Genomic DNA, 65,942 nt, shown 5'->3' with positions numbered 1-65,942 from the left:
AGGAGAAGACCCCAGGGAAAAGTAGTTCCCTTTAAACTCGGTAGTTTTGTGGATTGTGTCCCTTCACATGTGTAGCCCTTTGAGACCTTGTAATTAAGAAGAATTGAATCGTTTAGGAACGATCCGCATAAGGAATTGACATGATTGGAAGAATCACATCTGTCAGAAAGGAACTGGTGTTAGGCACATGTAATCATAGCTTGATTCTTAAACTATTGTAAACAGAAATAGAAATGGAGCTCATACATATTACAGAGATATTTCTGGGCTGAGACTTGAAGGGCAAATAGAGCTTTGTCATTGCATTTGTCCATGGTACTCAAGTTATTTGGAAAGATATTCTCATAGTGTAGTCTTTATGGGAGCATGACTTTTATTTTCTTTCCCCTTTGTACCTTTTTAAATTTTATAGATACACTCTCAGTTCCCACTACGTTCAAGAAAGCATATCAGACCCTTGTTTATTACAAAAATAAGTAGAATGTAGTCTCTACTGTCAAATATGAAATGGCTATAGGGTTTGGCTCTGTGTCCCCATCGAAAATCTCATCTCCAATTGTAATACCCACGTGTGGAGGGAGGGAGGTGATTGGATTATGGAGGCAGTTTTCTCCATCCTGTTCTCGTGATAGTGAGTGAGTTCTCACGAGATCTGATGGTTTTATAAGTGTTTGGAAGTTCCTCCTTTGTTCTTCCTGCTCCTGCTGCCTTGTGGAGGAGGTATCTGCTTCTTCTTCTGCCATGATTATAAGTCTTCTGAGGCCTCTCCAGTCATTCAGAACTGTGAGTCAGTTAACCTCTTTTTTATATAAATTACCCAGTCTCAGGGAAGTTTCTTACGGAGTGTGAAAAGGGACTAATACAAATGGTAATGCCTATCAAATTAAAAAGTACTGTAGAATGTCATAAACACATGGAGAGAGGTTCAGGAGATATCATCTGGGAAATGTAAAGGAAGTGTTATCATGCTTTTACAAAAATCCTCCGTTAAGAGAATCACCCTGATTCACCAAGGGATTCAATGAGACTAGAACCATATATGTTGAAGTCAGTTAAATTAATTATGGATTTCCATACTGATTCCATAATTAGTAACAGAGCCAGCTGGGCCCAAGAATCAAAAATAGAAAACTAGTTTACTTGTATATCCTTCTTTTAAAAATTAATACCTATGACCCCAAATCAGATTCCCACAGGCACCCACCCTAATCCCTTAGCCAACCTCTTCAGAGTACAACCTGCTGGACTCTAGTCCCTTAACTTATATATGTGGGTTGTATTTATGCACACAGCTTGTTTTGTTATGCTATTCTTTTTTACTGTAGATTAGAAATCTCTCTCTCTTTTCTAATTGAGACAGAGTCTTGCTCTGTTGCTCAGGCTGGAGTGCAAATTCAACCAATTCTCCTGCCTCAGCTTCCCGAGTAGTTGGGATTGCAGGCACCTGCCACCACACCCAGATAATTTTCGTATGTTTTTTTAAATAGCGATGGGGTTTCACCATGCTGGCCAGGCTGGTCTCCAACTCCTGATCTCAGGCAATCCACCCACCTCAGCCTCCCAAAGTTCTGGGATTACAGGTGCGAGCCATTGAGCCCTGCTCAGAATCTCTTTATTATTATTTTTTCCTCCTTTCCAGGACATTGCCTCTACTTTTTTCTTGCCAGGCCAGCTACTAATACAGATTTTCTTTTCTCAGAAACATAACTTTTTAATTGCTTGTTCATGAGAACTAAATTGTGCAACCCTGAACAAAGATGTTAAGGGATAATTGGAATCCCCTTTCAATTTGTTATAATCTGGAGTCCCTGAAGAGACAAGGATATAGAATGCAAGTGATTACTCCAGCAAACTTTCTGATTGTTTGTTCAAGAGAACTGAGATTTGAAAAAGACTTCAAATAATTGGTGAGATTTAAGATAATTTTAAAACTAATCGGAGTGGGGATATTTGCATAAGCATATGGGTTTGTGTGTAGGGTGATAGTTTCTAGGAGTTGAGAGTGTTATAATATTTGCCTGATTTACTCTTCTAGAAGGGCTATCTAAATGACCTGTCACTCAATCTAAGTACAAAATTTCTGTCCTTCCTGCTTGTGTCATTCAATTGGTTCTTTGATCAATTCATTCAATTTTCAGTTCTCAATTTAAAAAAAAGACGTCTTACTTTCTAACATTCTGCATATGGTTTTCATTTTCTTGCACTGTTATTAGAATTGGACAAAATTGTTGTCAGTGGCAAACCTTTTTTGGAATGTAGTTGGGATAATTAAAAAGCCTTCTGCAGAAAAAAGATTGTATGACGCAATTCTGCTTCTCAATTACATTGTTACTTTTGAGAATGGGGCAAGTGATTTTCATTACTGGATTTGGTGACCAATACTATTCTCTGGCTGGACAACTCCCAGTAATTAAGGTTGTTTTCCAAGAATATCCTAATAGCCACAAAAATATCACTGGTGATTCTGGAGTGGTCATTTTGTTGCGGAGCAACTGGAGACAGCCCCTCATCTTAGAGGAAATTTAACCAATGAATTTGTTATTAGATGTTATTGTATAAAGAAAGATGTCATCTACTGGTAATAGTTCTTGAAAGTTATGTGCCTTGTGCATAGCCTTCAGAAATAGAGTTGAGGGGTAAGGTCAGATCCAGAGATGTTACTGATCAGTAAGGTTCTTCTCCCTGTCCCAGTCGCATTCTGAGCACTTCATTTTGAGTACTGTGGAACTTTATCAGTATGATTTATGAGAGAACCCAACTATTCAGAATAATATTGCCTCTACCACTCTAGCCTTCAAGTTTCCATAAACACCAGTGAAGAGCTGGGCCTCAGAGGCTTCCATATACACCAGTGAAGAGCTGGGTTTCAGACCTGGATCTCACCTCTTGCCACCCCCTCCACCCTAACTCCACATACATACTTATAACCTCACATTTACTCTATGTCTGGAAATCCTCAAGTTAATCTCATTATTTCATTTTGTCCCATTTAAATCAGCCACAGTAAACTCTAGACTCCCAGTGCATGCCTTAGCACAAGCCACTGTCATTTCACCTAGCTGACAGTGGTGGCATTCTAAGTGTCTCCCTGATTTCACCTTAAATTCAGCAGCCAGAGTGATTCTTTTAAAGTGGTTACCTGTGCCTCTACTCAAAAACTTCTATGATTTTCCACTACTTCAATATAAGATTCATAACATATTTTTCTATTATGTTCAGTGCTAGCTCTACAATGTCTAGAACAACACCTGGCACATAACACATGCTCCAAAAATATTTGTCAGATAAATAAGGAAGGAAGGAACAGTCTCCTCCATTCAATGTTCCCTTCACCTTCCTCGGTCTTTTTTTTTTAATTTAACTTTATCTTTTTTATCCCACATGGCTTATTCTAAAAATAAATATAATGCTAAATGTAGAAAAAATAAATCATGTAAGATTAACAGAAGTCTTGAACCGTGCTTTACTCTAAACATGTCCCATAGTAATTGTTTCTTTCATTATATCTCTTCCCAAGTCATACCTCTATATCAAACAAATTCTTAATGTTGTCACCACTCGTATTGGTTTCCTGTGGCTGCCATAGCAAACTATGGCTTAAAACAACAGAAACCCATTCTCTCATAGCATTGAGGCCAGAAATCTGAAATCAGGATGCTGAAGTGCTGCACTCCCTCTGGGGCTCTAGGGGAGGCTGCCTGCTTTACCTCTTGCAGTTTCTGGAGGTTGCTAGCTCTCTTGGCTTGCAGCCACATCTCTCTGCTATGTGTTCATATTGACTTCTGTTATTCTTTGCCTGTCTCTTTTCCCAGATTTATTGAGGTATAATTGACAAATACCATTGTATGTATTTAAGGTGTACAGTGTATACATATGCATTGTGAAATGACTAACACTATCAAATTAACAATTCTATAACTTCATGTAGTTACCATGTGTGTGTATGTGGTGAGAACACTTAAGATCTAATCTCTTGGGAAATTTCAAGTATATGGTACAGAATTATTTACTATAGTCACCACGCTATATGGCAGGTTCCTAGAACTTGTTTCTCTTATGACTGAAAGTTTGTACCCTCTTTCTGTCCCTCATAAGGACACTTTGATCATATTTAGGGTCTACCCAGATAATCCAGGGTGAACTCATTTTAAGATCCTTAACTTAATGACATCTGCAAAGACTTTCTCCAAGTAAGATCACATTCACAGATTTCAAGGATTTGATATGGATGTATCTTTTGGAGAGGGTCAGCATTTAACACTACACCAGTGTTGAGTTCCTACAGTGACATAAATATGAACTACTGCTGTCATTAAAATTCTTCAGTAGTTCTCCATTGCCTAAGGAGTCCAGGCTCCTCTGCATGTCATAAAGAGCATTTACATCTGATCCTTTCCTAATCCTCCAGGAAAATAGGTTTCATGTTGGCAGACAACCATGGCCACTCCATTCCAATGATATGTAGAGAGAAAGTAGGGGAGGAGGTATCCTTGGGAAAACTGGACTGCCTGCTTGTCAAGCAGCTAGAGGTACAGAACATTGAGATTTGGTATGTTGTATAACTATGACCACCTGAATTTGCTGGTGGGGCAGATGAGGGATCACAGAGATTAGTTTGCACTTGTATTTTTCATCAGGAGAGACATTAATGAATTGACAGTAATAAATTATTAATATTTTTGTTGAAGTGAATGGATACAAGCATTGAATTTCTGGTTGAATAACTCAGAGTCTCCTTTACTCACAAAATGGTTGCCTTTTTGTTTCTCTCCATAGCTGAGGTCCTTTACTATACATTTGCTTTTGAATTTCTCTTTTAAAAGGGTGTACTTGTTTATGTCTCATTTAATTTTTCTGAAAAGTAGCACATCCTCCCTGCTTTCTCTATTGTTCAGATGTTGCATCAGTGCAGGGTGACAGAAGTGAAGGAGAATTGATGATAAGTGATAAAGTGTGAAGTGTGAAATTCACATGTATTTTCCCTCTTCTCTCTTTCTCCTAATGCATTAAAGGTAATAGTCTGAATCAAGCCTCTGTACTTGTTTACTCCTTTCTGACAGAATTAGCTGAGGCAGTTCAGTCCCTGATTTATTGCTGAGTCTCGTCACTATCCATTGCTTTCAGGCATTTTTTTCATTCTTTTAAAAAATTAAAATTGCCCAGAGATCTCCTCCATGGTTATTCTATTTGACAAATTCATCAGAAGATGCAGAGCATGGCTTAGAGTAGATCATATTTGTCCTGATGTATTTGTGACACAATAGCATCCAGATTATATGGAATTGTTCTGTGATGATGAGAGATGAAACCTCAGAAAGAAGCAGAAAAGTGGCTGAGTACCAAGGGCAAATGGTGGGGTGGGCTGCCCCAGCGCGGGCAATAATGGGATGGGAGACATTGTCTTTGGAGAATATAAAAATAATAATAAAACCAAATAATGTAAGTCTACCTTTTATGATCACTCCGAGCCAATGATTCTAAACAACATCAGTTATAAAATACTTCTCCCCAGGGCAAAATATTGTATTGGTCTAGGTTCTAAACAATTACTCCATTTTTGGCTGTAGTAAAAAAATAAAAATGTATAACATCCAGATTAACATATGTTTAGCACTTATTATTTAATAAACATTGCATTCTACATAGAGAGTAGCTCTGCAACCCTACACACATTAGTTCTGTGTTTGACATTCATGAGAATTATTTACTATTACTGCAGGCACCGTTATGTCTAAGGCCTCCAACACGTATTTTTTTATTTAAAAAGTAGATTCAAAATAAGAATAACACAGTGATTATAAAGATATAGAACTTGAGCTATGTGATTCTACCATTCTATGTGACCACCTGAAATTTTTTATTTGTGTTTAAATCTTTTCAAATAAAGTCACTTTTTAAATCTGCCAGAATCAATCCATAAGAAACCTTTTTAGAAAGTATGGCAATTTCTGGACTTTATTGTGAAAAGGAATTTATATAACTCTGACAAACGTATACTGAGATTTAAGACAGTTCCTAATCATTTGCACATCATTTGCTTCATGTGAAATAAACTTCTGATATTAAAATTAATAAAATGTGGTCTTCAATGTTGAAAACAGATTTTGATAGATCGACAAGTCTGGCTATACTGTCTACAGAACAAGAATATGTCAAAAAAAGATAAATTTTAATGGGATTATTTAATAATTTGCAGAAGATAGGTATAAAAACAGAAAATATTCTGTTATTCACTATTTTAACCAATATGTAACTATATGATTTCTCCCTTTTTTCAAAACATACGTAATATGCCTAAAATTGGTATTTATTGCCCTTTTTTAATGCTATAGTATTTTAATTTTTAACTATGATGATATATAATATAAATATATGTGTATATATGTGTGTGTGTTCGTATACATATATATGAATTGTAATAAAAGAAATTCAATGTGTGTTTTTCTCCCCAATTGTAGCTATTATTTTTGGTTAATCATTTTATTTCATAAATATTACTGAAAATAAATCAATTGTTGTATGAAGGAAGAAGGCGTTAAATTGTTTTGGCTATGAACTATGCTGGGTACCATTTAAGCAGTAAAGTTAACTTGGTGGCTAAAATGTTGAGCTGACAAGGTACAGGTTTAAGGGAATGTCAGTGAACAAAGAGGGAGCTATGAGAATATTCCAACCCAAATTCAGTAAGGAAGAGCCAAAAAGTGTGCTATGGCAGGATCTTTCATTTCAAGTCCCAGCTTACAACCCAGTTATTTCCTCCCAGACACTTTCTACTTGGTGATGTTGTACCACTTCCTTTTGCAGTACATAACTCTCGGGAGCCTTGTTCCAATAACCAACTGGCTTTGGGCTGGTCACCTACAGATGTGTTGGTTCCAATTTTTTAAGGTGATGGAAATCATTTGGGAAATATAAAGCATTTTGTGAACAGATATTTAAAATTAATGGAGCATCTAACTTTTAGTCAAAACTAAATAATTTTTTTAAAAAGCTAAGAGAAAACTCTGGAAGATATTTTTAAAACAAGTTATAACTGTGTCTGTGTAAATAGTCAAGAGTTTCTATCCAATATAGAATGCAATTCTCTATTCCAGCAAGGTGGGGCTGGTTTATCTACTGCCTGCTTTCAGGGCCTGAAGGTACTCCCATAGAGGGCCTATGTGTAGTGGGTGAGACACTGAAGACATCCAGTTTCTACCTCAGAGATTACTTAGCTACTTCAAAAATAATCCTAATACTTGGCTGGCTTTTGGAAGAGCCGATGAGTCTAAACAAACAGGCTTGTCAGCATCTGGGAGGAAGTGGCTGAATGAATTTGCTAAGCCCATAAAACAAGTAAATCTTTGCTTAAGACTTGCACATGCCATTAATTAAACATTTTTATTGTGTGGTTGGTTAGAAAAAAAGAAAACAATAAGAAACACCTTCCATGGTGTGAGCGCGTCTATTAATAATGAATAGATTGCCCGATTTCAGCTCGATGTCAACAAATCTCTGCTGGATCCTGCAGAAATGCAGTGCCCTTTTTACTGCCTGTCATTAAAAGAAAAGGGCTTTAACACTTTCCTAAAAGACACAAATGAGAAGAGGAAATGTAGGTGCTAGAAAGGACTGATTAAAAGGCAAACCACTGGCGCACTTTTTACATCTGAAAAATGTACTTAGGCTCCAGATACAGAGCTTGACTCTGCACTTCTGTCAAGTCCCGAGTCTGTTGCAGGCGTTATATAAAACACCTGAAGTACATTTCGTGAGAATGAAAATTAGATTAGGTAGTTCTCAGTTATATACCTTATTACTTATTATCACAACCATTGCTTGCCCAAGTCTTGCTCTTGACAGATGCTTAGCAATAATTCTGATAACCAGTAAGTATTTATATTCACCATGTGCCATGCATTGCGCTGAACACTTTAAATAATTTGTCTTATTTAGTTCTCCCAACAACACTATAAATTAGGCAGGATTATCATGCCATTTTAACAATCCACAAAAATAAAACCCACTGCTTTATAAACTTGTACCAATTAAGATAACTCCTACACTTAAGAGGCTGTCTCAGGATTCACAAACAGGCTTACGTGACTCAAAAAACATCTATATTTTGCCTCCATTTACTATACAAAGTCAATAAGCCTTTCTTCCACAGCTTCCTTTTTACTACCCCAGCTGCCCATGACTTCCCACCATGATATTTTTTACTTGAGTCAGTTCTTCTATGTTCCTTCAACTTTCTCTCTTCTTGTAGAACCCAGAACAAACATCTTCATTTATAACCAATGGCTTGGAAATCATCTATGAAAAGGCAGTCTTAGACTACCAGATAAACAAGTCTATACTACAGTACCCCCCTAAATCCCTAGTGGCTGTCTGAAACTAAGGGTAGTGCTGAACCCTGTACACACTGTGGTTTTTCCTATAGAGTAACAGGCCAGTAGCCTATATAGCATGAATACACTAAAGGGATGATTCACGTCGGGGTAGGATGGCACAAGATTTCATCATCATACGCAGAATGACGTGCAATATAAAACTTATGTTATCTCTGGAATTTTTCACTTGATTTTTTTTTCAGACTGAATCCTCAGCAAAACCATGGGTAAGGGGGGACTACTGCATTCTGTGAATGTCAGCTAGCCTGTGTGGATAGATGGTACCAAGAAGTTTCTTAAAGGAATCTTCTTCACATGGTCCTCACTGATGTCACCTCTATCCAGTTAGGGATTCTTCTGGTGCAAGCTGAATTATTTAAGGCAGCTTAACGAGGATAACTTAATGCAACATGGCTTGCAAATTCTCTCTTTAAATCTGTAGTTTTAACTCAGATATATCATAGTATTATTACTAAAACACTAGGATGTTTTTATTGGAATATAACATTTTCATGAATGCTTACTGTACACTAGTGAGCACTACTTTACATGAATTAAATTATCTGATCCTTTTAAGAACCTTATAAAGTTGGTCCTATTATCTTTTTTAGTATATAGCTAAGTATGTGACACACAGAGACAAGGCCAGGCTGTAGTGCATGCTGCAGCGAGTACCTTAAGGAATGAGATATTCTTTCTCCCTGCTGTTGGAAATACTGGTGACTGCTCAGTGCTGAGCCCATCTTTGAGCACTGTCTTCAATGTAGACATCATGTATCTCAAAGTCATGTCCCGTCCTCCGTGGTAGCCTTTAGCCAATATCTTGTTGCTAGGGGCTGTGTAAGTCTGCCCCCTACCTTAAAAGATGCAATTGTGAAGATCCATCCCAGCTCCAGAGCTCCCAGTGGGGCTGGCTGAGGCCTTTGTTGCAAATGCATTATGACACAACTCCTCTTTCTGCTCAGTCTCACTGTCTTCATGCACTATAGGTGCTGTTCCTAGGGGTACTCCTTAGTAAACTTCCATTCCAATTTCCTTCCTAGAGTCTATTTCTGAGAAATCAATCTGAGACAGTTGTTAGCAGAAGTGGCCCAAGGAAGAAAACTCCAAAATGAGCTTTAGAGCTAGATTCTCCATCCAAGGCTAAGATGCTAGCAGTGCTGGTGTCTAGTGAGACTGCTTTTCCTGTCTTGCAGGCAGCCACCTTCTTGCTGTGTCCTCACATGGGTTTTCTTTTGTGTGCATGCAGCGGGAGTCAGATAGAGGTAGAGAGAGAAAGAGACAGAGAGAGAGAGAGTGTGCGAGAGCGACAGAGAACTCTCTTGTTTCTTCTTCTTATAAAACACCAGTCCTGGCTGGGCGTGGTGGCTCATGCCTGTAATCCCAGCACTTTGGGAGGCTGAGTGGGAGGATCATGAGGTCAAGAGATTGAGACCATCCTGGCCAACATGGTAAAACCCCATGTCTACTAAAAATACAAAAATTAGCTGGGCATAGTGGTACGCACCTGTAGTCCCAGCTACTCCGGAGGCTGAGGCAGGAGAATTGCTTGAACCTAGGAGGTGGAGGTTGCAGTGAGCCAAGATCATGTCACTGCTCTCCTGCCTGGTAACATAGCAAGATTCTGTCTCTGGGGTGAGGGTGGGGAGGTGGGAATGGGGGACAAAACACAGGTCCTATCAGATTAAGCCCTCACCATTATTACCTCATTTAACCTGATTTACCGTTTCCCTTTCTCCAAGTAGTCACATTGGGGGTTAGGGATTCAATATACACATTTGGGGGAATACGATTCAGCCCATACAATAAACATTTGGGCCAGTAGTGTTATGGTCTGATCTTCTGAAAGCTATGAGAAGAGTAAATAGTGCATGGCTTCCTGGCAAGCCTTCTTCATGTTTTGGAGGTAAAATATTTCATACTTGAAAATACTATTCTGGCAAAAGAATACCAGCTTTGACTTGGATCCAAAATAAAAAGGCTCTGAGACAGGTTTAGGCTGTGGTGCAAGCAGTTCTTCCACTCGGGCCATAAATTCAGAAAATCATATAGTGTTGGAAATATATAGGGCAGAAAAAGATGTCTTAGTCTCTTTGAACTGCTATAACAAAACATCTTATACTGGATAATTTATGAACAACAAAAATGTACTCCTCACAGTTCTGGAGGCTAGGAAGTCCACAATGAAGGTACCAGTAGATTCCATGTCTGATACGGGCCTGATACTCACAGATGACACTTCCTCTGTGTTCTCACATGGTGGAAGGGGCAAGACAGCTCCCTTCAACCTCTTTTATAAGGGTATCAACTTCCATTCATGAAGGAAGAGTCTTTAAGGCTTAATCACTTCCCAAATGGCTTCACCTCTTAATACAATCACATTGAGTATTCGGTTCCAACATATGAATTTTGGGACACCGACATTCGGAACATAGCATATATCATGTAGAATTTTGAGGAAGCTCTAGAAGCAGACAACATAGGGTTGTAGAGCACCAGAGGGGTTCTGGAGCAAGGCTATGCTATCTGCAGTAGAAAATTACACATTTGAAAGGTAACTCCTGTTGTATTACTGGGTCCTGATAGATACAGAACTCTTGACAATCAGCGCTTGTATTAATCATGTCTCCATAAAAACTTACCATGAGTGGGGCTTGAGCCTACCCACCTATATTCATAAGATATAAGTAATATATTTGGGAGAATAAGCAAGTCTGCACATACAGGTGGTCCAGATTCCATGTCACCCTCCATAGTTAAATGGGTTCCTCTCTTTGGTTCACCCCTATGGCCACAGTCTGAGAGGAGTCACTGATGACCAGTTGACAGGAACAAAGCCAAGTTTCATTCACAAAATTAAGTCTCGTTTTACTCACTTGATATGTGAGTGAAAACCAAATATAGACTGCTTGGTGCACCCAGCCATCCTGGGAAGTGGCCCTAACAGGCAACAGTGAGGTGAAATTCTCCCAATGGGTCAAAGTTTTGGCCAGTGTACTTTATTGTTCTCCTGGGATGGATAGAGAGGTGGCCTGGGGAAATATATCTACAGACTCATGGATAATGACATATGGGTTGGCTAGTTGCTCAGGACATTGCAGATGAAGGAATGGAAGATTGGGAACCATGAATCCAGTTAAGAGGATAGTAGTGAACCTCTGACAGCAGGCATGAAATGTGAAGATCTTGATATTACATGTTAATGCCAATGCCAACCAGAGGACATCTATCACACAGGAGTCACCAACCAACCAAGTAGGCAGAACGATTTGGCCAGATGATATCAATCAGTGTCTATAACTGGCTGCTCCTGGGCTTTGTTTGTTAACAAACAAAGTTGCCATGGTGGCAGGAATAGAGGGTATGCATATGTGTAAACTCACACAGCATGTTACTCATCAAGGATGACTTAGCTACTATAAATGCCAAGTGTTTATTCGTTCATCAACAGAAACCAATAATGAGTTTCCAACATGGGACTATCTCTCAAGACTAGTCAGCCACTTTTTGACAAGTTAATTACATTGGACCTTTTATACTCTGGAAACAGCAAGAATTTATCTTGACTAGAATTAAGATAAAAACTGAGTAAGGATTTGCATTTGCTGCTCACAGGGCCTCAACTGGTACCACAATCTTGAGGATTACAAAGAATTTCATCCACCAACACTGGACCCTGTATGCATCACCTCAGGCCAAGAATCCCTCTTTACAATAAAGAAGATGTGACGACTGGACTATGACCATGGACTCACTAGTCTTATCTCATGCTATACCTCTGACAAGCAGTTGGGATACCTTTACAAGGCACAGCTGATGTGCCCATGTGGCGATAAAGCACTATCATCGAAGACACAGAATACACACAAAATCAACAATTATTTAATAGCTGTCTTCAATACATAGAGTGCATTAGTCTCAAAATTAAGGAGTGAAATTGGAGTGGTGATCTTTACTATCATTCCAGGTGATACCTTTGGATTCTCCATGCACATTTGCTTCCCATGCACGTAACTCTGGGCTTTCAGGTTTACACACCCTACTTTCCAGAAAGAAGTGCTTTCAACAGGGAGCAAAAAAGTGTCTCAATACACTTTCATGGTTTCCACCACGTTGCTTTGGTCTTCTCATGTCAAGTGCCTAGCAGGAAAGGGAAGGGTAACTGATTGTGGTGATTAGCCTGCGACAGCATAGCTGCTATACAACGGGGACAGGAAAGAGTGTGCTTAGCATCCAGGTCATCCTCCAGAGTGTCTCTTGAGAATATTTTTTTACTTTTAAGTTCAGGGGTACAAGTACAGGTTTGTTAAACTTGTGTCATTGAGGTTTGTTGTTTTTGATCATGAACGTGCAAGAGCAGCGGCCACGGCCTGAGAAAAGCAGGATGACCAAAGGTTCAGATCACTTATCTGATAAAGGTATAGTCACCCCACCAAGTTAACTCCTGTTGCCAACAGCAATGCTAACTGAGGGTGCTGAGAATTGAGAATGGGTGGTGGGAGAGAGCCATGGTGAGTTTCAACTGTGGCTTTTAGTTCAGCTGCAACATTTGGGGCTACAGTTTGTTTCAATAAACTGTCTTTCCCATTTCCCTAGTAAAAAAGAACAAGAGAATCCTAACGATGCTATTCACAGAACATACATGAAACAATTGGATCTCAGTGGCATCAGTGGTAGACCATAAAGGATATTTTGTGCAGCAAGAGTCCTCCTTCAAGACTGTGGTACTCTTTCCCTTACTGCTGGAAGCGTTGGTCTCTTAGCTGCAAAAAGATCACTTAGCCCAAATTGTTTGCCTCTCCAGAAATGGCCTGAATCAAATGACAGGTCAGTATAGAGAAATGGAGACCAGGCACATCCACTTCATGGGTAATGCCAGAACGTCATCCTAACTTCAGAGCAAGTTGTGGGACCCTTTCCTGGGCCTGCATCTGATGAATTCAACTCCTCTTTCAGCCTCACCCTACTGTTTCGCTCCTTTACAGATTTTGATTTAAGAGCACATCCCAATAACTCTGTGCAATCATGTTTGTATCAGAGTCTTATTCCCAGGAAATCTATTTAAAATAGTGGCAAAGACACAATTTTCAATTGTGGCCCAGGTCACAGTTGAATCCAGAATCCAGAGCCTCCTGAGTAGCCAGGCTTAATCTCTTCTTTATCCCTATTTTCTGTTCTCTTTTGGCTCCCATATCACTTTTATGACATACTTTTGATGGTTAGTGGTATGCTACTTGTGGTTTATTTTCCTCTGATGCTGCCCATAGGTTGCACTGAATTTCAAAGCCTGCTGTGCAAAACATTGAACCAGGGACAAGTAGGACCTTCCAGCTGAGGCCCCTGAGCTAACTGCAGAGCTGTTCTGTACATCATGGCAGTAGACAGCACCCCTCTCTTTGTCTGGCTAATCTACTGCCAGGATCTTTGATCAAACAGTTATGGACAGGTTTATGCATCTCTGGTATCACCATTAGACAGTGTCTCAAAGGGTGCCAGCAATTGGTGATGGGATCTTTGCACGTGAGAGGCACATGCTCAGTGTTGACACTGAGGATGCATACATATTTGAGAATTGAAGCTCTTCTTCGCACATAGACACATTAGGGGTCTGGGCACACATCACCTCCTCCTCTGATGGCTTTGGGAATGGTGCAGTGGAAAAACAAAATAGGGCCTGAAGTTGAACGGACTGATTTCAGCTGTATATTCTTCCCCTGAGACCTTGGGCAAGTGGCTTTGACCTGCCATGCCTCATTTTTACATCTTCTACTTTGGTGGCATAGAACAAAGAGTACCTCCTGGGTTTGTGGGTCACTAGTATCCACCTTGTCAGTGCCCTGTTCTCCACCTCTTTGAAAAAGACCATGAAGACACCTTCAAGACAGGTTGAGGCATAAATATTCCCAGCCACGGTGCAGATTTCTCCAGACCCCAAACCTCCCCTGGGGGCGTATGTCCTCCTGCATAAGGTAGAGTCAGGAACTGATCTAGGAGTAGATGGTAACATCCTTGTAGTAAGTGCTTATGTGTCTGAAGCATTAGTGGGAGGAGACAGCCTAGAAGGGTCAGCAAAAGATCTCATCTATCTTGTTAAAAAGGGAGACAGGTGGTATGTGTGTGTAGGTCAGAGGGCAAAGTAGGATTACCTATCAGTCTTTTTGAACATCCAGTAGTATTTTACTCCAGAGTGCTTCTTTAACATTTTCACAAGGATTTCATTCTGACACACATTTTTATATCCTCAAGCTCCATATATCTTTTTTGAACACTTAAGGAAAACAAAACAAAATCCTTCAAGATTCAGGTGCTATATTATTATTATTATTTTATTTTTGACCATTAGAGTCCATCACCCTTTTTCTCTCAACCATGACTAGGATTACTATGTGTTAATATTTGAGAGCACAGAGTATTTGCTTTACTGTTCTTTTCTTGTCCACTATTCCTCTCTTCCAGCCCATCTGACTTCAGGAGGAGTGATCACTGCCCACATACAGGCTATAATAAAGAGCTCCTTATTCTTGATTTCTCCAACCAATTCAATCATAGGCTCTTACAATTCTGTAACTGCAGGTTCCTGACATAGTTTGCCACTAAAGCAATGAACAGTTCAGTTATTAAATACCAGAAGGGAAAGGTAGACATGGGCAAGTTATTCCATCAAATAATGAAGACCTCCGGTTAATACATAATTAAGAGGAGTATTTGTTAATTGTAGATTCATTCTCATCTCCCTTCCCACCTGCTTCTACCACCTGCTCACCAACAAGCCTCTTCCTTCCTCCGGTTCTTTCCTTTGCCCTAAATTCTATTCTAAAATGGTGCTCAAATTAACTAGAACTCAGATGTTAATAAACCCATAAGTCAGGAATACATTTAGCTTCTCCCTGCTTAGAGGCATAACACAATTACCAACTTACTAGAGCTAATGGGCAATTCTTCCCATGAGGAAGAGATGTAATAAAAAATTTCTAGCTAGAAGAGTTTTTTTTTTTTTTTTTTGGCAGGATGGAAATGAGCAAGTGTCTTATTACAGCCACATGTACAGAACCTTATTCTCCCTAACACACTGACTATCTTCATGTGTACCTGGGATGGTGTTGAGGTCTAAGTGACAGTAATGAGCAGACCTGAAATTCAAGGCCGTATCTGTTTGACCCCAAATACCATGGTCTCTTTCAGACTATGAATCAGCTCACTAGCTTCTAACCTCATTTAAAGTAGGGTCCATAGGTGCTTCTGCTCATGATTTTGTCTTCAGCACCAAACTCAGTGCCTGATGCCCAGGAGACCTAGTCAGTGAATAAATGCTTCTGAACCTGAGTCATCTCCTAGCGGGGACACAGCGACATTCCATTGACATACACCATAATCATTAGCAACAGCTATGTCTTTATATTCAGTAAACGCATAACAAAGAAATCCTGCTTTGTGACATGGAAAACAAAGCAAGCAACTTGAAAGCCATGGTAGACTCTGTGGCCAAGTACCCCAGCATCCTTGCATCTAGGGAAATGAAAATGTATTGGCGCAAAATGTTGAGAAGCTATGGATGGATTTGCGTATCTTCTCTCTAGGTATGTATTTGGCTCTTTGCATCAGGGATCACAAAGATTTTTGATATGACATGACCAAAAAATACGGTTTTCTGAACATACAATATGCAGAATAAAAATAGTTTCATGACAAATAGTAGAGCAAAATGGGTGAGTTAAGTAGCTTGTAAAAGAAATACAATTAAATAAATTAGTTTCTGTCTAATTTATTCTGGCTCACTACTCTCAGAGTCTACAAAAGACAGAAATCTGGCCAACAGCGAGCTTGAAGAGTCTTGCAGTACACATGAATACACCTCACCACAAGAGCACTACACACAGAAAGGAATCAACCCTTCAAACACCAGACAAGGAAGTTGTTTCAAAACCTTCACATTATCAGAGTAGGAAATCTCACCAATCAGAGAGAAAATTAAATAAACATCAAAGAACAAATTCCTTTCCTTGTGACGTGAATATTGTTTTTAACTACAGAGAAAACTGATTTCAGGTTGGGAACTAGGTGGCCTCCCCTACACAAAGGTAAAAGAAAGCAGAAGAAAGTTAATGATTAAACCACAATGGGGAGAAAAACCCCACAAAAAAACTATGTTCCCTAGCTGGCCGTAGAGAAATTTTCAAAATGTTTTCAACATCTGAATTAAAGTTCTGTCAACGTAGACATGGTGACCTCAGATATGGTTGTCAGGAGAGTTTGGGGCCAGATGAGGTAGGCAACTCTTCTCTCACCAAAGCTTAGAAATAACTTGAAGTCTTACTGAACTGATGCTTCACTTCTCATGGGTTCTGTTTTTGTTTTTACTTAAACATTTATTACGTAAAACTACATCTTCTGTCCCAAAGGACTATGACCTGTTTGAAAACTAAGTCCATGTTACAATCGTTTTTGTGATGAAAATTGTTTGAGCAAAATTAAAAGAAATTTTCCCTCAGAAGAGATGTAATCCCAAGCAAACATGCTGATGCATTGGAATAACAGAAGTATACAATATAAGCTTCAGAAGTGTTAAAAAAAAAAAAAAAAACTTCAGACAAACTAAATTTAGCAGAGCTTATCTGAGAAAAGAAGGTTCATGAATTCATCAGCACTTAGAACCAAGAGAGGTTCAGAGAGCTTCACCCAGCATTGTGAGCAGGCAGTATTGACAGACCAAAAAAGGAGGAGATAGGCAGAAACACCGTGATTGGTTGCAGCTTAGCATTTGCCTTGTTCAGACAGGTCTGAGCAGTTTGCAGACTGTGATTGTCTAAAAATTCAGCTGCTGTGATTGGCTGAGACTCTATTCCTTTTTACAAGAATGTATTTTCAAGTTAGGTTGCAATTTGTTTACAAGTTACACTAGGTTACCATTTGCTATGTATGGAGGCAGCTTTTGGTCAATTTAATTCAGCAGAAGGAAATGTGAACACACTAACTCCTTCTTTAAAGTAGGAAGCCTCTTTGCAGATGCTTCCAGTTTACATGTAGCCTTCCATTTTTTTAGTCCCTTCTGTGGCCAGAATGCGAATGACCCCTCTATTGATATCATTTTTAAAGACTTGTAGTAAAATATATGATTATTACCATGGTAACCATTTTAAAGTCTAAAATTGACTGCCATTCAGTACATTCACGGTGCTACACAACCATCACCACTACGTAGTCCCAGAACTTTTTCATCACCTCATTTATTTTTCAAACCAAACTCTTAATGACTTTCTCTTTCTCTGGATGTTAATTGAGAGACAACAAGTATTAGACTATCAATGACACAAAGTGAAACAGAGTAGCATCAGACATTCATCCAGCAAGCATTTACTGAACGCCTAGTATGGATAGCTCATCCAGGAATATCAAATGGGGCTGGAAATCGGGACTCTATCTAGTTTCAGATTATTCAGCCACTCTGTGTACCTACCTTCCCTCTACTCCATGTCTACAGTGGAGGACTTGTAAATAAACTGACCTTTCAGGCCCACTGTGAGGATCAAATAAGATTACATGTGTCAATCAACTTTGAGAAGCATAAGGTGTTATGCAAATGCAAGCAGAAAAGAGTGAAAGCTGTTTTGAAAAATTGAAAATCTCATTCGTGGTCCTCCAGAGAGAGCCATATCCTGGAGGTGATTAACAGACATGCATAACATTGGCTTGCTAATGAATTATCACTAATGAGAAGTCAGATAATTAAATGGCTTGTTAGCATCATTTTGGAGCTTGCTTCAAACTGGTATATACAAGATATATCAAAACCTCTCTAATGTCTATACTCTTGTTATTTTTCTTAATCTTCCTTTCTACTCATCTAAACATGACTCACATTGTCAGCAACATAGGACCTTATGTCTTTGTTAAGTATCTATCTGTGAATGAGTGATGGAACATGTGAATGTATGAATAAATTACCTGTATGCTATAAACAGATGAATTTGCTAGAGAAGCAATGAGCGGTTCATGGTGAATTGAGTTTTTCAATAATTTGGAGGAGTCGTTGGCCCATAAAATTAGGAGAAGAGAGGAAACACCATTTTCTTTATCTTTCCACAGTTAGAAATGAAAAATGCTTGTTCTACATGAAGCTAGTCTGTGTGATGCTGACTTGTCCCAAAGATTAGCACTTTATCTCCCATCTGCCAATTTGAGGCAGAAAGAAACCTTACTTTTATAAAGAACTCCTTGCTCCCTCTGCTGGCCACACAGAGTACACCACATACAGTAGAACCTTCTATCATTCTCAGGGGTATGAAAATGAGATCACACAGGGCCTTTGGGATGCAAAATCTATTTGGCTGAGATTACGTGAAGAGTCTCTTACCAGCTGCAACAAAGTGATGGCAGAAAACAATAATTAACATGAAAATAATAATGACCAATATTTGTTAAAACTGACCCTGTTCCAAGCACAATTTTTAGTATTTTACATGCCTTTTCCTTTTGAGTTTTCTCTGTCGCTGGTGACAGATTACTACAATTGGGGTAGGGGCAGGAACAGAAAGTAACTATGGTTCAGAAACATTAAAAATGTTCTGTTTGGCATCAATTTTAGACCATCGCTTTTTGAAGAGAGACTTTATTTTAATCCTAAAGATTCAGAATCAAGTAGGGGTCTCTCAGGTTAAAAGTCATGGTATAGACATAAATGATGAACTTATTTAATTGGAGATTTGATCTGTTTTATATAGTTAAGACAGATCTTATAGACCAGATACCTAGTTTTAAGAGCCCAAGCTGATGTTAAAATTGGTGCATCAATCAAAATTCATCTAAGTTCTCAAAGCACCAGCATGCTTTGAGAACTTAGATGAATTATGATTGATTTACTGAGGTCCATCTGGAAAAAATGATGGTTTTACTGAGGTCCGTCTAGGAATTTTTCCAGACGGACCTCAGTAAATTATTCTTCTGTTGGTGTTTTGTTTTCCATCAGCTTTTTTTGTTCCTGCTTCCAAATGCCAAATACTTTGGCAGGAGATAGTGGGATCACATTAATATAATTTTAATGCAGATATGTATTATAAATATTGTAAGAAAAGAACATGTAGTTAAGAAGATTGTATGAAGTATGAAAAGACGACAGATTTAGAAATCAAGCAGATGTGGTTTTACATGTTCTGGAACATAGGGATAATTATAATAGTGCTGTTGAAAGAACTGGAGATAACAGTGCCCAACTGGGTTCATGGCATATATTGGGTGTGTTAGGGCTCACTAGAAAAAGACACACAGATGATGATGATTAAGATGGATGGATGGATGGATGGATGGATGGATGGATGGATGGATGGAAGAAGAGATAGATTAGATAGACAGAAATAGATTTGCATAAGGATTTTTGTGCTTAAGCAATTTTGAGAGCTGGTTAACCAACCTCTGTAAGGTTGTTGTCTCAGAGACTGATGGTAGAGCTCCACAAGGCAGGCAGGCAGGAAGGGAAGACGGATGTCAAGTGGAGACAAGAACAAGCTAGAACCCACCAGTAAGACCTGGAACTCAGAAACTCAGTAGGAGAAACTATAAATTGTCAGGTCTTATGGCTGTTGGCTGTTGCTTTAGTGGTTTGGGTGTCCTGCAGAAACATGTTTTTGTTTTTTGTTGTTTTATTTTTGTGTGTGTGAGAGAGCTAAACAGACACATTCAGCCCAGGAGTCCAATAAGCTATTGGAGAATCCAGTGGAAGGTGAAACCATTGCAGTCTTAGCATCTGTATCATGCCAATTAGGTAAGGAAACAAGTAAACAGCAATACGTATGAGCTATAAAGAGCTGCTGCTTTACTTCATTCCAAATCTCACAAAAGAATCTCTATTTTGGCCTACTCAGGCCAGAAACATACAGAAAAGGGATTCTGGAAAGGCAGTTCAGCCTAGCTCAATTGACAGATTACAAAGCCACCATGTAGGTATCCATTAACTGATCTCTTGACATCTGTACATTATTCATGAGAAATGCCTACCTTTAAAAAGTTTAATTATAGGTAACATTATTTAGTTGTATGGCTTTATTATGTGTCTACTGATGAGGAAGATGATGTATATTTATGACAAACAATGAAATACACAGTAGCCTATGAGGTGGCAAATAGATCTAATCTTGAATTCTAATACCAATTCATTAAGAGTATTGGACAGTAGTTGTAGGCTGAGAAGGATTTCAAACTATATTTAATAAACTTATACTGAGTACCTACTATATGTGAAACACTATTCTAAATGCTGAGGATATAACAGTGAACAAAAAGTCAAAAATCCCTGCTTTCATTCTAGTAAGGAAAGACAGTTCCTAAGTAAATAAATAAGCCAAATATGTAGCATAATAAATATATCTGAGCCTTGAAGAAACAATGCTGTTCCATGGGCAATGTCTGAGGTTGGAAATAGTTTCTCATGAGCATGCATATTTCATTCTAGTTCAGAAGAGCAATGACATGACAGTGATGCTTCTTGGGAATTTGTAGAAAGCCCTGAGAATTTTGTCCATTGAAATCAAATCCTGCTTTCAAATTTCAATTGATAGGTGATTTTCAACCTTCAGAAATCTCTGCTTTAAGAAGTAAATATGGTGTTATGTCGCAGTGCATTGGTCAGAATGCTTGAAGGAGCCGTTATGGAACAGGTGTAGAAGACGTGACTGTGAAGGAAGACCAAGGTCAGGTTGAGAGGACTTGAGTATAAGGCCTGTTACGTAATATCAGATTTAAGTTGTGCAGTATGGATTTTTCCAGAAGCTCATGAAGCCAGCAGTGATAAGACTCGTGTTGGAGTTCAATCTTCCTTCTCTATATGTAGTTGATTGTGAAGACAAAAATCAATAGGCAATATAGCTGGTTCTTGTTAAAACTAAATTGGAATGATTGACTTTCTTTTGAAATATTTAGATTTCAGAAATATGTGGACCTCATTATGGAAAGATAAATATTTACTCTAAAAGCATAGAAAAAATCAGATGCAACCCAAATATCAGTGGAAAAAATGTAAGAAAACCAGGTCTTTATGCAGCAATTTAAGGTGATAATGTGGCCGATAAAGAGGGGTTAATGTGCCCTGACTACTGTGAGAAAAAATTTATTTGTCAAAATAAAAGCTCAGACACTTGTAAACTGGGGGAGAGGAGAGAGTTATCTGTAGTGAATGACTCCAGTGTCCTTAAAAGAAAATCAAGTGAGTTTCTCTCCGCTCCCAGAAGGCTCTATTCCTAGAAGTAAAAGATTTTTTTTTTCTTGAATCACGAAGTACATCAAACTGGTGGGAAGGGTTTTTATGAGGCAAACATAGGTATGTCTGAACAGTTTCTTCAAATCACTGTAGGATCTGTGGTTGTTATCTGGGCAGTGTCATATATGATGCAAAAAGCACCTACAAATAAAATACAAATGTCATTATCAGCAAGAGAAAAAGAGAAGAAAAAAGGAAGGCTCAGCATCAATGATTTGCATTGACCAAGGTGGGATAACTTGGTAGAAATTAGAATGGCCTAGCAGGGAAGAAAAAGTCAAATGCTTTAGGTGATATAAAAATGTAAAGTTCCAGCTGGTAGGGGTGGCTCATGCTTGTAATTCCAGCACTTTAGGAGGCAGAGGCAAGCAGATCATGAGGTCAGGAGTTCTAGACCAACTTGGCCAACATTGTGAAACCCTGTCTCTACTAAAAATACAAAATTTAGCCAAGTGCGGTGGCAGGTTCCTATAACCCCAGCTACTTGGGAGGCTGAGGCAGGAGAATCACTTGAACCCGGGAGGTGGAGGTTGCAGTGAGCTGAGTCCCTGCCACTGTACTCCAGCCTGGGTGACAGAGCGACACTCTGTCTCAAAAAAAAAAGTAAAGTTCCAAAGTTCTTTAAGATTGAAATTCCAACTTCTGAAACATGAAGGTCAATAAAAATGTTTTATCAGATAATTTCTAAATATTAGGTAATGTATTCTTTAGCTATTACATCATAATTCAAATGATGATTCTAGATAATACTCTCTGATTGAGCTTTCCCTTTCTAGTCTTAGAGCTGGTACCAGCCCTCATAACATTCTGTTTTCAGACAATACTTTGTTGCTGTGAATACAGTCACCAACGCTTGGACTCCTCTAATCCAAACAAACCTGAGGCTGCAGAGCCTAAAATTTCTTCGTTAGAGGATTGTTCCTGTCGTAACTACTCAGTCCTATGTATACTGACACATTCTGGAGTTTATCTGGATTAATGTTTCAACAAGACTTTCAGAAAAGATAAATTTGTGCATATTCTCTGACCCAGGTATGAAGATAGCTTTACTACTGGACAGCATATCTCATTGAATTTTGTGATAGAGGAAATAGAATTAAAGCACATGTTACTGGATGGGAATCTTCTGGTTGGTTCATCTAAGACTTTTGCCTACTCGACTATCTATTTCCCCTTCTAATATCAGCACTTAATTTTCCTCTAGGAAATTTATTTTTCTCTTTCATGTGGCACCACTCCTTGCCTTTAGCAATGGATGAAGGCTCAGGTTTGTCCAATCAAACTACCATATGCCCTTGGCCACAGTAATTGTTCTGTAAACAGAAATGTGGTTCAAAGCCACTCCTCAAGTGTTTTTTCCAGAAGTTCCAATATGAAGCACTCTTCTTCACCTGGATTGCCAAGAAGGTTAGATATCAATGTGAAGCTATTTTGGCCACTTTGATTGTTGATAATGAAGCCAACACACCAAAATTACAATTAAGTAATAGAAAAAGACCAATTTATGATTACACTGAATGAGAATCTAAATGCAATTTGTGAGCCAGTGAATTCTGTTTTTAGTTTAAGATAGACTGGATTATTTTTAGCTACAAATAGCAAAAATTTAATTCACTTAATATACATATAAAGAAAAGATGTAGAAACAAATAATATCCTAATTGGATCAGAATCTTACAAAAATAAAACTAATGTGACATTATCTAATCTCACATATAAATGAAGATTTGAGGCAGAAAAAGTTTCCTTAACTGTTTTATCCAAAGCCTCATAACAGCTAATATTATGGTTAGGAATAGAACTCACTCCTCTAGTAGACAGTTTTTCAAAGTCTGAAAATAATTATTTTTTGTTGGGGAGGGTGGTTAATAGCATAAATGCTACCCAAATTGTTGGTTATTAATATAGGTTGTAACTGCAGTGCTAGGGTAAGACTGTGTACCATTTTTAAACGTGAAAATTATCTCTTAACATGTAAATTTGCTTTTCACAGTTTCTTCAGGACTTCTTTAAAAACTAGAAGCATTTGATACTCCTTTTCACAGACGAAAATACAATCTATGTGCAGTAATTCAAACAATAATGACTAAATTAAGTTACCCTTCATAATCCACATTCCACTTATAACCAATGAACTGCCCACAACTGTTGCAAAATGTCTTCAATTCCAAAGTATAATTTGAGTTAATTATCACACTTCATAGACAAAGATGATTACATTCATTTAAAAAAATGAAAGATACTGTCAAATTGAAGATCCAAAAAATCTAGCGTTGAATTATTCCTTTATGATAAATGGGATTTTCAAAATGTAGACAGCAGTATGCAATTAAAAATGCTGAAAGAGAGGTTTATCAATTTAATTTTTTATACAATTTAGGAATTAAAAGTATAAGTGAGTTCACCGATTATTGATAAAATAACTGTGTACACCATGAATTTAGAATGTACCTCCCAACTATGAAGTTATGTATGCTTTTATTACTCTTATCTTTTTAAGTATCTTCACACCTAATATGTGCAGTATATGTCTGCAGCTCTTTCTCCCATTTTATAGATTGAAAATATAAGTTCCATAAAGAAGATTTAAAAAGCAAATTACAAATTTGGAAGCAGCTTAAAAAATAACAAATGTTAAACATCATTTATGGACAAATAATTTGTACTCTTTTATGATGAGTAAAAAAACCCAACTGTTGTAAATTTAAAAGGGAAAAGGAAATTAATAGACAACACCCAAGAAAACAACTGAATAGCTATTAGGAAATGTTCAAATTAACTAGTAGTCAAAAAATGAGCTCTAGTATTCTATACTGCTGGAGGATGACTATAGTCAACAGTAATACAATAGATACTTTCAAATAGCAGAAGGAAGATATTGAACGTTTCCAACACGAAGAAATGATGAGCATTTGAGATGAGAGGTCTAATCACTATATATGTATCAAAATGTAACTATGTACCAATAAATATGTACAATTATTATATTATCACTTAAAAAATTAAAAAGTAATAGAAAACAGAAAAATTTCAAAGTTAATAATGATACATCTTTTTTTTCTTGTGGAACAGGGTATAAAAGAGAAAAACACACTAGAAAGAATTCAAGTAGAATTTTTGGTGGGATAAACATCACTTTGCCTTCAGTCTTATAAGTATTGCTAAAAATTTCTGCTCTACTGAGATCATGCTGATTCTTCCTTCCCACCCATGGAGTTATGGCTGAATTTCTTTAAAACAAATTTTTCCTGCCATTTTAAGTGGCTTAGTTTAGAGAAAAGAAGCCACATGTACTAAGGCTGTCAATATCTACCTTAATGAATTTATGTATGTTCACACACATACACACAAACAACTTGTAATAATATATAACATATTTTATACTATATTATACATCTTATATAATAGAAATGAAATTATTGTTTACATTATACATGAAATACTATTTAGCAGTAGAATTTTTTTCAGATATTTTACATAGAATAGTGAAGCATAAAAAATAAGTGAAATTGCATTTTCTGTAGTGAGGAATGGAGCCCAGGGTGCTACAGTCTTGGCTTCACCCTAACCTCCTCTTACAGAGTGGATATCCCTCTCAGTGAGTGCCATCCATTGGTGGGAAGAAGATCATAAAAAATAGATAAGAGTAAAGGGAATTAAGAGATGACTCACAGGACATGGAAAGCTGAATTCTTATTAATTGTTGCTGTTTTCTTGTCTCTTCTAATATTTTGATGAAGACGTGTATTTAGTGTCAATTGTATATACATTTACAATAGCAAAGACATGGAATCAACCCAAATGTTCATCAACAGTAGACTGGATAAAGAAAATGTCATACATATATAACACGGAATAGTATACAGTTATAAAAAGGAATGAGATCACGTTCTTTGCAAAGACATGGATGGAGCTGGAAGCTGTTATTCTCAGCAAACTAATGCAGGAACAGAAAATGAAACACCACATGTTTTCACTTATAAGTGGGAACTGAATGATAAGGAAACATGGACATGTGGTGGGCATAGCACACACTAGGGCCTATATGGGGGTGAAAGAAGGGAGACCATCAGGAAGAACAGCTAATGGGTGCTGGGCTTAATACCCGGGTGAAGGGTTGATCTTTGTAGCAAACCACCATGGTACATGTTTATCTATGTAATAAACCTGCACATCCTGCACATGTGGCCTGGAACTTGAAAGTTGATTAAAAAATATTAGAGGAGGTATCATGAATAATTTCCTCTTAAACTGTAGTAAAAAGAGATGGCTCCACAGGTTCTATATATGAGCTATATATGAAAGGCCAAGATTAGCAATCTGAGTCCAAGTTAGCCTTGGTGGGCTTGTAATATCAGTTCCCACAGCAATCACACTGTTTCTTGAATCCCCTTCCCATATTCATCGCCTTTGACCCAGCCAACCTTGATGCTAACTTGGGTGAGATGGAATTCTACTTAAGAATATTTTCAATTTCTTCAAGTAAAGAAACCTAATGTTCAAACTACAACTATTCCTAAAATATAAAGCTTAGAATGCCTGTTAGCTTGTAAATCTGTATGCTTTTTCTTAGTATTTCCTTAATTTATTATACAGCAAGACTCTGTATAATGAATTTAAATTGTTCAATTTTAATAAAACACAACTGCCAGAAAAAAGTATTAAAATTGGGATACTTTAAAATATGACCCAATCATAGTAAATTTTCTTGGTATTTACTCTAATAACAGGACTCCTGATGAACAATTTGGTATTAATGTGGATGCCAGTCATTTGCACTTTTATAGGATTTTGACTTGAATTCAACTATAATTAACTAGACCATTAATTTAAAGTGTAAGTGCACAAAATAATAAAATCTTAGTTCATGTATAAAAGACATCTTAGTTCTCATGAAGACAAAAGACTGTCTCATACAATTGCTGTTTAATTTGTCTCAGTCACACACAGAGACAAAATCAGCACAGACCTGTTTTGAATAAACTTTCAGATCAAGTGGTTCTGCCTTTGGCTTGATGCCATTGGTGCAGACATTCCATTTGCATTATAAACACATAAAATACCAGTATGTTTACTAATGACATTGCTTTTTCTAAGTTGCACCAAAACAGGTAGGACTCTGCATGGGCTCAGTAGGTAAAGAAGAGAAGAAATTTACTTATTTACCAATAAGGCAAGTGATAACATATCAGAGACTTTGGAGTTTTGCCATCAATTAATAGCAGTGTTAAGGTTTTTCTCAAGGCTGTAACAAACCAGCTTACAGATACAAAGAACTGAGAAATTTGCTGGGGCATTAATTTTTTTTCAGCAAGTCTAAACATACCAACTTCTTGGCGGGGGGAGGTGAAGAACTTCAAAATTCCAAACATACACACACACAGGGAATTTGAAAACTTAGAATTGCCATGATCAGAATATTGTTTCCTTTCTCCTTTCTTGAAAATGTTTCTGTTTTCTCAGAAGTGTAAGCTGGAGATGAGGTCTCGGCTGCTCAAAACCATCGACTGTGTTCCATGTGCCATTGCCATTATTAGACAGAGATCTGGCTTTTGTGGGAAATTCAGTTCATCTTAAGAATCTCCTTTGAATTCTTTCCAAACTGTTTGTGTCCCTTCATATTTCTGGAATACAGATATAAAATTAATTTTAATGTGCAGAAATATTTTACAAGCCTAAAACAAAAACTTTATCAATGTATAGAGCTTGTAATGGTACTTTATAAGGCTGCTAACTTTTTCTCTTGCACCTTTTTTTAAATCTTCCCTAGAAAGGCATCTAGTCTATGTTTAAATCAGTATTTCCTAAAATGAATATAGCATTTTCAGGTATATATGTATACATACTGACTGTATATATACGTATACGTATATGTACATATACATTCAATAGAAATTAAGACAATGGAGAAGAACATTGGCAAATGCAATTAGAGTCAAGTGCAAAAATAAAAATAAAAAAGAAAAGCCTCATCCCCCAAATCTAAACATCACATGTATACACATTTGCATTTTTTACCTCCAAATAGAGGTCAGAATAGTAAGGAATAGAAAGATAAGTAAATAGGGCAGAGAAATATGAGAGAGAGAGAGGTTGAGAGTAAGAGAGAGACACAAAGGCAAATCACACAAAGCTTATCTTTAGTCACTGGGAAAACACGTTTAGGAACTTTAACTTATCATTATGTACATGGAACTTTTTCCAGCAATTGGACTTCTTAAGCAATGTAAATCTCTAGACAAGCTAGTTAGAGACATCTTTAATATTATGGAAGACATATCTAGCAGTTTACAGAGAGCAGGGCAGCACTTAATAACTGTTATTTAATGGAAGTTTTATACAGTAGAGAAAAGATGCTTCTGCTCTTTATAGTTGTAAAGAAACATGGTAGGAGAAGCTTGTTGAAATTATAGGATATATATGCTTTATATTGCTTTAAGAGGAGATTAATATCTATGGTAATTAAAAATTTTATTATCCAAGGCAACGGGGAAAATCTGCTTTTAAAAATGGAATGTCAGGACAATAAGATGCCCACATAAATTGAATAAATAGTTTGGAGCCCATAAATTTGGGAATTCGTCCTTAGAATATTCAAAGAGCAAACCTCTTTTAGATTTCTAAGTTAGGTGTGAGACTATAAAGGCAGTTGCTAAATTATTGGTGATTCTGAATTCCAGCCTACTGCCTTGCCAGCAGACTTTCCTAACAAAGGACTCCATCACATAGTACAGTGTAGAACTGGCCAGTCTTCAAAGGTTGAGCACATCCTGATACATCCCTATGCTTCCCTACTGTTTGAATTCCTACTATGCACTGTCAAAGCTATACATAAATAATCTCCTTCAATCCTCCTGTCAACACTACATCACTTTCAAGCAGAGAAAACTGAATTTTGGCGAGTTTAAACAGCTTGACCAGGTCACATGCCAACCTAGCTGCTTAATGATCATCAGCTTAGGAAGATATTTGATAAAAGTTATCTTACTCAAAGAAGAATTTGATTGGTCCCAGAATGTAGGCAATTCCAGGGGCAGAAGTTTAGAGATTTCAGTAGCAAGTTTTGACATCCTTCATTTATTCATTAGTATAGTTACCAGATACTATTGAGTACTGTCTATGTGTCATGCACTGTGTTTATGTTAATTATACTCTTAGAGGAGGAGATATGCTGGAAACTGCTCTATATGTCTTCTAGCAGGTCAGGAGAGAAAATAGGCTGTTACTAGGAAACTAGTTGAGTGCCCAGGAGAAGCTTAGGGCAGTATGGTATGAACAGTTCATTGACAGGGTGTTTATGAATCAAGAGTGTTTGTTGCTGACCAATGAAAGTGAGTATTTCATTTTGAGGACCATAAAATATTTACATATGTATACAGAAACATACCTAGAGAAAAATATTTAAGTAGTAGAAAAGAGTACAAAAAAGAAAAAAATTCAAACAATTTATTTCTTACGCTTTCCTAAGCATCAGTATGGCAAAAATTTGAGCGCAGTTGGATTACATGGAAGGTAAAATCAGGAAGGTCTCTTAGCAGAGTGTGGAATAATCAATGGAAAGAATCGATGAGGGTGCCTTAATGAATAGTTGATTGCTGAAAACAACTAGAGTTCAATATTCTGGGGACCTCTGGAGACAAGGACCATTCCTCACGGTTGTAACACCCTCTACCCAAATAAACTGGAGTGTTTATTCTCTAAATACCATTTATCATTCCCAGAGGGCTCCCCTCCCAACCTTCATTTTTCCTCACTTTCTGATTATTTGACATATAGGGCTGGAGAAAGATGGGAAGCAGAGTTCCAAAAAACTGTCAGTAAAGCACAGAAAAGCTTGTATAGGAAAAACAAAAGCTAAGGTGTATGAAAGAGCATTGACAATATCTGCTAAGACCTTCCATTCATGGAAAACTGCTGTCAATATTCTGGTGAATTTTCTTCATTCCATTTCTCCATTTGAGTCATACATTAATAAATGTGTTTAGTCAATGTTTTCAGTAATATACTTGTATTAGTTCACTCAAAAACATGTCTTAGACATTCCAGAACTCTGTAATTTTAAGCAACTGCATAATGTTTTATTATGTATGGCTTGGAAATAATTTTTCCAGTTCTTTTATTGATGGACACAATTTGTTTTTAGTTCTTTTTAGTATTACATACATTAATGCCATGAACATATTTTTGCACATTTTTCCTCTTTGCTTGAATACATTTCTAGATTAATGTGTATATATATTTTAATATAAATATAGTGCCATTCTCTAGAAATGCTACACAGTTTACACAGTTACTGAAAGGGAATAGATGTGCCCATTTCAAATTATCCTCAGAAACAGTGAACTCTGTCTTGTTTATATTAGACTTTTTAAAAACTTATTTGTGGATACCTTTTTGTATGCTCACTGATTGTTGTGTTTTAAAATCTCCTTTCAGATGTTTTGCTATATATTAATGTATTCAATGTTTTCAACTGACAAGTAAAATTTGTAGATATTTATTGTATACTATGTGTTGCTTGGAAATGTGTATACATCATGGAATAGCTAGATCAAGCTAATTAACTAGGTATTGCCTCACATAGCTATATTTTGTAGTGGAAGCACTTACAATATACTCTCTTAGTAATAATCAAGAATACAATACATTGTTTTTAACTATGTTGACCGTGTTGTACAAGAGTTCTATTGAATTTCTTTCTCCTACCTAAGTAAAATTTTGAATCTTTGACCAGTATCTCCTCAATATCCCCTCACTCCTAGCTCATGCTCACCACCATTCTGCTTTCTGCTTCTATGAGTTCAACTTTTTCAGATTAAACATACAAGTGAGATCATGTGTTACTTGCCATTTGCACCTAGGATCATATTACTTAAAATTAAAGTCCCCTAGGTTCATCCATTTGACCCAAATGGCAGGACTTTTTTTCTTATTTACAGTTACATAGTAGTTCCTCCTGTATATATATCACATTTTTTTTATTCATTCATCTACATAGGTTGGTTGTACATCCTGGCTATTGTGAATAATGCTGCAGCAAACATGGGAGTACAGATAGCTCCTCAATATATTAATTTTCTTTCCTTTGGATATACACCCTGCAGTGGAATTGCTCAATCATATGCTAGTTCATTTTTAAAATTTTCCATACTGTTTTTTATAATTACTATATTAATTTACATCCCACCAACAGTGTCCAAGGGTTCCCTTATCTTCACGTTCTCACCAGCAATTGTTATCACACATCTTTTTATCATAGTCATTCTAACAGATGTCTGGTAATATTTCATTGCATTTTGACTTTCATTTCTCTAATGAATGGTGATGTTGAGCGTTTTTACTATGCCTATTGACAATGTATATGTCTTTAATAAATGTCTTTTAAAAGATATTTCAATGCCTTTAAACATATAAGGCATGTCTGTTCTTTGCCAGTTTTAAAAATCAGGTACTTGTCATTCGAGTTTCTTGTGTATTTTGGATATTAACCCCCTATCAGCTGCATGGTTCCTAAATAACCCATTTCATAGATGGTCTCTTCACTCTGTTGACTTTCCTTGGCCATACAAAAACTTCTTAGTTTGATGTCATTCCATTTGTTTATTTTTGCTTTTGTTGCCTGTGCTTTTGGGTTCATATAAAAAAAATCATTGCCTAGACCAATGTCATGGATAGTGCTTTTAGAGTTTAAGTCCTTACATTTAGGTCTTTTTTTCTTTATTATTTTACTTTAAGTTCTGGGGTACATGTGCAGATTGTGCAGGTTTGTTACATAGGTATACACATGCTATGCTGGTTTGCTGCATCCATTCCCTGTCATCAACATTAGGTATTTCTCTTCATGTTATCCCTCCCCAATCTTCCCACACCCTGCTATTCCTCCCCTTGCCCCCCAATCCCCAACAGGCCCAGGTGTGTGATGTTTCCCTCCCTGTTTCCATGTGTCCTCATTGTTCAACACCCACTTATGAGTGAGAACATGGGCGTTTGGTTTTCTGTTCTTGTGTCAGTTTGTTGAGAATGATGGTTTCCAGCTTCATACATGTCCCTGGAAAGGACATGAACTCACCCTTTTTTATGACTGCATAATATTCCATGGTGTATATGTGCCACATTTTCTTTATCCAGTCTATCATTGATGGGCATTTGCGTTGGTTCCAAGTCTTTGCTATTGTAAACAGTGCCACAATAAACATGTATGCATGTGTATTTATATTTGAATGTTTCATAATCCTTTGGGTTTATACCCAGTAATGGGATTGCTGGGTCAAGTGATATTTCTAGTTCTAGATCCTTGAGGAATAGTCACCTTGTCTTCCACAATGGTTGAACTAATTTACACTCCCACCAACAGTGTACAACAGTTCCTATTTCTCCACATCCTCTCCAGCATCTGTTGTTTCCTGATTTTTTAATGATCACCATTCTAATAGGCATGAGATGATACCTCAGTGTGGTTTTGATTTGCATTTCTCTAATGAGCAGTGATGATGAGCTTTTTTACATGCTTGTTGGATGCTTAAATGTCTTTTGAAAAGTGTGTGCTCATATCATTTGCCCACTTTTTGATGTTCTTTTTTTATTGTGCACTTCTTTAATTTCTTTGTAGATTCTGGTTATTAGTCCTTTGTCAGATGGGTAGATTGCAAAAAATATTTCCCATTCTGTTGGTTGCCATTTCATGCTAATGATTGTTTCTTTAGCTGTGCAAAGCTGTTAAGTTTAATTGGATCCCATTTGTCTATTTTGGCTTTTGTTGCCATTGCTTTTGGTGTTTTAGTCATGAAGTCCTTGCCTATGCCTATGTCCAGAATGGTATTGCCTAGGTATTCTTCTAGGGTTTTTTAGTGTTAGGTCTTACAGATAAGACCTAACACCATAGTTCTTAAACATATGATCTATTTTATGGTGTTAGGTCTTAAACATTTACTCCATCTGGAATTAATTTTTGTATAAGATGTAAGGAAGGGATCCAGTTTAAGCTTTCTGTGTATGGCTAGCCAGTTTTCCCAACACCATTTGTTAAATAGGGAATCCTTTCCCCATTCCTTGTTTCTGTCAGGTTTGTCAACAATCAGATGGTTGTAGGTGTGTGGCATTACTTCTGAGGCCTCTCTTCTGTTCCATTGGTCTATATCTCTGTTTTGGTACCAATACTATGCTGTTTTGATTATTGTAGCTTTGTAGTATATTTTGAAGTCAGGTAGCTTGATGCCTCCAGCTTTATTTTATTTTATTTTATTTTTTGCTTAGGATCGTCTTGGCTATGTGGGCTCTCTTTTGGTTCCATATGAGGTTTAAGGTGGTTTTTTCCAATTGTGTGAAGAAAGTCAGTGGTAGCTTGATGGGGATAGCATTGAATCTAGAAATTACTTTGGGCAGTATGGTCATTTTCACAATATTGATTCTTCCTAACCGTGAGCATAAAATGTTTTTCCATCTGCTTGTGTCCTCTCTTATTTCCTTGAGCAGTGATTTGTAGTTCTCCTTGAAGAGTTCCTCCACATTTCTTGTTAGTTGTATTCCTAGGTATTTTCTTCTCTTTGTAGCAATTGTGAATGGGAATTCACTCATGATTTGGCCCTTTGTTTTTCTGTTATTGGTGTATAACACTGCTTGTGATTTTTGCACACTGAGTTTGTATCCTGAGACTGCTGAATTTGCTTAACAACTTAAGGAGATTTTGGGCTTTATACCCTCCCAAGACAAAACCAGGAAGAAGTTGAATCCCAGAATAGACCAATAACAATGTCTGAAGTTGAGGCAGCAATTAATATCCTACCAACTGAAAAAGTCCAGGACCAGATGGATTCACAGCCAAATTCTACCAGAGATAAAAGAGGAGCTAGTAGCATTCCTTCTGAAACTACATCACCCTGATACCAAACATCATCCTGTTACCAAAACCTGGCAGAGACACAACTAAAAAAGAAAATTTCAGGCCAATATCCACGATGAACCTTGATGTGAAAATATTCAATAAAATACAAACTGAATCCAACTGCACATCAAAAAGCTTATCCATCACAATCAAGTTGGCGTTATCCCTGGAATGCAAGGCTGGTTCAACATTTAAGTCTTTAATACATTTGAAGTTGATTTTGGTATACAATGTGAGATAAAGATCTAATTTCTTTTTTTTTTTTTTTTTTGCCCATGCATATCTAGTTTTTTGAACAGCATTTATTGAAAATATTATCTATTCCTTATTGTGTGTTCTTGGAAACACTGTGGAAAATCAACTGACCATAAATATGTAAATTTATTTCTGGTTATCTATTCTATTTCATTGGTCTATATATCTGTTTTATTCTATAAATAATTTTTAGTATAACTTTCTGTTTTATGCTAAAAATGGTTTTTACTATAACTTTATGATGTATTTGGAAGTCAGGTTGTGTGATCCCTCCAGTTTTGTTCTTTTTCTTCAATGTTTCTTTGACTATTCTAAATCTTCTATGATTTCATACACATTTTGGAAATTTTTTTCTATTTCTGTGAAAAATACGGAATTTTGATAGAGAGTACATTAAATCTCTAGGTAACTTTGTGCTATGTGGACATTTAACAATATTCGTTACTTGAAACCATGAACACAGAATATCATTCCATTTATTTGTGCTTCCTTCAGTTTTGTTCATCAGTGTTTCATAATTTTCAGTATACAGGGCATTCCCCTCCTTAGCTAAATTTAGCTCTATTTTATTTTATTTTATTTGTAGCTATCATAAATGAGACTTTTTTGGGTTTCTTTATCAGATAGTTTGTTTTTAGTCTATAGACATGCTACTGATTTATATATCTTGATTTCATATTCTGCAACTTTAATAAATTTGTTCATTAGTTCTAATAGGCTTTTGATGAAATATGTAGGGTGTTCTCTATATAAGATTACATGGGAAAGTTTAAGGGAAAATTTAATCCTTCCTTTCCAATTTGAATGCCTTTTATTTATTTTTCTTGCCTAATTGCTCTGGTTAGGACCTCCAGTATCACGTTGAATGAAAGTGCTGAGAGAACCATCCTTATCTTGTTCTCTTTTAGAGGGAAAGCTCTCAACTTTCACCACTGAGTATGATGACTCTTTGGTCATTCTGAAGCCGATTGTTTAATTTCCATGTACTTACTAATTTTATAAAACTCCTATTATTGATTTCTAGTTTCATACCCTTATTATCTGAAAAGATACAAGATATGATTTCAATCTTCTTAAGTTTGTTACAACTTGTTTTGTACCCTAACACATGACTTGTTCTGGAGAATGTTCCATGTACACTTGAGAAGAATATGTATTCTGCTGTTGTTGGATGGAATGTTCTATATATGTCTTAGACTAAATGGTTAGCCATTTAGTCTAAAGTATAGTTTGTATTAGTCTGTCTCACAGTGATATAAAGAAACACCTGAGACTGGATAATTTTTAGAGAATAGATCTAATTGGCTCACTGTTCTGCAGGCTGTACAGGAAGCACAGAAGCTTCTGCTTCTGAGGAAGCCTCAGGAAGCTTCCAATCATGGTGGAAGGCAAACAGGGAGCAAGCATCTCAAATGGCAGGAGCAGAAGCAAGAGAGAACAAGGAAGGAGGTGATGTACAACTTTAAAAAAGCGGATCTCATGAGAACTATCACTACACTGAGAACAGAACTAAGGGGATGGCACTAAACCATTGAGGAGAAATTGACTGCCAAGATCCAACCACCTCCCACCAGTCCCCATCTCCAACATTGCGGACCGCAATTCAACATGAGGCTTAGTGGGGACACAAATTCAAACCATATCATTCCACCTCTGGCCTCCCAAATCTCATGCCCTTCTCATATACAGTGATCCCGTCTCAACAATACCCCCAAATCTTAACTCATACTAGCATTAATTCTAAAGTTCAAAGTCTCTTCTGAGGCAAGGCTAGTCCCTTTTGCCTAGGGGCCTGTAAAATAAAAAACAAGTTAGTTATTTCTAAGATACAATGAAAATATAGGTATTTGGTAAATACTCCCATTCCAAAGGAAGAAATCAGCCAAAAGAAAGGGGATATAGGCCCCATGCAAGTCTGAAACCCAGCAGGGCAATTGTTAAATCTTAAAACTCCAAAATAATCTTTGACTCCATGTCCCACATCCAAGGCACACTGATGCAAGAGGTGGGCTCCCAGGTCTGTGGGTAGCTCTACATCTGCAGCTTTGCAGGGTTCAGCCCCATAGCTCTCTCACATGCTGACATTGAGTGCCTGTGGCTTTTCCAGGCTGAGGGTGCAAACTGTTGGTAGATCTACCATTATGAGGTCTGGAGGATGGTGGCCCTCTTCTCACAGCTTCATTAGGCAGTTCACCAGTTCAGACTCTGCAGGGGCTTCAAACCCACATTTCTCCTCTTTAGTGGCCTAATAGAGGTTCTCCATGAGAGCTCTGCCCCTTTAGAAAGCTTTTGCCTGGACACCCAGACTTTTCCATACAGCCTCTGAAATCTAAGCAGAGGCTCCCAAGCCTCAACTCTTGTATTCTGCCCACCCACATGCTTAATACGTCATAGAAGCTGCCAAGGCTAAGAGCTTGCACCCTCAGAAGGGGCATCCTGAGATGTCCCTGGGCCCCTCTTAGCCAAGGCAGAAGCTGACGTGTCTGGGATGCAGGGACCAGTGTCCTGAGGCTGTGCAGGGTAGTGGGGCCCTGGACTTGGCCCAGGAAGCCATTCAGTCCTCTTAGACCTCTGAGCCTGTGATGGGAGGGGCTGCCCCTAAGGTTTCTGAAATGCCTTAGAGGCCTTTTCCTCATTGTTTCAATTATGAGTACTTGGGTCCTTTTAACTTATGCAAATTTTTATGGACTGCTTGACATCCTACCCTAAAAATGAGCTTTTCTTTTCCACCACATAGCCAGGCTGCACATTTTCCAAGCTTGTATGCTTGGCTCCCCCTTTAAATATAAGTGCCAACATTAGGTCATTTCTCTGCTCATGCATATGAGCATATTAGTTAGAATCAGCTAGTCCACTTCTTGAATGCTTTGCTGCTTAGAAATTTCTTCCACCAGATACCCTAAATCATCACTCTCAAGTCCAAAGTTCCACAGATCACTTGAACAGGGATACAATGCAGCCAAGTTATCCACTAAGGCATAATAAAAGTGACCTTTACTTCAGTTCTCAATAAGTCCCTCATTTCCATCTGAGACCTCCTCAGCCTGCCCTTCACTCTCCATATCGTTACCAGCATTTTGGTCATAACCATTCAACCAGTCTCTAGAAAGTTCCAGACATTCCCTCATCTTTTTATCTTCTCTGTGCCCTCCACACTCTGCCTGTTACCCAGTTCCAACATTGTTTCTACATATTCAGGTATCTTCATAGCAATGCCCCACTCCTAGGTACCAATTTTCTATATTAGCTCATTATTGCCTTGCTATAAAGAAATGCCTGAGACTGGGTCATTTACAGAGATAAGAAGTTTAATTGGCTCGTGGTTATGCAGGCTGTACAGGAAGCATTGTGGCTTCTGGTTCTGGGAAGGCCTTAGGAAGTTTCCAATCACGGTTGAAGACAAAGGGGGGAATGAGGAGTGACGCATCTTATATAGTGGGAAGAGCAAGAGAGAGTCATGGGGGAAGTTCTGCATACCTTTAAACAACCAGATTTTTCAAGAACTTACTATCACAAGAACAGCAAGGGGATAGTGCCACACCATTCATGAGAAATACACTCCCATGATCTAACCACCCCCACCCGTCCCTATATTGGGGATAATAATTCAACATGAGATTTGGTGAAGACATAGAGCCAAACCATATCAAGTTAAAGTTCAATGTTTATTTATAGATTTTCCGTCTGGATAATCTGTCCATTGTCAAAAGTGGGATTTTGAATTCCTCTATTATTGAATAACAGTCTACATCTTCTTTTAGATCTATTAATAATTTTAACATATTTTAGGTACTCCAATTTTGGGTGCATATATAATTTTCCCTTTGATTAATTGACCCCTTTATTACATAATAATCTTCTTTGTCTCATTTTGCAATTTTGACTTGAATTCTATTTTATCTGATGAGTATAGTTACACCTGATATCCTTTGCTATTTGCATAGAATAATATCTTTTTCTACCCTTTCATTTTCAATATATGTTTGTCCCTAAAAGTGAACTTAGTCCGTTATAAGCAGCATATAGTTGCATCTTTTTTTATCCACTCAACCATTTTGTGACTTTTTATGGGAGAATTTATGTACGTTTTAGGTAATGATTTACAGTCAAGGCCTTACTATTGTCATTTTGTTAATTGCCATTTGGTCATTTTGGAGATTCTTTATTCCTTTCTCCCTCTTTTACTGTCTTCTGTTGTAAGTAATTAATTTTCTGTAACTGTTTTGATTCTTTACTTTTTATCTTTCATGTATCAATTGAAGGTTTTTAATTTTTAGTTATGAGGCTTACAGAAAACATCTGATAGTTATAATAGAGTATTTTAAGTTAATAAATTAAATTTGCTTGCATGAAAATTTTCACGCTTATATTCCACCATCACTACACATTTTAAAAAATTAATATCACAATTTAAATATTTGTACATTATGTATCCCTTAACCAATTATTGTAGTTATTTTTAAATATATTGTCTTTAACTTTTATATTAAAATTATAAGTGATTCATATAACACAAGTACAATATTAAAGTATTCTGAATTTGCTGTGTACTTTCTGCTACCAGTGAGTTTTATACTTTCAAAATTTTTTTATGGTTTGGGTTGTTTGTTTGTTTTATGACAGGGTCTTGCTCTGTTGCCCAAGATGGAGTGTATTGGCATGATCTCAGCTCACTGCAACCTCTGCCTCCTGGGTTCAAGCAATTCTAATACCCCAGCCACCTGAGTAGCTGGAACTACAGGCTCATGCCACCACACCTGGATAATATTTTCTTTTGTGTGTGTGTGTGGGGGGGGGGGTGGGTGTGTATTTTTTTGTACAGATGCGGTTTCACAATGTTGGCCAGGCTAGTCTCAAACTCCTGACCTCAAGCAATCTGCCCATGTTGGCCTCCCAAAGTGCTGGAATTACAGGCATGAGCCACCATACCTGGTCTATACTTACAGATGTTTTTGTATTACTAATTAGTGTCCTTCGAGTCTGAAGCATTTTCTTTATCTTTTTTTTTTTTTTTAAGATAGGTGGTGATGAATACATCCTCAGCTTATGTTTGACTGACAAAGTCTTTATCACTCCCTCATTTCCAAAGTATGACTTTCCTGGGTACATTATTCTTCATAGGCAGTTTTTCCCCACTTTTTTCTTTAAGACTTTTAGTAAATATGTCATCCCACTTTCTCTTGACCTGTAAGGTTTCTGCTGAGAAGCCCACTGTGAGCCTTTTTGGAAATTTCTTATTTCTCACCTACTTTTTGTCTGTTGTTGCTTCTAAGAGCTTCTCTTTTTCCTTGATTTTTGGAAGTTTGGTAATAGTAAGTCTGGTGTCATCTTGTGTGGATTAAATCTGAATGAAGACTTTGGCCTTCTTGTGCTTGAATTTCATATATTTATCTAAATTTGGAAAGATTTCTGCTATTATTTCTTTAAACTTTCTACCCCTTTCTCTTTCTTCTTTACAAACTCTTACAACTCAAACTTTTGATACTTTTGAGGCTGTTCAATAAAACCTGTCAGCTTTCTTCATTTTTTTTAAAGATGTTTCTTCAATTATTTCATTAACAGATCTAAATGTATTTCACTTTTCTATGCCAAATAAATAATTCAGACATCTTATGATTACCTATTACTTAATTTATCATAACATGATTTTAAGATTTAATTACTAAAAAAAATTGAAAATGTGAGAATTTATTTATATACTCTATCCCATTTACACTCATTTATGTAATTTATTGATTTATTCATTCTTTTATTTCAACATGTTTTTGGGGAAGAAGTCATGATTGGTTACACAAATAAATTAATGGTGATATCTAAGATTTTGGTGCACCCATAACATGAGCAGTGTACACTGTACCCAATGTGTAATCATTTTTTCATCACCCACCTCCCACCCTTTTCTCCATGTCCTCTAAGTCCATTGTGTCATTTTTATGCCTTTGTATCCTCATAGCTTAGCTCCTACTTATGAGTGAGAACACACAATGTTTGGTTTTCCATTCCTTAGTTAATTCACTTAGAATAATAATCTCCAATTCCATCCAGGTTTCTGCAAAAGTCATTATTTCATTCCTTTTTATGGCTGAGTAGTATTTCATGGTATGTGTGTGTGTGTGGGTGGGTGTGTGTGTATACATGTATACACACACATACACACACCATAAGGTTTATATACACATATATACACTGTGTGTGTGTGTGTGTGTGTATTTGACACAATGTTGCCTGTGGGTTTCTCATAGGTTGCTTTTATTAAATTAAGGTATGTCCCTTCTATGTGGATTTTGCTGAGGGTTTTAATCATAAAGGGATACTGGATTTGTCAAATGCTTTTTCTGTATCTGTTGAAATGATAATATGATATTTGTTTTTAATTCATTTTATGTGATATATCACACTTACTGACTTGCATGTGTTGTTAAACCATCCCTGTATACCTGATATGAAACCCTCTTGATCATGGTGGATTATCTTTTTGATATGCTGTGGGATTTGGTTAGCTATTATTTTGTTAAGGGTGTTTGCATCTATATTCATTAGGGATATTGGTCTCTGGTTTTCTTTTCTGTTGTGTCCTTTCCTAGTTTTGGTTAGGGTGATACTGGGTTCATAGAATAATTTAGGGAGGATTCCCTCTTTCTCTTTCCTGTGGAATGGTGTCAATAGGATTGATATCAATTCTTTTGTGAATGTCTGATATAATTCAGCTATGAATGTGTCTGGTCTTTGACCTTTTTTGTCATCAATTTTTCTTTACCATTTCATTCTCTCTGCTTGTTCTAGGTCTGTTCAGAGTTTCTATATTTTCCTGGTTTAATATAGGAGGGTTGTGTATTTTCAGGAATTTATCCATATCCTCTAGATTTTCTAGTGTATGTAGGTAAAGGTGTTCATAGTACCCGTAGTAATCTTTTGTATTCTGTGGTATTGGTTGTAATAACTACCATTTTGTTTCTAATTGAGCTTATTTGTATCTTCTCTTTTCTTTTCTTGGTTAATCTCACTAATGGTCTATCAATTTTATATGAAAACCAGCTTTTTGTTTCATTTATCCTTTGTATTTTTTTGTTTTAATTTCATTTAGTTCCACTAAATTTTGTTATTTATTTTCTGCTGGGTTTGGGTTGGGTTTGTTTTCTTTCTGTAGATCCTTGATTTGTGACCTAAGATTATCTATTGGTGCTCTATCAGACTTTTTGATGTAGGCATTTAAGGCTATGAACTTTTTCTCAGCACCACCTTTGCTGTACCCCATAAGTTTCCATAGGTTGTGTTACTATTATCATTCCATTTAAAGAATTTTCTACTTCTCACATTGATTTCATTGTTGACCCAATGATCATTTAGAGGCAGGCTATTCGATTTCCATGTATTTGCATGGTTTTGAGAGTTCCTTTTGGAGTTGATTTCCAATTTCATTTCACTGTGTTCTTAGGAAATACTTGATATAATTTAAGTTTTATTAAATTTATTGATACTTGTTTCATGGCATAGCATATGGTCTATCATGGAGAATGTTCCATGTGCTGATGAGTGGAATGTACATTCTGAAGTCGTTGCATAGAATGTTCTGTAAATTCCTAAGTCCATTTGTTCCAGGGTATAGTTTAAATCCATTGTTTCTTTGTTGACTTTCTGTCTTGATGACCTGTCTAGTGCTGTCAGTGGAGCACTGAAGTCCCTCACTATTATTGTGTTGGTGTTTAATTTTAGTTCTAGTAGTAATTATTTTATAAATTTGATAACTCCAGTGTTAGGTGCATATATATTTAGGATTGTGATCTTTTCTTGTTGGACAAGTCCTTCTATCATCATATAATGCCTCTCTTTGCCTTTTTTAACTTCTATTAAGGGTTTTTTTTTTCCTGATCTAAGAATAGCTACCCCTGCTCACTTTCGGTTCCCCTTTGCATGAAATATCTATTTCCAGTCCTTTACCTTAAGTTTATGTGAGTCCTTATGTGTTAGGTGAGTCTCTTGAAGACAGCAGATACTTGGTTGGTGAATTCTTATCTGTTCTGCTATTCTGTATCTAAGTGGAGTATTCAGGACATTTGCATTCAATGTTAGTACTGAGATGTTAAGTCCTATTGTAGTCATTGTGCTATTTGTTGCACAAATACCTTGCTTTTTAATATTTATTTTGTCTTTGTTTTATAGGTCTTGTGAGATTTATGGGAGGTTCCATGTTGGTGTTTTCTGAGGATATGTTTCAAGATTTAGAGCTCCTTTTAGCAGTTCTTTTAGTGCTGGCTTCTTTGTGGTGAATTCTCTCAGCATTTGTTTGTCTGAAAACAATTGTATCTTTCCTTCACTTATGAAGCTTAGTTTTGCTGAATAGAAAATTCTTGGCTGACAATTGTTTTGTTTAAGGAGGCTGAAGATAGGGCCCCAAACACTTTTGTAGGGTTTCTGCTGAAAAATCTGCTGTTATTCTGATAGGTTTTCCTTTATAGGTTACCTGGTACAGGGGAGTGAAATAGACTCTGTGAGATCCTTGGTTGCAGTTTTGTTTATTGCCCTAGTTTTGTGTTGCTTGGTCTCTTGTCAGGAAGTGACACTTTCAAGAGAGTATCAGCTGCTGCAGAAGTATAGGGAGGGTCAGTGGGTGGGCAGGGACCTAGAGTTCCCAAAAGATTATGACCTTTGTCCTTGGTTACCAGGGTGGATAGAGAAAGACCAGCAGCTGGGGGCATGGTTAGGTGTCTGAGCTCAGACTCTCCTTGGGTGGAACTTGCTGTAGCTGCTGTGGGAGATGTGAGTGTGGCTCTCAGGCCAATGGAGTTATATATCCTGGGGGATTATGAATGCTCTGCTGTGTCATGCAGGTTGTCAGGGAAGTTGGGGAAAGCTGGCAATTACAGGTCTTAAACAGCTCCCCCATGCAGCCCAAAAGGCTGGTTTTAGTCCCACTATGCCCCCACAACAACACCAAGTTTATTTCTGAGCAACAAGTGAGCAGGGCTGAGAATATGCCACAGGTTACCAGCCTCTTGGCTGAGAAAGCAAGCAGGGCTTTTAGGTTTCCTGTTTCCACATCTGCTGCCCCACCTGCTACAGCTTCTGTGCTGTGTCTGCACTCCCAATTCACCCACTCCCCTGAGTTCTGTCCAGGAAACATTGTGTTCAGTCAAAATTGTTACAAAGTACAGCTAGCTGGAAGTTTTCTTCTCCCTCTGGTCTTTTCCCAGTTCCTCTGACAGCCCTCCCCAAGGACCTCTTCAAAACAAAGTTAGAAATAGCTTCCCTGGGAACTGAGAGAGCCCACAGGGTTCTTCTCACTGCTTCTTCTACCCTTGTGTGTCACTTGGCTCTCTAAATTTGTCTCAGCTCCAGGTAAGGTAAAATCCTTTTCCTGTGATCTGAACTTTCAGGCTTCACGGTGAAGGTCTGCCTTTTGGGTGGATGTTCCCCCTTTAATATGTCTCCTGCTAATCTTTCTAACCTAAGCAGACCCCTTGGATTCATCTCAATTATTGAGATAAATCAAGCATTTTGGCATGTCCTACTTCCTAAGAACCCAACAGAATCAATTATAAATTATTTAATAGTATCCTCTTTTGCCAAGTGTTATTGCTATCATTTATGCTTATATCATGGAGGAAAAAAAGCAAAGTTTATTGATATTAATGTTGTAATATGAACAATGAAAAAACCATAGAGTAATATCCAGGAAGCCTCAGAAAAATACCCTTATAAGACTGGTAGCAGTGTTTCACTCCTGTAATCCCAGTACTTTGGGAGGCCAAGGTGGGCAGATCACCTAAGCTCAGGAATTCAAGACCAGCTTGGCCAACATGGTGAAACCCCATCTCTTCTAAAAATATAAAACTTAGCCTGGCATGGTGGCAGATACCTTTAATCCCAGCTACTCAGGAGGCTGAGGCAGGAAAACTGCTTGCACCTAGGAGGTGGAGGTTGCAGTGAGCCACTGCACTCCATCCTCGATGACAAGAGCAAAACTCCATCTAAAAAAATAAAAAATAATAACATACCTTATAAGTTGTTGGATTTTAACAGCTGAAAGCAAATGTAGAAGAGTTGATTGGCCATCTGGTACCTAAGCATCAACTACTAGTACAAGCTATGAAGTGGGTTGGCTTGTCTGGTAGGGCAACACAGAGTCGTCTCAATAAGTCTTCCTGGTTAGAGCATTTGTGTTAATTATTTTTAAAAAGGACACTTGACAAGAACCATGATGCTAAAAAATTGTAGCATTGAGGCTGAAATAAGATTTCATAAATATTAAGACAATACAAAGTAAAATAATTTTTAAAAGATATTTAAAGTTCTATCACAAGTTAAATTCTATAAAATACCAATATTTTATGATGCAGGACTACAGGCAGATAATTGTTAACTGATTGCTCATTTCTTTTATAAACACATTAGAGAAATTTAGGTGTAGCTTTTATCTCCTCTGTAGAACGAAAGTTGACTTTGTGCCTCTCTTAACAGATTAAATTATTTTAACTGCAGAGTTTTATATAACTTTTCTAGGAAGATCCTTGAATATTGGATGAAAGGAGGAAATAACTTTAGGTTCTTAAATTTCAGTAACAAATACTCTCTATGCAATATATATAGCAGAAAATATGTATTAAGTAGACCTAACAATAAGAAACTATGTAAATGAATCTAATGGTTTTGGGGGGGGAAGAGAAATCAATCTTATTTAAAAACAAAGTTTTTTTTTTCCACTGACTTACCTGTATTTTGAGAAAGACAAGTGATTTTAGGAAGATGAAAGTTTATGAAACGCTTTGGTTGGGTTGATATAGCTTTCTAAAGACAAATTTTATGCATCACAAATAAATCAAATTTCTCTGGAGCCCTTTCATCACTAGAAATAAAAAGTGTATTTCTCTTCTGAGATCATGTCTAAGGGGAATATATATATATATATATATATATATATATACACACACATATATGTATATATTATTTTTTAGAGAAAAAACATACATTATTTTTAGGGGAAAAATATATATTTGCAGAGAATATATATGTATATACACACATATGCATATACATATCTGTGTGTGTATATATTTCTCAGTTCTGAAATTAGTAAAGGAAACAAATATCCTTCTAAAGAAAGGGGTGAATTTGGTTTAAGATAAATAATTATTAATTGGAGGAATGTCTAGAATGTGTGTATCAGACATATTTTTGTGCTTTCCTGGAGACAGAATTCTCACTTTAGCACAAATTGTATTGCTGCTTATGCAGTCATCTTCCAAGGATATTGAAGCACTCTTTGTTACTTCTAGAGCATTGTAAATTCCTATCAGGCATGCTAGGGAAGTGGCATGCTTCAGAAATTGGGCAGATTTGTCTTATACCCCCTGATGGGAGCATTTCTGTTTAATAGGGTGCTGTCAACAGAAAGGCAGAAGGAGCCATTGTGGTTTGCTTTGACTACCAGATTTAACCATTGGGAAAATAACATTTTATTCCTTATGACTACTTAAGTTTCTTCTTATTAAAAGCAAAAGTCACAACTTATAATCAACTTTTATTTTACCAATTCAGGTAAGAAACTTAGAAGGAAGAAGTGGCAGCTAATATTGTTGAATTCTCCTCTCACTTGCCAGAATTTTTTTTTCTTGTATGTTCTTTAATGCCCACAACAATTTTCAGGCCAAATTTCTATTAAATTATATCTATGTTTTATTGGGAAAGAGAAATAAAGTAAGTTGCTCAAGTTCACCCAGCTAGTGAGTGGAGGAACTAGAACTGAAACCCAAGTTTGTCTTAGGTCCAAATTCTTAAGCGTGGCATTATGCTCTTCTAAAGAATCCAGGAGGAGAAACAAGAATACTCTATTTTTTGTCATCCTTGAATTGTAGCAGTATATTTGTTCAATCATATATTAAGGTATTTATTCAATAATCATTCAATCAGCATCAACTTTGTTTGCCAGAAGAATTCTACTAGAGCATAACCTCTAAGAGGCTTGGAGGGAGAAAACAAGTTTACTGCTGAATTTTTAGCCAGATGAAATGCCTGACAAGGAGCAGGTCTTCAGTAAGTATTTGTTGAAGGAATTGAGAATCCAGGCAAGAGATAATGGACTTTTCAGTTCATGAAATGTTGGGTGGAACTGAGTAATTGATGTTTTCCTCAGATCTCTTTTCATAAAAGTGAAAATTTGATCTTAGAATAGTGGAAGATGATGTGTAAGAGGAAGTCAGGAAAAGATTATAAAATATCTGCTCTTTTTAGAGCTTAATGATTCTTGACTAGTCATGTAGGAAAAAAACACACATTTTTCAGAATGTGAGCTAATTTTTCCCTTGTCTACAGCTTCCATTTATGGCTCTTGGAAAGCAGGACCCTTTCAGTCTTCCCTGCTGCCTTCAGATATAAGGTGAAATAATTCTCTCTTTCTCAGAACTATTCCCAATGTTTGGAAGTATTTATAATGTGTGGAGTGTTACCTCCCATGGGCATTTCACAGAAGACAGGGTCTTAAATCCAGCAATTAATGTCTAATTGTAGGATTGTACATGTCGGAAATCTTTTGGGAATTGGAGTCAGAGTAAAGAAACCAAGGCTGAAGATTGTGGATGAAATGCATTCTGTGGTGCTTGAATTGATCTGAATTAGGGAGATAGTAATTTTTCTTCTGTTCAGTCAATCCTTCATGTTGCAGTACTCTAGTAATCTCAATCTATTTTCTCAACTCTTCTGCCACTAGAATTCATTCATTCATTTCTTCATTCACTTATTCTATGACCATCTTCTGTGCCAGGCACAGAAAATATAATGATGAGTGAAAGGAATACAATTCTTGTTCTCAAGGGAACTTGCAGTCAGAAGAGAAAGCAAGAAGAAAAATCCCAATATGGCTAATAATAGACATAAAATGGACTGGAGAGCACATCCCAGACAAGTCGAGTCTGATCAAAGAGAATCAGGACATTTCTGTAATTTGTGATTTGTAAATGAGATTTGAAGGGTAACTGGTTAGTAACCAAGCCAAATGTACAGGGAAGATTATGTCAGCCCACTGAAACTTTTTATCTTCTGGGCTTACTTTCCTTCTTCAATGTTTAGTTTGGCTGGGGCGATTAGAAATAAGGTGATGAATGATGAAAGACAGGACTAGAAAAATACTTTCGGGAGCTACAGGTGTAATATGCTAAAGAATATGGACATTAACCTCAGCCCTTTGTGAAGCCTCCTATGGGTTTTTGACAGAAGATTGGTTTGATCAGCTTGGTGTCTTGAAAGAATTTCTCTGTCTGCAGTGTGCAGTCAGAATTGGGGAGGCCCAAGGCTGGATTAAAGGGGCCCAATGAGAAGGCTGCAGAGTCATTCATACAAGATGACAGTCATCTAAGGATACTGCAGGTTTCCAACATGGTTAACTTTGGAGTCCAAACTTTGTAATAGAATAAAGCTACCTTTAAAAGTTAACCAAGCCTCCTTCTATGCTGATTCTACACTTAGCACTGATGAACTGCTTGTCAAAATGAATTTGACCCTACATGCCTAAGAGCTGTTTTCAACAACTTTGCTTAAATATAGATGATGCTCTTTCCCAGAGGATGTTCCTTTTTCTTGCAGACAGTATTTTCTTCTAATGGTCAGCTCTGTAGAAAATGTAGGAAGTGTAAAACCCAACAGTTACATTAATGAAGTTCCTCTTCTGAATTTCGCAGCTCTAGCAAAAGCAGAGTTTCTTTCTGGAGCTCTCCTTCTCTTGGATGAGAATAGAACACCAAATTATAAAAATCACTATGCTGTCAGAACAAAAAGGAGGGCTATATAAATATAATACCATACATCACGTTCTCTTACGTACAGCATGAAGTAAACGTTCTTAGCATTTTCTTGAGTAAAATACATAATTTATCCTTCTGGGCCTGGGATATTATTTTTTCTTTATTTCCAGAAGGAGGTCATTTGCTAAATGGAATCCGGTTGCTCTAAAAGGGTCAGAGGCCTTCAAAAAAAAAAAAAAAAAAGAAAGCATTTAATTCTCTTTCTTATTCCTTATTATTGCAGCTTTTAAATGACCCTCCAGGGACTATTATGTAGCTTAGTGTTTAGTTCATGTGGCTCTTCATAGCTTTTAATATTTAGGGGACCTTTTGTTGTGGGGGACAGTCAGGGGAGGTACATGTCATCACATGGGCATGTGAGTAAATGAATGAAAGAAAGTGGAAGGCAGCTCTTGAAGTTGGTTGAACAACACAAACAAGAGAAACTCCTTGATTTAACTACGTAGCTGTTTCTCTGGATTTCTTCCCTTATGAGCTTTCAAAATTGATCGAGGCTCTGGCTGTGAGCTAACCTGAAAAAAGAGATCTGGTTTCATGTGGATAAAAAAATGTGCAAAGCTGCTTGCAAGAAATAAAATATACCCTTAAAAAGAAATGTTTAATGTAGAACCGGCCCTAGTGGTTAGGGTGGGCTGCATCAAAGAGATTTTGAAATCCCACAGGGTCACTTATTTTAACGACAGCTCCAATGCCTCACAAATTGACTATTTTAAATATTAACCCCGAGAAAGAGAAATGTTGGTAAGGCTGAAAATGTTGATTGAAAAGTTGTTTCTGAAGGATACAAATAGCAGAGCAGATTACAGTCTTGCCTTGTTACCTTGTGACATCAGCTTTGAGGATCAATTTGAATACTTTGAGTCATATTTACATTGTTATATTTGCATGCAGTGGTGGTTGCTGCTAAAATGGCAGAGTTTTTATTGACATGAATAATAAGGTGAGGATGCACTTCAAGGTGTATGCAGTGAAACTCACCACCTGCAGCGTGCTCCTGGGATGCCCAGCAGTTCTCGAATTGATGGATGTGCTCTCTGCTGCATTTGAAAGATGGCAAAATGGTGTGTGGGGAGAGTGAAGGAGAAGGGGTAGCTTGATCCATTTTCAACTTTGCACAGAAATTGGCCCTTGTGGTATTTTCAGTTCACATCTGGAGGAAAATAAATGTGGCCACCACTATTAACACATTCTGAAAGAAATAAGTCAAGAGCTACTTAGACCGCACAGGTGTCTGTTATCAAAATCTCAGCAGAGGAGTGTTAATATGGTATGTGTTATTTTAGACTCCACAGGTGGGCTGCAGCTAAGAAGAGGAGAGGAGAGCACTAAGGGGGTGCTTAAATAGAAAATGTTAATTTTGAAAGAAAGAAATTAGTGAAGGAGATTATAGGATTCCATTGGTACATGAATTGGTGACTTCAAAGGATAACACAGGAAAATATAAAGCAAATGCCCATTTTACCAGGAAGAAACCCTCTAAAGAGATTTTCTGTAGTGGAGAAAAATGCCTGCCTAGTTTTTGTGTCAGGAGAGTCTGCAGTTGATTCTGACAGCTCTTTACTCTTGACCAATTTATAAATGCTTAATCAAATAATATTACTTTAAGTAGAAAGCTATTTACTGAGAATCTTACTGCACAGGTGGATTTTTTTATTTGGTATTATTGGAAGATTTCAACCACCCTCTATTTCTGAGCCTTTCTATCTAGAAGCAAAAAACTTGGAAATTAATTTTATAGGGCTCTGATTTGTACATACCATGGTATTGGAGTTATAAATGGGTTACCTTTCAAAATGTAAGTAGTAAGTCATGTAATCGAGCCATCTAATTTTGAGTGTAGGATCCTTCCCCTAGGAGAATAATGTCGAATATGAAGCTAAGGACAGTACATGCCTTGCCAAAATAACTATGCTGCTAAGCAGTGTGGCCTATCTGAAGGCACCTCCCGTATTTTTGTCATCACACTTACACATCATTTTATGTGGTATGTTTTATATCCTGCAACTGGCATTTGGAAGACAGCAAGGATTGCAGTTTGCCCATTTGGGAAATTGCAATGTAGACACATGATAAGAGGTTGCAATCTGAGGTAGAGTATGACCTATGCTGTGTTTGTGAGTGTGAGTGTGTGTGTGAGTGTGTGTGTTTGTGAGTGTGTGTGTGTGTGTGTGTGTGTGTGAGTGTGTGTGTGTGGTTGATGAGGGTACAGAAGTGTGTAGGCAGAAGAGGGACTACTTAGTATTAGAAAATGTCATTACATGTACATAGACAATTTAGCCACTATTGTTTAGCTTTCTCTATGGCAACCAAGCTCTCAAAATTATCACTTGATTTCTTGTTATTGTAGCTGTTGTTTAAGAAGTGATTAATGGGCCCAAGTTAATCTGCTCTTTCAAGAAAGGAAGCATTTTCAGTCTCTTAGCCAGCTACAGGGTGGTACCATTTCCTAGCTGATAAGTAGGAAAGGGACTAATGTATTTGTAATAAAATAGATGCCATGGAACCAGAGCAATGATTTTGTGAAAAATAAACATTCAGTGGCTCTACAAATTTCTCATGTGAATTAGGGCTGGTTCAGAGAAAAAACACAAAACAAAAAACAAAAACCCGGATCACTGTAGATTTTCTCTGATGATTTTCAGTGTCCAGGAGGGTCTTAGTTTCTTTCTCAGCAGACAACAACACAGACATCAAGTAGGGGAGATTTATAGACCTCCGAAACAGGACAGAACAAGGGTCTGGACCTTATGGTGAAGACACCACCACCACTCGGAATGCGACAAGCCGGATGCCACCAAGGATAGTGCACACTAGTTGAGAACAAAGCAGCTTATTTAAAATTATTAATGAGTTCAATACTCAAATGATCCCTGCTGTATCACTGTTGCCTGGAAAATAAGTATCTTCTCCTCCCTTTGGAGATTTAAAAAAATACAATTCTGTTTCTTCAACAGACTAACAGAACAATGTAACAATAGACATCATATACAAAATATGTAAAATCCTTCCCAAAGGGCCAAATGTGTGCTAAAGTGGCTTATAATTAGGAAACCTAGGGAGAATCCTCCAACAAATAAGCACTATCGTAAAGGAGGAACCATGAGGTCTAATTAATGGAGTCAAGTTTACCGAGAAAGAGACAACTTAATAGGATTTAAGTACCCTCAATAAATTAAATTAAATAATTAATGTAACATAATTTAATTTACATGGTAGAGTTAGAAGAATCATACATTTCATAATTATATTTAACCATAGCTGTATTGAGATATAACACACAAACTATAAAATTCACCCATTTAAAGTATACAATGAAATGCTTTTTATATTTACAGAGTTGTGCAACTATCAACACTATTTAATCATGGCTTTTAAAATTATTATTTGTATAAAGCCTGGGTTCTACACAAGCATACAACTCAGAAGCTTGACCAAGCCACTTAATCTCTCTGAATTTTATTTTATTTTTTTGGTTTGTGTACAAAAGAAAAATAAAATATTTGTTGAAAATCCACTATGTAAACAGGATGGCCTGACAGGGAGCAGTAAGGTAGAGTGACCACACTACGTGAACAGCAACATTTGAACTGGAATCAAGCATTAAAAAAGAGACAAGCAAGTAAAAATCAGGGAATAAAGCCTTCCAGGCAGAGGCAAAGCAATGGTAAAGACAATAAGGTTAGACTGGACTTCCTCAGCTGAAGGACAGAAAGAAGCCTAGAGAGGTTAGAGCCAACTGAGTGATGGCTCTAAGGAAGAAGGTTCATGGAGGGAGACCTGGGAAGCTCTCAAGGGCTATGTAGTGGAAGGCCCTGTTGGGTACTCCAACAAACTTGGATTCTATTCTAAGTTCAATGGAGAGGCATTAACTGTTAGATGCACTCTGAGTGAAGAGACCACCTAAACAGGCTTTCTGTGTGAGCAACAAGGCTATTTATTCATCTGGGTGCAGGTGGGCTGAGTTGGAAAAGAGAATCAACAGAGAGTGGTGGGATAGGAGTTGCTTTTGTAGGTTTGGGGTAGGCAATGGAAAGTTACAGAAGTTACAGTTCAGAATGGTTTTTGCAACCTAGGGGGTGGGTGTTGAGGGGAGGGGAGGTATAACAAGGTCTAGTGTCACAAGGTTGGCTTAACAGTTGAGGCAGGAATGATTGAGGCAGGAGCAATGGTGGAATGTCAAAAGGTTTGTTAGTTAGGCACTGCAGGACCTAGCTATTTTTCTCTTTTTGCTGTTTCTCTGTTACCTTAGGCTTTCTGGCTCCAGGAGGCCATCTAAAGGTGTACATGGGGCCATCTAAGGGTCACAGGGGTCACCATGGTGTAGTCCATGGTGCAGTCAGTTCAAAGAACCATGCATTCCTGCCTTTTTATATTAATAATATAAAGGGGAATAGAAGAAATAGAAGGGCATTACATCATGGTAAAGGGATCAACGTAAGAAGAGCAAACTACCCTAAATATATATGCACCCAACAGAGGAGCACCGAGATTCATAAAGCAAGTTCTTAGAGACCTACAAGAGACTTAAACTCCCACACTATAATAGTGGGAGACTTCAACACCCCAATGTCAATATTACACAGATCAACAAAAGAGAAAATTAATAAGGATGTTCAGGACTTGAACGCAGCTCTGGACCAAGCAGACCTAATAAATATCTATGGAACGCTATACCCCAAAGCAACAGAATATATATTCTTCTCAGTTCCACAATGTGCTTATTAAAAATAGAACACATAATTGGAAGTAAAACACTCCTCAACAAATGCAAAAGAATGGAATTATAACAAACAATCTCTTAGACTACAGTGCAATCAAATTAGAACTCAGGATTAAGAAACTCTCCGAAACCTTCACAACTATATGGAAACTGAACAACCTGCTCCTGAATTACTACTGAGCAAATAACAAAATTGAGGTGGAAATAAATAAGTACTTTGAAACTAATGAGAACAAAGAAACAATGTGTCATAATCTCTGGGACACAGCTAAAGCAGTTTTTATAGGAAAATTTATAGCACTAAATGCACACAGAAGAAAGCAGAAAAGATCTAAAATCGACTTTAGAACAAAAGAACTAGAGAAGCAAGAGCAAACAAATTCAAAAGGTAGCAGAAGACAAGAAATAACTAAGATCACCACAGAAATAGAGAAGAGAGAACTATGAAAAAGCCTTTAAAAATCAATCTATCTAGGAGCTGGTTTGTTGGAAAGATTAACAAAATAGTCTACTAACCAGTCTAATAAGAAAGAAAAGAGAGAAGAATCAAATAGACACAATAAAAAATGATAGAGGGGATATCACCACTGATCCCACAGAATACAAACTACCATCACAGAATGCTATGAACACCTCTATGTAAATAAAGTAGAAAATCTAGAAGAAATGGATAATTCCTGGATGCATACATACTCCCAAGACTAAACCAGGAAGAAGTTGAATCCCTGAATAGACTAATCATAAGTTCTGAAATTGAGGCAGTAATTAATAATCTACCAACTAAAAAAAGCCCAGGACCAGATGGATTCATAGCCAAATTCTACCAGAGGAACTGGTACCACATTTTCTGAAACTATTCCAAACAATAGAAAAAGAGGACTGCTCCCTAACTCATTTTATGAGGGCAGCATCATCCTGATACCAAAACCTGGCAGAGACAACAAAAAAGAAAATTTTAGGCCATTATCCCTGATGAACATTGATATAAAAATTCTCAATAAAATGCTGGCAAACTGAATCCAGCAGCACATCAAAAAGTGTATCCACCACAATCAAGTCAGCTTCATCCCTGGGATGCAAGGCTTATTTTTACATATGCAAATCAATTAACATAATCTATCACGTAAACAGAACCAATGACAAAAACACATGATTATCTCAATAGATGCAGGAAAAGCTTTCAATAAAGTTCACCCCTTCATGATAAAAACTCTGAATAAACTAGGTATTGCTGGAATGTATCTCAAAATAATAAGAGCTATTTATGTTAAACCCATAGCCCATATCATACTGAATAGGCAAAAACTGAAAGCATTCTGTTTGAAAACTGGCACAAGACAAGGATGGCCTCTCTTACCACTGTTATTCAACATAGTATTAGAAGTTCTGGCCAGGGCAATCAGGCAAGAGAAAGAAATAAAGGGTATTCAAAATAAAAAAAGAGAAAGTTAAATTGTCTCTGTTTGCAGATGACATGATTGTATATTTAGAAAATCTCATCGTCTCAGCCCAAAAGGTCCTTAAGCTGATAAGCAACTTCTTCTAAGTCTCAGGATACAAAATCAATATGCAAATATCACAAACATTCCTATACACCAATAATTTAAAAAGGCAGAGCCAAATCATGAGTGAACTCCCATTCACAATTGCTACAAAGAGAAGAAAATATCTAGGAACACAACTTACAAGGGATGTGAATGATATCTTCAAGGTGAACTACAAACCACTGCTCAAATAAATTTGAGAGGACACAAATGGAAAAACATGTCATGCTCATGGATAGGAAGAATCAATATCGTGAAAATGGCCATACTGCCCAAAGCAATTTATAGATTCAATGCTATCCCCATAGCTACCATTGACTTACTTCACAGAATTAGAAAAAACTACTTTAAACTTCATATGGAACTAAAAAAGAGCCCATATGGTGAAGACAATCCTAAGCAAAAAGAACAAAACTGGAGGCATCACACTACCTGACTTCAAACTATACTACAAGGCTACAGTAACTTAAACAGCATTGTACTGGTACCAAAAGGAATATATAGAACAATAGAATAGAACAGAGGCCTCAGAAAGAGCACCACACATCTACAACCATCTGACTTTCAACAAACCTGATAAAAAGAAGCAATAGGGAAAGGATTCCCTATTTAATGGTGTCGGGAAAAACTGGTTAGTCATATGCAAAAAACTGAAACTGATCCCCTTTTTTACACCTTATACAAAAATTAATTGAAGATGGATTAAAGACTTAAACATAAGACCTAAAACCATAAAAACCCTAAAAGAAAACCTAGGCAGTACCATTCAGGACATAGACATGTGTAAAGACTTCATGACTAAAACATCAAAAGCAATGGCAACAAAAGCCAAAATTAACAAATGAGATCTAATTAAACTAAAGAGCTTCTGAACAGCAAAAGAAAATGTCATCAGAATGAACAAGCAACCTACAGAATGGGAGAAAAAATTTTGCAATCTACCCATCTGACAAAGAACTAATATCCAGAATCTACAAAGAACTTAAACAAATTTACAAGAATAAACGACCCCATCAAAGAGTAAGCAAAGGCACACAACCTTTTCAAAAAAAGACATTTATGCAGCCAACAAACATTTAAAAAAAGCTCATCATCACTGGTCATTAGAGAAATGCAAATCAAAACTGCATTGAGATGCCATCTCATGCCAGTTAGAATGGTGATCATTAAAAAGTCAGTAAACAACAGACACTGGAGAGGATGTGGAGAAATAGGAATGCTTTTTACACTGTTGGTGGGAATGTAAATTTGTTCAACCATTGTGGTAGACAGTGTGTCAGTTCCTCGAGGATCTAGAACCAGAAATACGTTTTGACCCAGCAATCCCATTATTGAGTATACACCCAAAGAATTATAAATCATTCTACTATAAAGATGTATGCACATGTATGTTTATTGCAGCACTGTTCACAATAGCAAAGAACACTATTGATCAACTGGATAAAGAAAATGTGGCATATATGCACTGTGGAATACTATGCAGCCATGAAAAGGATGATATCATGTCCTTTGCAGGGACATGGATGAAGCTCAAAACCATCATTCTCAGCAAACTAACACAGGAACAGAAAACCAAACACCACATGTTCTCATTCATAAGTGGGAGTTGAACAATGAGAACATATGGACACAGGGAGGGGAACATCACACACCAGGGCCTGTTGTGGGGTGGGGAGATAGGGGAGGGATAGTATTAGGAGAAATATCTAATGTAGATGATGGGTTGATGGATGCAGCAAACCCAACTATGGCGCATGTATACCAATGTACAAACCTGCACATTTTGCACATATATCCCATAACTTTAAGTATAATAAAAAATTAAAATTAAAGAATATATCTTGAATGAAAAATAAAAGCAAACTGGCATTAAGTCTTAAATTCTCATGCCTTTATATAAAAAAACGTACTGGAAGGACTCAGTTCACATTATGTTCCAACCATGAAATATGGCATTTTAATGAGAAATGCCACATTTCTGGGTAATAAGACAACAAAAATGACAAAGCCAGTCAATATCACTGGTGTTCTTCCCTCTCTCCCCCTTCCTATACTCAGTGTTTCATTTTGATATACTTGTCAAGCCCTTTGTTTTCCTTTGGGAAGAAGGAGATATATGACTATAAAATATGACTCAACATTTATTTATGGCTGTCATTGTTTGTAATACTGAACAGACATAGCATGAATTTTCTGTTTGTTTTTCTTAATCAAAATATTTAATAATAAAGTTTTTTTTGAATCCTAGCTGCCCTTTACAAATATTACTTAGTCAAACTTTATTGTTCTCTAGAGAGGGAGTTTTGTTCTGGGTATAACTCCTATTGACAAGTAAATTAAGATACCAAGACACTGACCGGGCGCAGTGGCTCACGCCTATAATCCCAGCACTATGGGAGGCCGAGGTGGGTGGATCACGAGGTCAAGAGATCGAGACCATCCTGGTCAACATGGTGAAACCCCGTCTCTACTAAAAATACAAAAAATACAAAAAATTAGCTGGGCATGGTGGTGCGCGCCTGTAGTCCCAGCTACTCAGGAGGCTGAGGCAGGAGAATTGCCTGAACCCAGGAGGCGGAGGTTGCCGGGAGCCGAGATCGCACCATTGCACTCCAGCCTGGGTAACAAGGGCGGAACTCCGTCTCAAAAAAAAAAAAAAAAAAATACTAGGCAGAAGAGAAGCAGAAACAGGCAGGTTAAGTGTCCTGTCTAGATTTTGCTTCAGTATGGAGCATACTTTATAAGTGGTGTGATAATTCCCAAAAGGTAACTGGAATTTGATAGACAATAACCAATTTGGGGGAACATGGAGGAATTCAGCTGTATCAGAGAAGACCAGAGCTGAGGGCACTATCTCTTGCTAGTTAGTTATAAAGAGTCCTAAATGGAAGTAGATATGTTAATAAAGAAGCAAAACAACCTTCTTTTAACAGATCAAACTGAATCTTATATTATTGACCCTCTTTTGAATCGTCTGGCCCATTGGAGTCCTAGAGTGTTTTATACAGTCTAATCAGCCACTTGGGAAATTTTATTTTCACCTGTGCAGCCAACGATCTAGATAAGGGGCATAAAATAGTTTCACAGGGGTTCACTTTTGTCCAAGATTTCTTAAACTCACAAGACCTCTATTTTTGTCCAGCATTTTACATTTTCTTCTGATTTCAGTCCTCTACTAAAAACGAAGCAAAACAAAAGCAGCAACAAACCTACCTCATATACATACCACAGGTGGCAGACGTGGATAATGAAGGAAACATTATCCGGAGACTATACTTTATATTTCATATCAAAATCAACTTTAGGAAATTCTTGTAAATGTGTGACTTCGTAAGTTCTTCAGCATCTGCCCATAAATGCTGAAGATTCTAGTTGAGAAGTCAAATATTCAGCATGCTATGGATAATACACATCTCCCAGGAGAGCAATGCAATATTCTAAGACATTGGAAGAGGAGGTTGTCATACTGTGTCTGTGCTTGATAGATAATGAGACAGACACATGCTGGAGAACTCTGAAACTGCCTCCTGCAAAATGGCAAGGAGTTGATACATAGTTTGGAACTGTGATTCCAGACCTCTATTGCTTAAGAGGAAAGCCCCAATAACTTAATAAGAATTTTGTGGGTTGTTTTAATTATCCATGTTTGGATTGTCCGTCTTTACCTGAATATAAATGTCTGCTACTTGTGTTAATATTTACTCTTCTGAGATTCAAACATTTTAATAATATAGATTATTGAATCTAGCTTCCACCTTTTACAGCTGAGATCTGGAGTAGTCACATCTCATAAGTGTTTGGTGGATGACCTGTTCAGTCCAGATAAATATCCATGATATACTGTAAAATTATGCATGCATGTGTACATACACACTTTAGCCTACATGTATTTATTTTAGCAAGCACCTACCATATACCAAGTACTGTATGCCTGTTGCCTATTCTCTACGCCAGTAGTCCCTACTCATTTTATGAAACTCAGCTAAAGCATTACCTCCTCCACATTACACCTCCTAACCTCCAGCCTGATTTAGCAGTTTCTTTGCTGTGCTCCCATAGCACAAATCCAGGTCTTTTTTAGCATACATCCTCACACTGAAATGTAACTTTTGTATTACTTGCCTGCTATCCCTCACACACCCCACTAAACATTAGCTATGAAAACAGGAATCATATTTTTATTTTCTATACTATCCTTTTTAAATGATAAGCTAATGAATTTAAACTTCAGCATTGGAAAGACAATTAATGCTTTTATGTAGGACGGTGATAGAAACGTATTAGTGTTGCCAAGTGTTCACATATGCTGTGGTATGGACTATGGCTATTATCTATACTCTACAGTTATGAATGGAGGAAAGAACAATTGGACACTTATTTTAGTAATCCAGGTAATAAAGCATGGAGTTTAAATAAAGGCAAGGTATTGCTAGAGAGTAGGGTGGAGAGAGAAACAAAAGATTTTTATTATGAAAGCTTTTAGAGATTTGGAGAGTGAATCTACTCTTTACCTATATTCAATCAAGGGTATTCATGTGGGTTTCTAGCTTGCGCTTTGAATGGCAACAATTTAGGAAACAATAAATAAAATATACAAAATTCACTACATTTTGTTTTTAACATGCTAATCTTGAGTTATTTATTTGTATGTCCCTCAGGGGTCTCAAAGTAGAAGGGAGCATGATATCACCCTGGAAGGGTGCATCACAGGGGACAGAGAGGGACTTTAGATGGAACTTAAGTAAGAATACTAAATTATGAGGACCTGGTGGACTCTACGGAGAGCTATCCAACAGGTTGGAACACAGAGTGAAAGGTAAGTTGTTGGTTAACCTTAGGACAACAACAATTAACTGAGATAAGTTGAGAATGACATTAGGTTGTACCTTACGCCATTCTTAATCAACATTGCTCTCATGGGGTCTCACCCATCAAGAGTTAATCTATTCCATTTTTAATGTGTAACAGCAGTCCCCAGCCTTTTTGGCATCAAGGACCAGTTTCATGGAAGACAAGTTTTTCAAGAACCAGAAGGGCAGGTCATAGGGGATGGTTTCAGGATGATTCAAGTACATTACATTTATTATGCACTGTATTTCTATTATTATTACATTGTAATATATAATTAAATAATTATACAACTCACCATAATGTAGAATCAGTGGGAGCCGTGAGCTGGCTTTCCTGCAACTAGTTGGTCCCATCTGTGGGTGATGGGAGACAGTGACAGATCACCAGGTATTAGATTCTCATAAGAAACTCACAGCCTAGCTCCTTCTGAGACTTTGTGCACATTCCTCACATGTGCAGTTCACAACTGGGTTCATACCCTTATGAGAATCTAATGTCACCGCTGATCTGACAGGAGGCTGTGCTTAGGCAGTAATGCAAGCAATGGAGAGTGGTTGTAAATACAAATGAAGCTTTGCTCACTCACCAGCTGCAGCCCACTTCCTAACAGGCTGCAGATCAGGGACCCCCGATCTATAACCCTGTTCTGCTAAATACTAAATAAAGAACAAACTGTCATTCTCCAGTGAGCATACAAAGACCAAAGATTGGGTGAATCTCTCTTTTTTTTTTCCCCAGCATGGTTCTTTCATAATAAACCAATTCTTCCTTTCATTCTCCCTCTGAAAAACTCAATTCATTGTAAATTGAAACAAATAAAACCCTACATAATACAAATTGCATTGAAGGTATTTGTGATTTGTTGGATGATGATATCGAGAGATTGTTTTATCAGCTTTGAAAGCAATATTCATCACCATTTTGGCAGCTTTGTCACTCACATTTGGAAGCATCTCTTTTGCTTAACTGAGGAGAAAAGGCAAGGATGAGCTGTTACGTGAAAGTGTAGAGGTGCGATAACTCTGGGCTTCTCTGCTTAACTTCTCAGATTAAGAAAACAAAAAACAAGTAAATAATTCCAACCTAAAGACGTCACTGTTAAGTCCAGGTTGTTATCTCATGCCCTGTAAACATGTGGATGTTAATTTCATTTTCCCTGAGGCAAAATATATAAAATATCAGGTCCTGTTAGTAACTAAGTTTGGTCCAGTTGAAACTGCTGCTTCAGAACACTTGCTTCCGTTTTGGCAGTTAAGAAGCAATCAGAAATGATGAGTTTGTGTCGTTTGTAGGGACATGGATGAATCTGGAGAACATCATCCTCAGCAAACTGACACAAGAACAGAAAATGAAACACCGCATATTCTCACTCATAGGCGGGTGATGAAAAATGAGAACACATGGACACAGAAAGGGGAGTACTAAACACAGGGGTCTATTGGGGGGAAAAGGGGAGGGCCAGTGGGAGGGGGAGGTGGGGAGGGATAGCCTGGGAAGAAATGCCAAATGTGGGTGAAGGGGAGAAGAAAAGCAAAGCACACTGCCATGTGTGTATCTACGCAACTGTCTTGCATGCTCTGCTCATGTACCCCAAAACCTAAAATCCAATAAAAAATTAAAAAAAAAAAAAAAGAAGCTGGTCTGAAAGCACAGCTCCTCAATATGAAACTAACAACAGAGTCTCTCATAAGCACATTGCACATTTTGGCAAATCGCTTTTGTGTTGGAAGAGCAATGAGATTTTGCTTGGGAAGTTCACAGAAGCTTTTTTTTGTTTTTCGGGTTTTTGTTTTGTTTTTTTTTTTTTTTTAAGAATAGCTCAAAAGTGTCAAAAAGCTAGAGGTCATTTCTTGATTCCATAGTTAAGGGTAGCGTATCATATCAACATTAGACATAGGCTCTCTTTCCTTACTAAATTGTAGAGGTTTAGGCAACAGGAAGGAAACAGAATTCCTACTGGGCTTTTAGGAAAAGCCTTCACAAACTCTTTGCCTTCAGGACATATCAGGTCCTCATACCTAATTTAGAACCCAATCCACTTTTCTTTGCTCCCATGGGTTACCCCATGCTGTGTACCCAGCATATTTGAAGAGTACACTTTGCAGAGGATGTCCTGAGTGTTTAAAATATTAGTTGTTCTGCTGCTTTCATTTAATAGAAAGCCAGAGGTACCGGGTTTAAGCAAAAATATTTCACTGATTTGATGCAACATAGAAGATACAGATATCCATACTTCATGTTCTTTTACTAGCTGTCTGCTGTCTTTTAAATTGCTGAGAGCTGTAAGTGAAGACGGTTTCTCGGGCTTTGTCTTTCTAATAGCAAGTAGCTGCTTTATTTTAGCTTCAGCAGTTAGTGCGCCAAAGGTGAAGAGTCAAACTAAGCCATTTTCAGGATCATGTGTGTTTACAGTAGTCAAGGAAGAATTTATTCTTTTCTTTTCTGCTAGAGATGAAGAAAACAAGTGTGCAAAAAGGGAAATAACACACTTAGAGTCACTGTGTGCATTTTCCCAAGCATTTTCTGTTCTCCCTTGAAGTTTCATGTTAGTGTTAGTTATTCTTTTCTTGCTTTCAGGACTACAGTAGTAGTATTTTCCTGATTTCAGGACCACACTATAGGTGTGGTCATATGACTTGTTTTGTCCAATGAAAATTTAGGAAAAGTAATATGGGTTACTTTCATTTAGAAGCATTAAAAGTCATGTGTAAGTTTTCATGCCCATTTTTCTATCAGAGAAAATATAGAAGCAGGGAGATGGAACATCCCTCTGCCTCAGTCACTGAATAAGGACAAGTTAGAGCAAAGCCTCCTAGCTGACCCATAATGGGCAAGTACTGTGAGCAAATAATACTCTTTACTCTTTAAGCTACTAAGACTTGGAAATTGTTTATTTCATTTCATTTCTAATACTTATTGATTTATTGCATCACAATCTAACCAAATATATTCATCTAGTAAGTGGAATAGCCAGGGATAGAACCCATATGTCTTACTTGTAGCCCAGGTCTTGGCCTTTATAAGGCTTTGTGTAAAAATGCACACCAACACATGTGCCCAATCACATATGAACAAAGGGATAAAGCAGCAATTATGTGTGCTAGATAAGTGACAGTTATGGCTGCTTCATTAGCTGACATTAAAAACCATACACGGCCTTGGTAGTGACATCCACAGTTTAGATGTCACAGAGAAGTGCAACTTTGTCCAAAAGTATGATCACAGAAGGAATTCTTCTCTTGCTCTTTAGCCTTGCATTTATCTCTCTACAATTCGACCCTAACCCCTTTCTCGTATTGATGTGTTTCTACTGGAATTCTTCATAATTATCCATTAAGATTGAATTCAATTGTAAATAACATTAAAAACCAAGCAGTGCCTTAAACAAGAATTGCTTTTCTCACTTATCAGATATTTAGAGGTTAGCAGCTGTTGACGATGTCTTTGAAGTTCAGGTCCTTTCTTTATTTTCACTCTAGAATATGACCTTCATTCTCTTGCTTGCAGGAATGTGGTTGCTAAATGAATGTTGCAGCTCTACTCATCACAGCCATGTTTAGAGCAGGACTAATGAAAACATAAAGGAGGGCAGTGCTCACAGAGTTCAGTTTGGTCTCATTGGGCAAGACTGTGACTTATGCTTGCTCCCTGGGGCAGGAGAGGCTGGGAAACTGCAAACCAGAATCCTTCTGATCATCATAGAGTAATCCTTCATTTGGATGTGAGCATATTCTTTTCCAGAACAAAATTGGGGTTCTTACCAGCAAGGAAGAAGAGGAAAATGAGTACAGTGTCTGTCACCCAACTCATTTAGGTTTATTCCAGGTCCTGAGATGAAAGATGATGTCACCTCAGTATATCTGGTGAAGAAGTGTATTGCCCAATGCTCCTTGATTGCTAATGTAAGAGCATAGAAATAGAATGTGCTTTAGGACAATGAAAATTCTTTATAGGCCTTCTACTCGAGTTTCATACAATTCTAGCTACTTTCGTTTTCATGAATTAAGGCCCTTGAGTCGTGTTAGAACAAAGATAGAGAGTGCTTGACTGCATAGCATTGTTGAAAAATTATAGGAATATATTCGGTGAGAGATATGGCTCATTAATTCCAGTTCTTGCTAAATTCACTGGAGTGGTAACAAGCACCAGGCTTTGATTTCTGTTAAACCTGGATTTGCCTTAAGGATTTGCTGTATGAGAGTTGTCTGATCACATATACAGGTCATTTTACCTCTGTGATTTTTACTTTTGTATGTGGATGATAACCCTAACTTTAGGATTTTCAAGTAATTTAAATTATAAAAGGAAACTAGTATCTATGAACATTACTCATATGTGCTTCACAAATAAAAGCACTAGGGACAACTTATAAAGTGACGCTGTGGAAGGAAAATCATGAGAAGGTTGCATTTCTTGGAAATAAAATGTTGACCCCATGTTCCACCAGGAATCCTATTTTTCTTCACTACTTCAAACACTCTCCATAACCTTTGGAGAGAAAAAAAAAATCTAAAAACACTCCTATATCTTTCCATTTTTCTAAGTCTTAGCTGTTGGCTCTCTAAGTGATTCTTTAAATTATTCTTTATGCCATAATGTTGTATAATTTATACAGAACACTCTCTCCTGTCTTGTATTATTTAATTCTCCAACGTATTTGGAGAAAGGATTTTATATGAAAGCAGTGACACAAAATAAAGCGGCATTGTACCAGTGTCTTGCATCTTTAATAAAGTTGCTCTCAAACACCATTTCAGTAAATGAAATGTACCCAGGAATGAAATATTTTCATATATCAAAGGTATGCTCCAACCTGCTCTGGGACATAAAGCCTAATGCTCTAATAGAGCCCAGAGGTTTATGTTTGATTTGATTTGTCTTTTTTTTTGTTCTTTTCTTCTAAAGGAAGATTACCTACTTTACAAAATAATAATCATAAGGGTAAAAACCCATCTCATCCAATGGCAGAAAGAAAGCACTATTAAGACTGGAGACATTCAGTGGCGCTCTTCTAATCTGAAGCTTTTTGGGAAAACACACACACCATAATACACACACAACAGAGAAAGTAAAGGTGCTTTGTCAACTTTATTTATAATACATATCTAGGAACGTTCCAAACTTCATTCTGCAAGAAACTGACAAACATGAGACAAAGAAAAAGGAGAGAATCCCTGAAGGACTTAGTGTGTTTCACTGAGTGAAAGCTTTAATAAGGATATGTGGGTATAGATGGAATGGTTAAAATACAGGGAGGAAAGAAAAATGGAGCCAACCCTATTTGGAGTGAGATGTAAAAAAAGTGCTTGATGACCACGATGTCCGCATCCTGATGATAAGCATCATGTGACAGCCGTGCTACCAATCAGCTTCTCATTCCAGCGTAAGCTGCTTATTATAATGGGAAATAGTGGTCTTTCAAGGCCATGGAAATGCAATGTTTATCATCCACAGGAGAGATTTCCTTTTTCCTCAGGCAGACTTCTCCGTGGTAAAAATTGAGAGGCATGGAGCAGAAAGCACTGCTTCTATATAATGCCTGATAGAGAAGCAAAGTGTGCAAGGCAGTGTGATCCTGGTCCGTTAATGTCACTTTCTTTTGGAATTTGGAAATGTTAATCTCTAAGTTCACATTTCTTCTGTTGAAAAGTAATTATCTCTTGGAATAATAATAATACAAAAGAGGGAAAGGTCCTGTGATCGTAAGAGTAGTAACATGAGCTGATGTAAGAGCTGATCTGAATATATTTTAGCTAGAGCCAACAGGATATACCAATGGATTAAATATGGGTATGTGAAAAATAGGTGTCAAGAAAGAATCCACCTACTAAAATACCAAAATATGTACTGGGAACGTGCATACCCTCTGTGCTGGCAGTTGGCCCTGAAAAGGGCTGAGGATCAAAAAGGAATAGAGGACAAACAATTTCAAGGTTGTCAGTATGTTCTACTTATTATATATGCAAAAACCCCAAAATAAAAATAACACATAAAAAAGAATGTACTAATTTGGCCATGAGCCACTAAAAACATGTTGTTCGCTAAGAATCTGGGTGAAAATACAAACAGCCCAAAGCCTTAAATCTGGCTAGAGTTTTGATCTACAACCTTAGCCTATGCAGCTTGTACATTTTGTTACCCTCTTTTTCTTGGTTTGGAGCTGTTACACTGGGACACTGGAGACACGGTTACCCAATTTATACAGCATTATCAATTTGTTGTTCATACAAATTGGCTTCAGGGCAAGGTTGATTGATTTTGTTTCCTGCTACCTAGTTTGTTTAAATTCCTTTTTTTTTTTTTTTTTTTTTTTTTTTAATAAAGACAGGGTTTTACTGTGTTGGTCAGGCTGGTCTTGATCTCCTGACCTCAGGTGATTCGCCCGCCTTGGCCTCAAAAGTGCTTGATTACAGGCATGAGCCACCATGCCCAGCCTAAATTCTTAACACATTGTGTAACTCTGAATCTGAGTAATAAATCCTTTCGAAGTAGAAGTGTCACGTTTAATGGTCAAGGTGAATCAGTGATTTCAGTTTCTTTTACTGCATGAGAAATGTTTGTGAGAGGGATATTTGACAGTGATGGTGCCATTATTCAATCCAACTAGAAAACCTGCCATGCAAAAACAAAGCCAAGAGGCCTGTGCTTTGTTCTCAAGTTACTCCCTTACATAAGAATGTCTCTTTGCTGCAAAGCCAAACTTTTTGAGAAATGGCCAGGCAAGGAAGAACTAATTCTAAACTTTTAGAATTCCTGTATACTGTGTCATTTTAAGTTAAAATCAAATTTTCTGTGAGAAAGAGGTGGTTTCTTCATCCTCTCAAAGCAAGAAATTCTTCTCAAATTATTGTGATACGGTCGTGAACTCAAGTATGCTAGGATGGAGTTGAATATTCAGCTCCTAAGCTGGAGTACAGATCATCTAGAATCACAGAATTTTCCAACTCATTCATTTCCAAGTACTGGTGGCGTAGTTTACGGTCTGTAATGTGTGGCTTCAGGGATCTACACAAAACTGGTTTCAGTAGAAGATATCCCCTTTAATCTCAAAATCCTATTATTTAAGGCTTAATGCAATATCTCCAAGAGCTTTTCCACAATTTACTTCCATCCTCCTTATCTTCTTTCTTTCTACATGCACTGAACTTGAACTGCCTGGATTCAAATCTTAGTCTCACCCTTCAATAGTAGGATGACCTCAGGCAAGTCACTCCATCTCAGTGAGCCTCAATTCCTACCCAAAAGGAAAAATTCAGAGGGTTGCGAGGTGGATGTACAGT

The 65,942-nt window shown here is 37.3% G+C and overlaps 1 long non-coding RNA gene across 2 annotated transcripts; it reads right to left on the bottom strand.

Annotated features, from left to right (window-relative positions):
- Positions 1–31,524: 31,524 nt before the first annotated feature.
- LOC118146382 (uncharacterized) lies at positions 31,525–60,072 on the bottom strand. Of its 2 annotated transcripts, XR_013524413.1 has the most exons (4): positions 59,604–60,072; positions 48,526–48,697; positions 47,568–47,708; positions 31,525–43,722 (listed from the first exon to the last, which is right to left on the bottom strand). It is a non-coding gene; the product is annotated as an uncharacterized LOC118146382 (long non-coding RNA). The 2 variants fall into 2 exon arrangements; XR_004732151.3 differs by lacking the exon at positions 31,525–43,722 and having other exon boundaries at positions 47,565–47,708; positions 59,604–60,064.
- Between the last annotated feature and the right edge of the window lie 5,870 nt (positions 60,073–65,942).

This window comes from Callithrix jacchus, chromosome 12, assembly GCF_049354715.1.
Source record: "Callithrix jacchus isolate 240 chromosome 12, calJac240_pri, whole genome shotgun sequence".
In the NCBI taxonomy this organism is placed as follows: Eukaryota; Metazoa; Chordata; class Mammalia; order Primates; family Cebidae; genus Callithrix; species Callithrix jacchus.
The sequence above is the reverse complement of the archived record's forward strand: the minus strand, read 5'-3'. Positions and strand labels throughout refer to the sequence as shown.